The following is a 55000-nucleotide window of genomic DNA, read 5'->3' as shown; positions in this document are numbered from 1 at the left end:
TCTTCTGTCTCAGTTCTTTATTTCTTTTCTTTCCTCCACTAGATGTTTTCCTTCTGTCTCTCTTGATGTTTTCCTTCTAACTAACTTTATTCTCCCCTGACAGTTATATATCCCAGCAAATCTTTCAGGCAATATAAAAATTACAGTGTGGTTACATTCTGTTTTTCAAGTGAATGATTGCAGTGGATACAGGCAGAAAACATGTTTCCCATCTCCCTTATATGATTAAACAGAGTCATCCCAAGGACCCACGTACATTCACATCTAAGTAACTTGTTAAGGGTCACCAGACTGTGAGCAGGCAGGGCATTTTTCTCCGCCAGCTCCTTTACTGGCAGGCTGCATTTTGCAGCTACAAAGAAAGAACCAATCACTTAATTACTTATCCTAAAAGGAAACCTTATAAGGAGCCTTAAAAGAACCACAAATCTAAACTTTTGTATATGGAAAACAACCAATCATCTCTACTTTAAATCCTTAGGGTGCATACCCACTCATCAACAGTTTTCTTTCTTTCTTTCTTTCTTTCTTTCTTTCTTTCTTTCTTTCTTTCTCTCTCTCTCTCTCTCTCTTTCTTTCTTTCTTTCTTTTTTTCTTTTTCTTTTGGTTTTTTTGAGACAGGGTTTCTTTGTGAAGCTTTGCACCTTTCCTGGAACTCGCCTTGGAGACCAGTTGGCCTCGAACTCACAGAGATCCGCCTGGCTCTGCCTCCCAAGTGCTGGGATTAAAGGCATGCGCCACCACCGCCCAGCCAGTTTTTTTTGTATCAGGAAGCTGAGGGCAGAAATGGGTGCAAGGAATGAATCATCATCTTTGATCACCAACCCACCTACTTCAGCCATCAGTAGTCAGGCTGCCACTGTTCTTGTTCCCTGACTTCACCAGGTCCCTCCCTCAACCATGCGCCTTTCTAAAACTTTAGATTGTTTCCTTGGGGTTTTTCACCTCAAAGTCATTAACAAAAGCATCGTAATCTAACCTTAAATCATTTAAAAAGCTTTGTTTCAGCTATGATGCATTCTGCAACCTGCGAACACATCTCCCAACATTAACATTCAAGGAATTAAGCTAGTTGTGCTACTGGGACACAATTGTTTTCCTTAATCATTACCTTAAGCCACAATTTTTATGGCTCCTCAGTAGAAACTCGTGCGTTCTAGCTGTGTGACACTTCCTTGTTTTAGTTTTTATCCTTTGCAGCCTCTGCCTTCTCAGAGGTAAGGACAACATTTTATCCTACCTTTATATGTGTTAATTTTCCTACCAAACTAACCTCTATCCCTTACTTTTTTTTTTTTTTTTTTTTTGAGACAGGATTTCTCTGTAGCTTTGGAGCCTGTCCTGGACTAGCTCTGTAGACCAGGCTGGCCTCGAACTCACAGAGATCCACCTGCCTCTGCCTCCCAAATGCTGGGATTACAGGTGTGGGCCACCACCGCCTGGCCCTCTATCCCTTACTATGTTTATTAAAAACCTTCAATCATCAAAATTCTATTTAAATTGACACTATTATTATTATATAAAATCATTGTTTCAGTTAAACAGTTACAGGAGGAAATCATCTTCATAATAATCCACAGGTGAAAAAATGCCCAGTAGAATGGGGATATTTCCAAGACTACATTAAGGGCTGTGGGGATCTCCCCATGCCCATTCACACCAAACGAGATACCAGAGAAAAATGGCAATGGCAAACATGCAAAGACATAGCAGTAGCAAGAGATGTCCTGGGGCTGAGGATCTTGGTGCCTTGCCTATTGGAGAGTCACCTGTCAGAGCTCTGCTTCCTTGTGGGTTGGTTTCCCAAACCTGAACTGCCACCTGCTGCTCCTCTGACATGGACAGTGGCAGTTAGGTATAGGGGAAGGGACTTGGAGGGGGACACACACGAATCTCTCTGGGAGGGGGAAATAGAACAGATTTAAGGGGACTAGGGGCACGTGTGATGGGAACAGGAGGAGCAGGTGGGGAGATGGAGTTGAGGGAGGAATGTGGAGACAGACAGCTAGAATTGAGGGGAATTGGGATGGTATGGAAACCTAGAGCAGTGTAAACATCCCAGAATATGTGAAGATGATCCTAATGAAGTCTCCAAATAATGAGTGAGACAGAGTCCCAACTGGCCATCTCTTGTCATCAAATGAAGCTTCTAGTACTGGGACTAGGTTATATCCAATTGAGTTGTTGGCCAAATGGGTCCCATGGAAATCCCCAAATAACCCAGGCTGTTGCCAAGACAATAGATTGCTTTCCAAAAACTGACAGCAAGGTCCCATTGCTGAAGACATTACCCACACAACTCATTGAACATACAGAGGTCTAGCTGGTGCCTACCTAGACCCTTCACCCCTATGTTCTGGTATCTTTGGTATGGGAAGGCTACCAAAAGAGAAAAAAACAGCAATCCATCCATAAAACCTTTGTTCTACAATGCTGTCCTGCCTGAAAAAACACGCTAGGACAATGGTTGCACAAAGCTTGTGGGTGTCATCTATGTCTGGTTTGATTTAAGACCCACTCCAAGAGATAGAACCTATACCCAACACTGCTTGGATGACCAAGAACTTGAAACTAGATAGCTCAGGGACCTAGGGTAAAACTAAATATTACTAGTCTTAAAAAAAGGTAGTGATAAAATGACTCCTATTGATATTATGTTATACTTTTAGATCAATGTTCTAATCAGTCATCATCAGAGAAGCTTCCTCCTATAGCAGGTGGGAACAAATACAGAGACCCACAGACAGACATTATGCAAAGGAAGAGAGAGACCATGACATGCACAGCTCTAAAAAGAATGTCTTCATCAAGTCCCTCTCCCCTGAGGTCAGGGAACCCTGTGGAAGAGGAAGCAGAAAGAGTGCAAGATCTGGAGGGGATGACAGATACAAGGGGAACAAGACCCTCTAAATCAACTGAGCAAAGTTCATATGAACTTACAAAATAGAGCAGCAAGCACAGGGCCTACATGGTTCTTCACCAGGTCCTCTGCACATGTATTATAGCTCTCAATTTAGTATTTCTGTGGTACTCCGGAGTGTGTGAATGAATGAGTCTCTGATTTCTGTACCTTCTCCTGGGGCTCTTTTCCTTCTGTTGGCTTGCCTTGTCCAACTTTAATGTGATGGTTTTTATTTTATCTTATTATATCTTATTTTTATGTTTGGTTGTTATCTCTTAGATGCCTGTTGTTTTCTAATTAGAGACAGAGAGGGAGTAGATCCAGAGGAAGGGGAGATGGGGATGATCCAGGAGGGACAGAGGGAGAGGAAACTGTAACCAGGATATATCGTATGAGAAAACAATCTATTTTCAATACAAGGGAAAAGAGAACAACAACAACAAAATCCCCACCATGACTGCCAAAACATATGGAATAAAATGTTCATTTGGGTTTTATGGTTTCAGAGGAAGAAGAGTCTGTTATTGTTGGGAAGTGCATCAGCAAGCAGCAGACATGGTGGTGGATCAGGAAGCTGAGTGCTCACATCCTGAATCACAAACACAAAATGAGAGGAAATGGAGTAGGGTGAGGCTCTAAGCTCTCTAAGCCTGCCCACTTTGACATACTGCATCTAGCAAGGCCACACCTCCTCCTAAAGCTCCCCCACTACACCAATGGAGTCCAAGTATTCAACTGCCCCAAATGATGGGGGGCATTTTGTTTAAGTCACTAGAAATGCTATTTTGCCAACAAAGAGCTTTCAGTTTAGAAGACACATACAGAAGAGTGTTACCTCAAAGAAATGATTAAGATGGGAATACAACCTTACATTGTGTATCCTTGATGCACCATGGAGTGATATACCAGATTAATGACATTTTTTTTCTACAAGTTGATATCTGAGTTGAATATTAACAAAATAATAGGTTTTTGACAGGTAAAACTACATATTCAACATCTCCTCAGATACAGCAGCAGAATAGTTGTAAATTATTGAGTTTCATATATTAACATTTACTGTCTTTCTTTCAGCTAACTAGTCCAGCCAGCTAAGTCACCTAAGGTGAGGACTCATTAAGGCAAAACTGATGGGTATTCAAGCTTACCTTGAGTACCGTCCTCTCATGTTCTGACTCCTTCCCCATCACTTTTGGGTCATTCTGCCCATCCTGAAGCGTAGTGTTCTTAATTTTTTTTTTTTTTTGTGTGTGTGCTCTTAATTTCTCAAGGGTATTTCCAAGAGTTTCCCCTTGGCCTTTCAAGTAAGGTCCCACCCACCTTGACCCAGTGGCATTAAAATATTTATACCTATAACTACTTGGTTTGATGATCTGTACATGGAAGGATATAAAGGAACATTATTTTTCCCCTAATATGTCTATTAAAAACCATTTATTCATTTATTCGCTCTATATTTATCTCTACTTATGGTTAATGTCTTGGCTAACATGATAGCTTTTACTGATTTGTTTACTGTTGATAGACAGTTTCCTTATCTAGAAATTAGAAAGTTCAGTATAGTCTAAAGCCAGAACTTTCATTTTTAGACCCAAATCATAACTTGTCCTGATGATTGGATCTGGTTTAAGATCTACTTTCCCTCTGACTTAATTATTCTTCCCCTGCTTCATTAGGCTGCTCCTGGTTACTTGAGGATGGAGGTGGGAAAAAGGGGCAGAAAGGTGTTTCCTAGGCAGGAATAGTGATGCAACTAGGTGCTGTTGCCTTGTAAGTTTAACAATGTCTGCACGTGGATTTTTTTCTTGAAACACACACACACACACACACACACACACATATATACACACACACACACATATACACACACACATACACACACACACACATACACACACATATACACACACACACATACACACACATATACACACACACACATACACACACACATACACACACACATATACACACACACACACACACACACATATACACGCACACACACGCGCGCACACACGAGATGGGTTTCTCAGACGGGGACAGTGCTTTGCTGGCTGGCTGCTATTGCTACTTTTATTCCCCCTCTCTGGTGACCTTCTCTGCATAGGCTTTTTTGGTGGGGATTGCTTTACTTCTCTAACACTTCTGGGCAGAATCCCTTTCAAGATGGTCAAAATGAATTACCTTTCAGAGTGTGACTAAGCCAAATATGGGTACTTCATATGCTTTGGAAATGTGGCAAATTCTTTCTGGCTTTACTCTTAGAGACAGCCCATCTCCCCCCTCCCTCAACTCCAGATGAGCCATGGACTGTACAGCTGTCCTTCAAACTATGGAGAACAAGGTTAAACCACGTGAGTGGTTGTATCAGTGTTCAAACACCTGAGTGAGAAACTACAGGGGTGGGGGCAGTCTCCTTCACACCACCACGGTGGTCCTTTGAATGTACTGTTCTTTCACTAGGGAATCATACATATAATGTCTTTCACTAAAAGTAATCTCATTCATGGTTTCAGTCTAATGGTGAGTTCCTCTTTCTCACTGTTGATTAGGATAATGAACTAACAAGTGCAATTATATTCATAATTTTTTTTGACACAGGGTTTCTCTGTGTAACAGCTCTGGCTGCCCTGGAATTTGTTTTGGTCTCAAACTCACAGAGATCTGCCTGCCTCTTGCTTCAAACTCACAGACATCTGCCTGCCTCTTGCCTCCTGGGTTCTGGGATTAAAGAAATGCACCACCACTGCCTGGCTTATTCACAGTCCTTTAATGAATCCCAGAATGATGTTTGTCTTAGTTAAGATTAATGTTGCTGCAATGAAATACCATGACCAAAAGCAACTTGGGGGAGGAAAGGGTTTATTTGGCTTACACTTCAACATTGTTGTTTATCACTGAAGGAAGTCAGGACAAGAACTCGAACAGGGCAGGAACCTGGAGGAAGGAGCTGATGCAGAGGCCACATAGAGGTGATGCTTACTGGCTTGCTTATCATGGCTTGCTCAACTTGTTTTTGTTCTTGTTTTTTTTAATAGTACCTAGGACCACCAGCTCAGGGCTGACACCACCCACAATCAGCTGGAGGAGATGGGCCCTCCTCCATCAATCACTAATTATGAAAATGACCTACAGCTGGATCTTACGGAGGCCGTTTGGTAAATGAAGTTCCCTCCTTCCAGACGATTCTGGCTTGTGTCAAGTTGACATCAAACTAATCAGTTCAACTGACCTCTTAACTTGACACACAAACATCACTGTTAAGTCAGAACCTTTCCTTTCTTGTTCATCCCCAAGATCGCAATTAACATCAGCACCACAATATAAAAGTTTACAAACTTTGAAAGTCCCACAGTCTTTACAAATTCAAACACTTTAAAATTCAGTCTCTTTAAAAATCCAAAGTCTCCTTTTTTTTTTTTTTTTTTGTGAGACAGGGTTTCTCTGTGTAGTTTTGGAGCCTGTCCTGGATCTCACTCTGTAGACCAGGCTGGCCTCAAACTCACAGAGATCCGCCTGGCCCTGCCTCCCGAGTGCTGGGATTAAAGGTGTGCGCCACCACTGCCTGGCCAAAGTCTCCTTTAAAATTCAGCTGCTCAACTGTGGGCTTCTGTAAAATAAAAAATAAGTGAATACTTTCTTACTTCAAGAAGGAAGAACCAGGGCACAGTCACAATCGGAACAAAGCAAAACCGAAAGTGTAAATAACTCAATGTCCAATATCTGGGGATCACCCACGATCCTCTGGGCTCCTCCAAAGTGCTTGAGTCACTTCTCTGACTCCACCCTTTGTAGCTCACGTGGCTTTGTCCTTTAGACTCAGGCTGTGTCCACTCCACACCTGATGAGTTGTCTCTCCAGCCTTGACATTTTCATTGTTCTTTTGAGACAGGGTTTCACTCTCTAGCACCAGCTGGCTCTGAACTCACAGAGATCTTCCTATTTCTGCCTCCCAAGCCACTGAGATTAAAGGTATGCAACACTATGCCATGCTCAGATTAAAGAAAAAAGATTCATTTTTATTTTTATTTATGTATATGTGTGTTTGTCTGTGTGAGTATATGTCACATGTGTGAAGGTTCCCTTGGAAGCATTGGGTTCTCCAGCATTGGATATAGAAACCCTATTTATGAGTTTTGCATGATCCTCTTCCCACAGAAGACATGATGGAGGGCATATTTCATGTCCTTGTTACGGAGGCTATAGATAAAAGGATTTAAAGCAGGTGTCACCACAGAGTATATCAGTGTGATAATTTTTTGCATTGCAACTGAGTTGCTGGATGTGGGAATCACATACATCACCATTATGGTTCCATAGAACAGAGACACTACCAGCAGGTGGGATCCACAGGTTGAGAAGGCCTTTTGTCGTCCATCTGAAGAAGGGACCTGAAGAACAGCTTTGAGCACCAGGGTATAGGATCCAAGGATGTACAAACTGGTTAAGACAATGATAAGAGTACTTATAGAATAGAATACATGCTTTATGGTGGGTGTAGGTGTACAGGACAGTGCCATTAGTGGGTCCACATCACACAGAAAATGATCAATGATGTTGGGGCCACAGAAAGATAATTGAGAAATGAAAAAAATGGGAATCAAATGTCCAAGGAAACCAATGATCCAAGAGAGAGAAACCAGAACACTGCAGAACTGCCTAGTCATGATGGAAGGATAGTGCAGTGGGTAGCAGATGGCTAGGTACCGATCATATGCCATGGCACAGAGGAAGAAACATTCTGTTGTGCCCAGGGAGAAGAAGAAGTAGAACTGAGTAAAGCAGCCAGAGAAGGACATAATCTTAGTTTTGGAAAGAAAGTTGACCAGCATGTTGGGGACTGTGCAGGTCACATACCAGATTTCTAGGAAGGAGAAGTTGGCCAGGAACATATACATAGGGGTATGGAGTTTGTGGTTCCACTTTACTGCACAGATGATGGCCATGTTCCCAGTCAAAGTTATCATGTAGACCAGCAGGATCAGTGAGAAAAGTGTGATTTGAATCTTCCAGGGACCAGGAAATCCCAATAAGACAAAATATGTCACCGTGGATGCCTGTGACTTATTCATGATCGCCAGACTGTGGGGAGAAGATAGATAGTAATGATTTACTTTATTCCTGAAACATCTTGAAACTCTTCTTGGGTCTTAAGAGTTTGACTCATTCAGGCAAGTACATTAGAGACTTAAAAACAAGCCTTGAACAAACCCTATCCTATTTTTGAATGTGCTCTTTGGCTCCAAAAATGAATCCTAAGTTTTCTGAGTTTTCTGTAGTAGTAGAGAAAGATCAATTAAATTTAATCTTTGTTAGCTTAGTGATATAACACTTTCTTAGCAAAAGGCCCCAGGTTTGATCCCCAGCACTGGAAAAACAGGTACAAATAAACAAAATAAGAATACTGAAATAAGGGTAAAATTGATTTGATTTATGCTGGCTTTAGTTTCCAGTGAAAGTTGTTCAGAGGCAACCAAAGCACCGTCACCTCCAATGTGAGGACATGTGTGCCATCATTTTCAATGGAGTTTGTATAAATTTGAATGCTTAATAATTTGACATTAATTCAGATTATTTTGGAGCTCTTTCCATTATTTTTTGACGATGTTAAATAGTAACAGGAGAAGAAAGTCAATAATCATAAACAGTTTTTATGCAGTTTACTTTTTACTACTTAAAGATATTTGTATTATGATAGCTAATTTACAATTGTATAAGTAATTCTTTGTTTTTAGCTATAAAAAGCCACTATTATTTACTTCATTTAATTTCACATGGCAATTTATCATGCTTCTTATACGTTAAAAGTGTTATGTTAAAATGGACATAGTATTTGAGAGTGTATGAGAATATTTATGTAATTTTCCCCTATAGCACTTTTTATTAGTTCCAGAATTTTTCTTAAAGTTTATTATTCAGAGCCTACCTCAGTTCACTTAAAATATGTCCACTATAAGAAAAATAGGGTACAAAAATGAAAATAGTTGTTTCTAAATGTAATTTACTCACATTCCAAAATGTACCCATTTTCTCCAGAACATAGATGTTTGCCTTCTTTTTTATAAGTTAATTATACAAACTAAGATGTTTTATTATGACACTGTCATATGCACAGATAATAGACTTCTGTGGTTTTCCCTTCCCCTTCTCAGCTCATCCTCTGAACCCTTCTCTGTTGTCATAGTTTCCAGGAAAAATAATTTTAAGAATCAAGCTGGGGATGCAGGTAGCCAAGTGTTTGTCTAGTGTGTGGGAGGCCCTGGATTTCCTTACCTGTACTGTGCTAACAAAGTCAAACAAAGAAACTGAAAAAAGAAAGAAAGAAAAAGAACCAAAGTGTTCAGAGAGAGAGAAGGGGGGAGGAGGGAGGGAGGGGGAGGGGGGAGGGGGGAGGGGGGAGGGGGGAGAGCACAATGGCAGCCTTAGCATAGAAATAGAGTCTTTTAAAATTGCGTTTTAAAGCTAAGGTTTTATTATGTATAGTCCTGGCTGGCCCAAAACTCTCTGTATAACCTCCCAGGCAATCTTTCGAGCCTTCAGTCTTCCTGTCTTAGCTGTCCCAGGGGTAGATTCAGTCAAGAGCACCATGCCTGGCTGAACAAAATACTATTAACTTTTTGGTTAGTAAGAGCAGAGTTTGCATTAGACATTTTAAATAGAAGTGTATATGGCATTTATAGTGAACATATTAGAATAAGACTATTGCTGAAATGATATTAGATAAGGCGAATGCAATTGTGATTGTGTAGCTGTCGCAGGGGCAACAGATTAGTAAGAGCCCAAGTGAGTGGTCCCAACTGAGCAACATAGCTGCCCTGGTTTTGGACAAGAAGCTATGAAGAGAAAGATGAGGACAAAAAAAAGGTTTTAAGTTTTTAAAACTAAGATAATTATTAAGAATTAAACCAACCTATACTGATGCTTATTTCGGCAAGACATCAAGAAAGAATGGCTCCCCACTACAGAAACACTCTGCACCTTTCCCTGTGGGAAACCTGTCCTCAACAGAATTCCGACTAGTCCCTCTACCTGGAATGATGCAGCAGCAAAATGGCCCTGAACTCAGGGTCATAGATTTTGATCTCAAGTCAAAATGTGTAAGTCTGAGTAAGCATGAATATATATTATATATATCATAAATATCAGCTATAGACTACTTCTGTTGGCATTAAAAACAACAGACCAACATGTACAGATAAGATGTCAGTCCTAGGAAAGGATGGCAGAGCAACTTCACAGATAACTGCCCATGTTAACACAAAAGGCTTTCTCGGCCATGCTTATCAGGAAGTTCTACGTGAATTCTTAGTCTTCACCCACACTGATTTGATCTTACCTCCACAAGCACCTTCTCTTCCATTTCCTCATCTTCATTTTCTTCCTTTGCTTTTCCCCTCAAGGAAATGGTCTTTAATTTCCACCCCCCGCCCCAAGAGCTCAGACTGGCCTCAAACCCAAGAGCCCTTTGCTCCTCTTCCGGTGCTGTGATTAGAAGGATGCCCCACCACACCCAGATCCTTTCTTACTGAGCAACCGATGAGGGAGAACTAAGAAAGGAAAAGTGCGTGGAGCTATTTCCTCACTGTTCTGCACACACATAGTTAAAAGGCTTATCTTCCCTTCTGCCTTGGCCACATGAGGGGAAGACCTGTGGATGACTGTGACTGTTTAGCACATTGGCTTTGGAGTGGGCACATTCCATGATGACCTAAACATTCTGAATAATTTTTTTCTTTTGGTTTTGAGCACATTGAATGGACAGACGCATTAGTGAGCAGGCTCACCTGTCTTGCACAGTGGCATTAATACCTGCCAGGCACGAGGTCATCCTGGAGTCTGTATAAGGCCACAAAGTCTCTCTCCTGTCCTGGATCAAATACGGAGGCTGTGCACAAGCACTCCATACACTGCTGGTTTTGCCTCTTCTGCACTACAAGACTGTAGTGTTCTGTCTCTCACTGTGTGAAGATTATGTTGGTCCCAATTTATGCCCTATGTTGTCCACTGTTGGGATTTCTCAGCTCTCTGTTTAAATGAACCTGCTATTTTTCGTGTTGTCCTTAGGGACCTCTTTGCTTCTTGTCATGGAGTTTCATTAATGTTTTTGACAAATTGATCTACAGGGATTATTGAAGCTAATGTGCCACAAATCCATGGCCTCCTTAAGTTTGTCATGAGATATGCAGCATGTCCAATTAAATCGCCTTTCTTTTAAACATTTCTTTATAATGTTTTATTTTTTAAAAATGGTTTCTTTTAGTTTTTAAGATCGTTTGCTCCTTGCCTTTCCTCCCTTCAAACCTTTCCATATATCCCTCCTTGCTCTTTAAAGTACGTAAATACAATCTAGTCTATGTAGTTTACTTTTATGTATGGTTTTAGGGATGACCATTTGATTTCATGTAAGTCAATGGTGTCCTCTTCCTGGGGGAACACTGCTTCTTCCACTCTCAGCATCCCTTAGTTGTTTGTACTTTTATACGACCAGAAGGTACAAGTCCAGCTTCCAAAGGAAGGAAACAACCAACAGCCCCACCCAGCTCTGACGCCTATGAATCCTAACAATCAGCGTGGCACAACAACCCTAAGGGTGCGGTAGCGGCACACATACCTTTGGGAACCAACAGTTCTCTAATTGTACTTCAGATCTGCTCAACATGAGGACAATCATACTTGGTGTAGGAACCCAGCCAACCACCCAGGGCTAGTGAAGTCATGGATCTTAGGGAAGAACCTGCAACTACCACTTTACTAGACCAGTATCATCCCTAACTACATTCTAAGTATCTGTCCTTATACCCACAGTTAAGAGTAGTCCTTGCTCCTCATCAAGGAGACTTCCCTTTGCAACAGATGGAGACCACTATCAGTTTTCTTTTCTTTTTTCTAAATAAGCTTATTTCAACTTTTATTTTTTTGGTTGTTGAATTTATATATATGTGTATGTGCCAAGGTGTGATGTAGAAGTCAGGTGACACTTGTGGGAGCTGGTCCTCTCCTTTTACCATGCAGATCCATCCCAGGGATCAAACCCAGGTTGTCAGGCTTACCAGCAGGCACCTTTACCCACTGAGGCACTTACTGACTCCTAATGTCATTCTGAAGAGCCTAGTTTACACTGAAAGGCAAGGTTCAGTATGATGGATTAGAAGTATAAATTGTAGCAGTAGTTGGTACCGTGACAGCTAGACAGGGCAGCTCAGTATGCCCTTCCCACCCTACAGCGGCGCCACAATACCCAAGAAGGTCAGCGCTGATGGAGCGGCAAAGGGGGAGCCCAAGCACCGCTCTGCAAGGCTGTCAGTCAAGCACACCCCTGCCAAGGTGGAGGTGAAGCCTAAAAAGGTCGCGGGGGAGGATAGATTATCAGACAAAAACATGCGAACGAAAGAAAGAGAGGAGCAAAGGGCAAATAGGCTGAAGCGGCTGACAGCGAACTACAGATCTGCCTGCAGAAAATGGAGAGACGGAAAACCAGAGTCCAGCTTCTGAAGAGAAAGGAGCCAAGTTCACTAACCATCACCGTGTCTGTCAGCGCTTCCTGCCCCGATTCTTGTACAATCCAGAGGAACATTTTTATTAACAATTTTTAAATGCGAGTTCTTAGTAGCTCTAGAAACATTTTTAAAAAGTGGGGGAATTCCCTCACCCCTTTTAAAGTGTATATGAGTTTTTTAAAAGGTAAAACATTTGCTTTTTTTTTTTTTTTTTAAACCAGAGAATAGCAGAGTACTGAATCAAGGAGACGCTGAGACTGTCTTGGGGGTCACCACAACATTCTGTCGAGGGGCTTAGTTTTATATCCTACAATACAAAGCATACCAAACAGCAACTTGGAGTGTTGGTCCTGTATTTGTGTCTGGAATATTTTCAGTTATATCTGATCTCTTGTTTCTAGTAGAGCCGTTTTCTGAAAAAGCACTCTGTGGTCCTTGTCCTGTCAGAACTGTAATGTCTTTGGTCATGCAGACCATTTTCCTAACACTTGTGAAAGATAGGAATTTTGAGTATGTACTGCATGTGGCATAAAATTGTGACTTGGTGGAATTGAGTATGATGAGTATTTGATTTTTATTTGAGGGATTAAGAAAAACTTGCCAAGTTTGAGACTGGAACATCACTGGAATAAGTTCAAAGAGAATCAATATGTGACTCTTCATTTGGATACAGGAACACAATGCATGACTGACTCTTCAGAGTTTGGGCACGTGTGATAAGAACTGAAATGTCTGAACTCTGTTCCTCAACCAATAAAAATCTTAGTTGTGAAAGAGAAAAAAAATGAAGTACAATTTGCAATTTTAAATAAAAAGCTCAGAATTAAAAGAATATTATCCTCAAATGACCATCCCCCCCCCCCAACACTGCTGCCAGACATGTTTTAATGGAAGTGCTAGGCTTCTCCTTTCTCAGTGATGGGGCCCAACTTTTTGTGCTCTGGATTGTTCCATAACTAAGTTCTACCCTCTGATTTCAGGTAAACCACTTCAGCTGATGACCTTTCTGATTTAGTATAAGTTTTGGGTACAAAACTGAAACTTGTTCTTGGCCTAATTTTCTTTGAATACTTTTACCTGAAACTGTTCATTGTATTTTTCTGGGAGGCACAGGCTTCTCTCTGTCTGACTTGGGAATTAAATGAAAGTATTATAGCTTATTTTATTTCTTGTTACTTCTTATATTGGAATTGTCAAATTGACATTGGAAGGAAGCACTACAAATATAGACCCCAGTTGCAGGGGCTAGAGAGATGGCTCAGCAGTTAAAAGCACTTGATGTTCTTGCAGAGGACCAGGGTTTGATTCCCAGCACCCACATGGCAGCTCATAACCATCTGCAATTCCAGTTTCATGGTATCCAATGCCCTCTTCTCTCCTCCTTGGACATCAGGCCCTCATGTAGTATAACATATACATGCAGGGAAAACACTCATACACATAGAATAAAATAATAAATCATCAGACCACTCCAATTGGAAGCAAATGTGTTGAGATAAAATGAGAAGCCTGATCATGAAGTGCTTCTGTGGTGATCAGCAGGAGAGATGAGGAATGGTGTAGTCTTGTGAGTTGTGACAGAGAGAAAAGTTTTTATTTTATCTCTAAGAGAAGGAGGTATAAAGAATAGAGGTTAAAAAAAATAGAAGGGTTGGGGATTTATCTCAGTGGTAGAGCACTTGCCTAGCAAGCACAAGGCCCTGGGTTCTATCCTCAGCTCAAAAAAAAAAAAAAAAAAAAAAAAAAAAGAATAGAGGTGTGGCTATCTTGTGATCTTGGTGAGAAAGGCCACCTCAAAGCTATGGCATATATATATATATATACACATACACACACATATAAGTATACATAGTACACATACACATATATAGTGCTGCATGTATGTGCACATGTGGTGTTTCTTACTCATCTGAAAAATTTTATTTTATGACTATGAAAGATTGCAGTAAAAAGCTTCAGATAAGCATGCAATTGATGCAGTGAAAGTTCAAATATATACCATAGAGTAAGAATATAACATAAATGCACATACTGTTTGTGTATATGTTAACATCATGTAATTACTCAGGAAAGCCACATATACTTACAAAGCTTTATTATTGAGCATTTGTCATCAACAAGCTGAACTTGAACTGTTAAGGAACTGTAAAAGATGAGTCTCTTCCTCTGTTTCAATGTGGGTCAGCGTACACTTACAAGAAGCAGTTTTTTTTATTGCTTTTATACATAAGTTACAAGTAACCCATTTGGAACGTATTGGTATACCCAGTACAGAAAACAGCATGGAAATTCTTAAAAAACTGGGACTGCTATAAGATCCAGCTACACCACTACTAGATAAATACCCCAAAGAATGAAAGCCAATACACAAAAGAGATACTAGTGGCACTATCTATTACAGCTAAGCTATGGAATCAGCCTAGGAGCCTGTCAATGTCAATGGATGAATAGAAAAAAAAATTATACAAGGTGATTTCTACATGATGAAGAATAAAATCCTATCACTTGCAACAAATGGACAAAATTGGGGAATATCATGTTAAGATAAATGAGTCAAACACAGAAAGCCAAGTTCATCACTTTTGTGGAAACTGAACTAAAGTGCTAGCCTGTATAATAAAAATAATTTTAAACATGTTAATATAAAAAGCAACCCATGAATTCTTCTTCAAAACCGTCTCAGTTTTGGATAGTTGTTAGTCCCAGGACTTTCTTCAGGGCGTTTTTCATGTCTTTGTTTCGGAGACTATAGATGAGGGGATTTAAGAGGGGGGTCAAGGCTGAGTAAATCAGCGTGACAATCTTCTGCATCCCTGCGGGGTTCCCTGATGTTGGGCTCACATACATCACCATAAGAGTCCCATAGAATAAAGACACCACAACTAAGTGGGACCCACATGTAGAGAAAGCTTTCCTTCGTCCTGCACCAGAAGGAACACGAAGCACAGCTCTGAGAACTAGAGTGTAGGATCCCAAGATGGAGAGGAAGGGCCCGAAGATAATCATTGAATTGAAGGTATAACAGAGCAGCTCGGTGGAAGGAGCCGGGACGCAGGACAGTGCAAACAACGGTCCTGGGTCGCACACAAAGTGGTCGATGATGTTCGGTCCACAGAAAGGAAGTTGGGAGATGAGGACAATTGGGACTGGATAGCAGAGGAATCCACTCACCCAGCAGACACAGATCAGGATTACACAGAACTTCCTAGTCATGATGGAGGGGTAGTGCAATGGTCGACAGATAGCCAGGTATCGATCGTAAGCCATAACTGATAAGAAGAAACACTCTGTTGTACCAAGTGAAAAAAAGAAATAGAATTGGAGGAAGCAGGCAGAGAAGGAGATGGTCTTAGTCTCAGAGAGGATATTGACCAGCATATTTGGGATGGTGGAAGAAACATACCATATCTCTAAAAAGGCAAAGTTTCCCAGGAAGATGTACATGGGCGTGTGGAGCCTCCGATCCCATTTCACAGCACAAACAATAGCTCCATTCCCCAGCAAGGTCAGGAGGTAGAGTATCAGAATTGAGGAGAAGAAGAAAGCTGGAATCTCCCCCTGGTTACTGAAACCCAGGAGGATGAACTCAGTCACAAAATGTATTGTATTGTTCTGGGATCCCAACGCTGTTAGAAAAACAGAAACAACCAAGAAGTGAATGATAGCGAGTATTTCCAGGCTTCTCAGACACATCGCCAGAAAATGTACCAAGTACTTTTCATTGCCTCATTGTCTCCTCCTGACGACCCTTTGAGCAGTAGGGGAACTCTTTATTTTTCTTGTTTACAGCGAAGAAAAATGATGTTCAGGGAGACTGAAAGAATGAACTTAAAGGTATCCGCAGAAATATTAATTCTTTGTGTGTGTGTGTGTGTGTGTGTGAGACATATTAATTCGTATACACATCAGCTCATTTGGATTTGGTCATATGTTATGATAGAACCCATTGCTCTTTGTGGGAACTTTGGACACTTATTTTTCGTTTTGGAGCACAAATAGTTATACGTCTGAAGGAAAATAGTGCTCCATTGCCTTCGTAGTCAGTTCTATATATACACATCCACTAGATACAGATAAAAAGGAAACTGTGGGGTAGCCTGGAGCCCTGTTGCATTTCCATCCTTAGGCTGCTGCACCGTACCCAGGCATCTGTGCAATGTTTTGGGAATAACCTGCCTAGTTTCTTCATGATCACATCCTCTCTGGTAGCATCTGGATTTGTTCAACAATCCAGTTCCCCTCGAGAGTGCTGGTTCTCTTTCTTTCTTTCTTTCTTTCTTTCTTTTTCTTTTTTTGAGCTGAGCCTTGTGCTTGCTAGGCAAGTGCTCTACCACTGAGCTAAATCCCCTGCCCGAGTGCTGGTTTTCTTAAAGCACTTCTTTTCCCTTTTATATTGAGCAACCTTTATCTTTTTTAAAATTACTTCTATACATAATCCTGTCACTCCCCAAGTCAATTTTATCTTTGCTGGATCTACATAAAATAAATCAGTTATGTCTTCTATGACAATCATGTTAAAGTCTAAACTTAATTACAGACAGGCATTTAGATTTCTTCTGCAGGTCATGATTTTTCCTGGCCTTCCTCTCTATCTCCCATCACCTAAGTTGTGATATTAGTATGGCTTGATTTTTAAGGTACCTTGACGTTTGGGTAAGTCAGATTCTCTAATATATAATATAACTTCCTTCGTTTTTTTGCATGAAATAAGCTCTCAACTGTGTAATTTATTCCTTCACAATATTCCTTTACTTATTATTATTATTATTTTTTTAAGTTAAAGTACAGTTGATTGAAATAATGAACAGAAGGATTATCTTAGGATGTGCTGAGACTGGAAAGTTCTTTCTGCTCTTGGCTGAATCAGTAGTTTCTATCAGACTAAACAGCTGAATATTTTGCTGACAGTCTTCTGGAAGATATTGGTCTAGGCTTGCTGGGGAAACCACCATCACTTTTTTATTTACTTATTTTCTCCTTTCCCTCTTTTATTGAAAGTAGATTATTTTCTCATACCACAGACCATGATTACAGTTTCACCTCCCTCTGCTCCCAATTCCTCCCCACTCCCCTCCTATACAGATCAACTCCCTTTCTGTCTCTCATTAGGAAGGGACAGGCTTCCAAGAGATAACAAACCAACAAATAAAACAAGTGAGATAAAACAAAACCCATCACATCGAAGTAAGACAATGCAAACATACAGACGTAATAGAGTCCAAGAAAAGGCACAAGTCCCAGAGACCCACACACTCGGAGTCCCATGAAAACGTTAAACTGAAAGCTGTAATACAGTATCTGGTACAGGTCCATGCACCCAGTATCTTAAATTGACCAGTATCGTCTTCAAAGTAAAATAATTGACTATATATGAATCACTATAGGATACTCACAGAATTCCATCCTTATGCTCATTTATGCACTTTGCAGAAAGCAAGAGGTCAGCTTCTTAATGCTGGTCAAACCTGGAGCAAACTCGGAACAATATTGAAATATTTTATTGCCAGGGTAAATTTGGACATAGTAATGACAACATGTTTTAGAATGAAAAAAAAAAAAACTTTTGTTTTCAAGATTATTTTTAGAGATAGGGTCTCCAGTAGATTACCTTGACCTCAAACTTGATTCTGCATACAAGGATGACTTTGAGTCCCTGATCCTCCTGCCTTTACTTCCTGAATAGTTTACAAAGATTATAGGGATGTGTCATCATGCTCAGCTTTCTGTGGTGATGGGAAATCAAACCCAGGGCTTTGTGAACTTTTAGGCTAACCACCCTGCTAACAAAGCTACATTTTCATCCCTAACTTACATGGTTTTTATGAAAATGTACATTTATTCAAGTGATTTAGTTCAATGTAATCTAATTATGATGGGCATATGTTAAAGTTTCTAAGGGAATTACAATTTCAGATATATTTTCATAATCATTTTTTTCCTTTTAAGATTTATTATTATTTTTTATGTACCCTAGGCTTTTGTCTGCATGTCTGTGTGAGGATGCCAGATCCCCTGGAACTGGAGTTACAGACAGTTGTAAACTGCCATGTGGGTGTTGGGAATTGAACACTGGGTCCTTTGGAAGAGCAACCAATGCTCTTAACCACCCAGCTACCTCTCCAGCCCCCTCACAATTATTCTTTTTCTTTTCTTAAAAAAAGATTTATTTATTTATTTTGTATACAGCATGTATGACTACAGGTCAGAAGAGGGCACCAGATCTCATTACAGATGGTTGTGAGCCACCATGTAGTTTCTGGGAATTGAACTCAGGACCTCTGGAAGAGCAGTCGGTGCTCCTAACCACTGAGCCATCTCTCCAGCCTTCACAATTATTCTTATACTTATCAGCTCACATACTGCATCACTCTTGTCTGGAAATACAATTTCTAGGTTTGCAACAGAAATAAAAATTTGCATATTGAGTGGAAATTGTAGTACTCCATCCACTTACTTATTTAGTCAGCCATTTAACAATGTCCAGCCTGTCAGTATGTTAAGTCCTGGGTATAAGCGCTGACACGAAAAACAAAGTTTCTCTGCTTTATCAAATCTAGGGAGAGTACCATTACATCTGTATACTCCTGTGCACACAGTTCCTTCAGCTGTTTAACTCTACAGCTCTCTGTGTGCTTGGGCCAGAAATGACATTTTTTTTTTCCCAGTGAGGAATAGGTTAAATAAATCTGTGTAGCACAAGCCACATGATAAATTTAATTTGGTATAAAATAGATACGTTGGACTTACAGTAGACAGCAGTATGAGACAATTAACCTACCTGTTCACAGCCCAGGAAATTCTTGGCACCAAAAAAAAGAAATCGAATTCCAAGTCACAGTGTGTGGCCTTGAAATAGACTTCTTGTGTCTTAACTCTTACCTTTGTAATGGTTTGACTTTATGATGCACCAGACTTTGTTGACATTGCTTGTGCTGAAGGGGAATTATAATTATCTATGGAATCAGAGGATGATAAACTTCACAGAAATTTGAAGTATCACTCCTTTTTTTTTCTGTTGATACGACCTCAAAAACAAACAAACAAACAAACAAACAAACAAACAAAAACCCCACAGTGATTAGCAGTTTCCACTCACCTCTTTGATCTTTGTGATCATCTTTAAGGTGTAAGTGGGCAGCTAAAGTGAGACAAGGAGATAAGAAACCCTGTCCTGTGATGCTCAGAAGGGAGCCAGACTCTCCTCTATTACCCTGACCACTTGTGAACACTTAAGCAGCTTGTCCAGGGAAGTGATTTAAGGTCATGTTTTAAGGTCAGTCTGTGATGGACTGACTCTAAAGGACAGGAGAGCCTGTGGATTACTTCTTTCTCAGCTCACGTTCAGTTGTTTGTCACTAGCTAACAGCCCTGACAGAACAACAGCCCCCCTTAGTTGCTCCTCCCAGAAACACAATCTGTTAACCAAGGCGTCACTGTTTCACAAAACAGGCCAAGTCCGAGGCTATGTTTCCACAGGGATTTAATGAACTCTTTCCCAGGATCAATACCTCTAAACACCATTTTTTCCCCGTAAACTTTATGGCAGGGACACTGCTGTAATGCCCAGGGAAACACCAGAGTGCATAGCTTGCCCTACACACGCTCTAAGTCTATGTTGGGAGAAATGAAGAACCCAGCATGTTTTCCTCCTCAAAGGTAAGCGGAGTTACAGGATCTCACTCCGAGGAGCTCTCAGCAGTAAAGCTGCTGCAGCCACAGTGCTGTGCATGCAGGCTTCTGTACATACCTGCTGGTGCTTCTGGCTCCACAAGGAACATCTTAGAGAAGCTGCTGCCCTAGAATCTCTTCACACAGTCTAAAATCGGAGTTATGGAGGGAAATTATTATTTGTGGCTTCAGAGGCTTACATCCTTTGGTACTCTGAACCAAATGAAACACATCTTTCAAGCCAGGGATGCGTAAGAGTTGGCAAATCTCTTCTGAATAAGGTCCACAGCTCTCTGGTGCGCTTGCTGGGAGGTGCCTAATTCCTTCCCTGCACCTCTGTCTCTGTGCATGCATTTATTCTACCTATATCACTTTATAGTTTCCCCAGTGGTACCCCGAGGAAATGATGTACCTGAGCACAGTGGGGAGGCTCACGAGAGAGGAGAAGAAATCCCACATGTGTATCTAAGTGTGTAAACACATGCTCATGTGTCTTTGTGATTACTTAATTTAGATTCTTCAGAATAGACTTGCTTAATTCTTTTTTTTTTAAATCATTGATTGAAAAACATTTATTATGTATCTACTAGCTATCAGATATCAGGTAAACACCGAATACATATTGGTGATGAGAACAAACAAGGTATAAATTTCATGGAGATGACATGCTGTTTTGGTCTTCAAATGTAAATGTACTGAGGCCTGCTGAACTTAGACAAGTATGAGTTGAAGCTTTATTTTAAAAGTCCAAAGTCACTGATAAATGTGTTAAAGTAAATAATACAATTGGAAAGCTAATCCAGGTGATCTTGTATTGGCCACACATCTCAGAAGGGAAAAATGTCTTCACCAAAAATAAGTCCTTCACTAAAAATAAGCTTTGCCAAGGGAAATGGGAGAATGAGTTTACATTGGCCTGAGCTGGAGTTTGTGGCCCAAACATTCATATACATAAAAATAAAATACATAAACCAAAAAAGAAGACAGAACTTATCTCCTCAATTCCTTTAAAAGCATTTATATTTGAATACTATAAATTGGCCACTTTAAAATGTCTTTTTTGATTTTAAAATTAATATATTCTTCTTCCATACATGCATATAATACACTCTGTAACTCTTATCCCCTCACCCTCTTCCCCCCTCCAATCCTCATCCTTCCAACAAGTCCCGCTTTTGTGTTCACATCTTTCTTTCTTTTTTTTCAGAGCTGAGGACCGAACCCAGGGCCTGGTGCTTGCTAGGTAATCGCTCTACCACTGAGCTAAATACCCAACCCCGTGTTCATATCTTTCTGTTTTTGTATTTACTCTCTGACCCACTGAGTTTAACTAGGGCTACCCACATGGGCACAGGTATAAAGATGTCCACAGGAGCATGGGCAACACATGGTTGTTACCCATGTTACCATGTTCGTGGTGGTTACACTGTTGGAGGCAATGACCTCCCCTTCAGAAGAGCTCAATTGCCAATAGCCCCTTTGGGAGAGTCCATGTTTATAAGTATATTCAAAGAAATCAGAGAGGACACAAATAAACTCCTAAATGTGTTTCAAGAGAATACAAACAGCTGAATTAAATAATAAGGATATCAATACAGGATATAAAATGGATCATCTGAATTTCAATGGTTAGAACATCAAGGCTGAAGAAACCAAGAGCTTGCATTCTTGTCTTGACCATGTGGAACCCCCCCAGAGGGAGAGGGATCTAAGAACTTCACTTCTTAACTCAACACAGCAGAGCCAACAATTCACTCCAAAGTATTCTTGTTATCTCTTATTTTCTATTACTAAGTGCTGCATATATATTTCAGGATAAGTATTCCTTTTGCTTGCATATCGCTCAGTTAGGCTTTAGGACTGTTGGTTGTGTTTCTTCATCCAATTTACTGTCAGGCATTTTAACTAGTTTATTTAACCACATCTCACATGTTCCTCCTCTTTCTGTCCTTTCTTCTTTGTCTCACTCCTTTTCTTTCCCTATTTTTACTTCCTTTTTTGATTGAGAGCAGAGGCTTCCCTAATACAATCTATCCTAACCACAGTTTTCCCTCTCTCCACTCCTCCCAGCTGCCCCCACCTCTCTCTACTCTAGATCCACTCCTCCTCTTGTTTCCTCTTCAGAAAAGAGTGGGCCTCCAAGAGAAGACAGACAAACAGGACAAAACAAGGTTCAATAAGGCAAGGCAAGACACCTCATATCAAGGCTGGACAAGGAACCCAATAGGAGGAAAAGAGTCCTAAGAGCAGGTGAAAGATGCCACTGTTAGGAAACCCACAAGAACACCAAGCTAATAACGTAACATACACAGAGGACCTGGTATAGACCCATGCATACCCCATGCTTGCCTCTTTACTCTCTGTGAGCCCATGTGAGTCCTACTTAGTTGATTTGGTGTGCCATGTTCTCCTGGTGTCCTCTATCACCTCTGACTCTTACAGTCTACCCTTCCCCCTTCCATGGGGTTCTTAATCTCCTAGGAGAGGGACCTGATGGTAACCTCCAATTTAGACTCTCTCTACATAGTGTTTGGCTGTGGGTCCCTGCATCTGCTCCCATCTGCTGTCAGAGGAAGCCTTTCTGATGATGACTGGACAATACACCAATCTATGAGTATAGCAGAACATCATTAGGCATCATTTTACCTGTCTATCTATCTATCTATCTATCTATCTATCTATCTATCTATCTATCTACCTATCTCTGACAGTTGTGTTTGGTTCTACCCCAGGTCTTTGGAGTATCCAGTTCCTGGCCATCTAGGCAGTATAGGGCATGTGGTCCCTCTTGTGGTGTGGACCTCAAGTTAAACCAAACATTGGTTGGCCACTCCCACAAGTTCTGTGTTACCATTTCCCCAGCACATCTTACAGGAAGAACAGATTGTAGGTCAAGGGTTTTGTGACTGGGTTGGTGTCCAGGTTTCTCATACTGTAGACTGAAGGTACCTTCCTGTACCAAAGGGACTAGAATGTAGGGGTGAAGGCTCCACACAGGCAGGCACCAGCTTGACCTGTGTTCAATGAGCTGTGTGGATGTTGTCCTAAGCAATGGGACCTCACTATCAGTTTTCAAAGCGTGATCTCTGTTATAGCCTCAGCCTGGGTTGTTTTGAGATCTTCATGGGACCCCCTCAGCCAACAACCTGACTGAATACAACCCAGTCCCACCACTGGCAGCCTTACCTAGCTACAAAAGCTGGCAAGTTTAGACTCTGTATCCTACATTACTAGAAGTCCTCTAGGGTCACTGTCTTAGGGTTTTATTGCTGTGAAGAGATACCATGATCACAGCAACTCTTATAAAGGAAAACATTTAATTTGAGCTAGTTTCAGAGGCTTAGTCTATTATCATCACTGTGGGACATAGTGTGTACAGACAGACATGGTGCCAGAGAAGGAACTATAAGTTCTACATCTTGATCCACAGGCAGCAGAATGAGTCTGTGGAAAAGATGAGTGGATAATGAAAATATGGTACATATACATTGTGGAATACTATTCAGCTATAAAGAAAAATGAAATCATGAACTTTAGAGGTAAATGGAACAAGAAAAGAGCATATTCAGTGAGGTAATCCAGACCTAGAAAGACAAATGTTGCATGTTTTCTCTCACCAGGGACTCCTAGCTCTAAATCTTTAGATATAAGTAAATATTCTCAAGTAACTGCAGAAAACAGGAAGTAAAATGGGACCATTGCTAGGGTAGGGGGTACAGGGAGCAATAGAGAGAGTACCAGGTACAAGTGATTTGAAAAGGGAAATGGGAAGAGAGAGGCATCTTTAGCAATGGGAGGGAGATAAACATGGAAGGAGGGAGGAGGGTAAAATAATAGTAAGGATGTCTGAAAACAGACATAAGGAATCACACCATTTATTATCTACTATAGCCCACTTTAAAATTGGGTCATATGTTTTCTTGACTCTTTGTATTTTGAATTCTTTACACAATCTAGATACTAATCATCTGTCGGATGTGCAGTTGGAGAAGATTCTCTTCCACTGTGTGAGCTTCCTCTGAATTCCATTAATTGTTTCCTCAGCTGTGTGGACATTTTTCCATCTTGTGCAATCCCACTTGTCATTCGTTGGCCTTAATTCTTGGGCAAATTCCCATTCAAACGTCCTTTCCTACACCTGTATCACATGGAGTGTCGCCTATGTTCTCTTTTAGCAGTTGTTTCAGGTTTCAAATGTAAATCTTCAGTCCACTTTAGATAATCTTCATGGAAGGTGTTAGATATGAATCTAGTTTCATCCTTTTGTATGTGAGCATCATGTTTTCCCAGAACCATTTGTTGAAGAGGCTGTCTCTTATTTAATGCATTTTTTTGCCTCTTTGGCAAATATCAAATGGCTGTTTTTAATGTGTAGTCATGCTTGTTTGTCCTATTTAGTTTCATTGGCCTATGTGTCCATTTTTTTTTTTGTGTGTGTGGGGGGGAACAGTACCATTCTGTTTTCATTACTATAGCTATTACTATACTATGTCTTGAAATCTAGACTGGTAATCCCTCTGGTGTAGTTCTTTTAGCCAAGCATTACTTTGGCTATTCAAGGTCTTTTTCTGGTTCCATACAAATTTTTTTAAAATATTTATTTATTTACTATGTATACAATATTCTGCCTGCATGTATGCCTACACACCAGAAGAGGGCGCCAGATCTCATTACAGATGGTCGTGAGCCACCATGTGGTTGCTGGGAATTGAACTCAGGACCTCTGGAACAACAGCCAGTGCTCTTAACCTCTGAGCCACCTCTCCAGCCCCTCCATACAAATTTTAGGATGGTTTTTGTCTACTTCTTTGGAGAACATTGTGGATATTTTGATTGGGATTTCATTGAGTTGGTAAATTGCTTTATGTTTGTAAAGTGGTCCTCCTCACGGTAGTAATTCTACCAATCCATAAACATGGAGGGCTTTCATTTTTCTAATGTCTTCCTCAATATCACTCTTTCCAGAGATTTATTGTTTTCATTACAGAGGTCTTTTGTCTCCTTGGTTAGGTTTATTCACAGAATTCTTTTCTTTGATCCCATTGTAAATCCATGAGAGTGTTTATGATAGCCTTCTCAGTGTTTGTTGTAGAAATGTAGAAAGACCACTGATTTATATAAATGATTTACGCTCCAACACCTTGACTGAATTGGTCCTTGTTCCTAGAAGTGTTATTATGTAATTTTGGGATGTCTTATGTATAGCACATCATCTGCAAATAGAGATAATTTCACCTTTTTCTTTCATATCCCTTTAATTTTTTTTTATGTTGCCTTATTGTGCTAGCTAGTGTGTCCACCACTATACTGAAAAGGAGTGAAGACAGTGGACAGCCCTGTCTTCTTCCTGATTTCAATGGGTTTGTTTTGAGTTATTCTCCATTTGGGACAATATTGGCTGTTGTTTTATTATATGCAGCCTTTATTATGTTGAAGTATTATTCCTCCAGTCCTGCTTTCTCTAGGACCTTTATCAAAAAAGCATGTTGGATTTGTTAAAGACTTTCTGTGTCCACTGAGACCATGTGTTTTTTTTTTCTGTCTTTAATTCCATTTATATGATTATTGTGTTTATTCACTTACATATGTCGAACCATCCCCACATTTCCATGATAAAGACAACTTGATCTGGATTGTTTATTAGTGTTTTATTGAGGATTGTTGCACTTATGTCATCAGGGATATTGGTTTGCAGGGTTTGTTTGCTTTGTTTTGTTTTTTGTTGTGTCTTTACTTGGGTTGTATCACTTGCTCTTTTCCCCTGGCAGCTTTTTAATATGCTTTCTTTATTCTGCACATTGAGTGCTTTGATTATTATGTGGTGAGGGGGAGTTGCTATTCTAGTCCGATCTGTTTGGTGTTCTGTATGCCTCTTGTACCTTTATAGGCTTCTCCTCCTTTAGGTCAGGAAAATTTTCTTCTATTTTAGTTGTTGTTGAAAATATCGTCTGGGCCTTTGATTTGTGATTCTTTTCCTTCCTTTGTTTCTATTACTCTTAGGTTTGGTCTTTTCATAGTGTCCCAGATTTCCTTGCTGTTTTCTGTGAGGACTTTTTTTAGATTTAACCTTTTTAAACAATTTCTTCTATCATATCTTCAATGCCTGAGAGTCTCTTTTCACCTCTTGTATTCATTGGTGAAGCTTTCCTGTGTAGCTTCTATACAAGTTCCTAAATTTTCATTTCCAGAATTCCCTAAGTTTGGGTTTCCTGTATCAATTCTTTTTCCGTTTTCAGGTCTTGAACAGTTTTGTTCATTTCCTTCAATTGTTTGTCTTTTCTTGGGTTTTATTAAGGGATTAACTTACTTCTTCATACTGTGTTTTTCTGGATTTCTTTAAGGGTTTTATTCATTTCCTTTTCAAGGACCTCTATTGTCTTTGTATATGTGGTTTTAAAGCTTTTCCTGTGCTTCAGCTGTGTTTGAATATTCAAGGCCTGTTGTGGTAGAATAGATGGTCTCTAGTGGAGACACACTGCCCTGGATGTTATTATGTTTTTACACTGGCATCTAGGCATTTGGGATCACAGTGATCATATACGTCTAGGTGCTGATTTCTAGATTTGTCTTTGTTGGGTGGGTGTTTTATTCCTTGATTTCTGCTTTCTCTCTGGATTTTTGGGGAGTGTGATGGCTGTATGTTGCCTGGTAGCAAGTTTTCTTTGGACGTGATTGTTATGGCCACTGGGGGTTCCAGGTATAATGTGTTCCTGGGTATTTGGAATTGACTCTTAGGAATGGGGATAGGCTAGGGGTATGAAGTTATTCACAGTACAGAGGAGAGCAGAGTGTTCCATCAGGATCTTATTTTATCACCACTTAGACACAGTGAAGAGAGGTCATCTCAGAAGGACTGCTGTAGTGCTGGGCATGAGACTGAAGGATTGGACCTAGAGGAAGAGAAGGAGTGAGGGAAGATCTATAGACAGTCTACCTGTTTCCCTGGCAGGAGTAGCCAGTGTGTTGGTAGGGAGTGCCTGCTGGAGTTGGGGGCTGGGATAGAGCAACAAGCAGCTGGGAAGGAGGCTAGGAGGGGAAGGTCTGTGGGATGCACAGGAGACTGTGCAGAAGGGGAAGGAAGTCTGCAGCAGGTGTTCTGTTGCAGAGAGGAGGGTGAGACTGGGTGATTGGGATTGGAGGAGCAGAAGGAGAGGGGAGACCTGTTGTCAGACTTCCTGCTTCCCTGGCAGTGGTCATGTTTTCATTTTCATTTAGCTCTAAAACGATTCTAATTTTCTTCTTGCTCCATTTTTCAGTCAGTAGTGTTTTTCAGTCTCCGTGAGATTGTAAGGTTTCTGTTGTTCCCTTGGTTCTTGGTATCCAGCTTTAGTCCACGGTGGTCAGAGAGGGTGCAGGCTCTCATTTCAATTTTTCTTGTACCTGTTGAGCCTTGCTTTGTGTCCAAGTATGTGCTCAATTTTGGAGAAAGTTTTATGAGCTAATGAGAAGATGGTATATTCTTCTGGTGAAATAGTCTATAAATATCTGTTAGATCCCTTTAGTTTATGATATCATTTAGGTCCAGAATTTCTATGTTTAGTTTTTATCTGGATGACTTGTCTCTTGGGGAGTGTAGGGCATTGAAGTCACCGTTATCACTGTGTAAGGGTCAATATGCCATTAACCATAGTAGTGTTTCTTTTATGAATTCAGGCGCCCTTATGTTTGGTACATAAATGTTTAGGACTGAAATAACCACTGGTGGAGTTATTCTTTTGATGAATATATGCTATTAAATTGGATACACTTGATTCTGTAGGTTATATCTTCCTGGGATATAATTTTTTATCCTCTTATCCTTAGGTGATGTGTCCTTGATGGTAAAGTGTCTTTTTTGTTTTTGTTTTTTTGCAGCTGATTGATGAATCTCATTTTCTAACCCAATTCTTTAGTCTTTTTTCTTTTTGGGGATGGGAATTGAGACCATGAATAGTGAGAGTTAACAATGAACAGCGTTTATTGTTTCCTATTATCTTGTTATTGCGTTTTTTCCTCTCTCTTGAATTACTGCTCTTGGATTATTTATTTTTTTTTGAGTCTTCTTGGGTATAGTTAACAGGTTTAAGTTTCTCTTCTGTGGAGCTGGATTGATAGTGCTTACATTTGGTTTTATTGAGGAAAGTTTTTCTTTCTCTGTCTATTGTGATGGATAGTTTTGCTGGGTGTACTTGTCTGGGCTTCCATCAGTTGCTTCTTACAGTTAGTAGAATATCTTTCTAGGCCCTTTGGCTTTCAGAGTTTCCACTGAGAAGTCAGGTATTATTTCAATGAGCCTGCCTTTATATGTTACTTGGTCTTTTCCCTTGTAGCTTTTAATATCCTTTCTTTGTTTTATACATTCAGTTGTGGTGATTTTTGTTTCTGACTCTGTCTGTTTGATGTTCTGTGTGCTTCCTGTACCTTAATAGGTACCTCCTTCTTAGGTTGGGGGAATGAATTTGTTGAAAATGTTTTCTGTGTCTTTGTCCTTGGCTTGTTCCCTTTCCTTGTCCTATTATTTGGAAATTTGGTCTTTTCATAGTGTGCCAGATTTAATGTATGTTTTGTGCCTGGGATTTTTTTTTTTTTTTTTGATTTAGCAGTTTTGTTGACTGAGATATCCATTACTTCAACTTTGTCTTCAGTGCCTGAAATTCTCTCTTGTATCACGTTAGTGAGACTTACCTCTGAGGTGTTTGTTTGACTTCGTAAATCTTTTATTTCCAATTTTACTTGCTTGCATTTTTTTAGTGATTTGATTTCTCTGCTAAATTCTATTTTCATGTCATGAAGTGTTTCCATTATTATATTTCATTATTTGTGTTTTCATAGACTTCACTGAGGAATTCATTCACATCCTTTTAAAAGTCCTTGAGCAATTCATAATTGCTAATTTTGAAGTCCTTTATGCTTCAGCTATATTACATTTCTCAAGGCTTACTCTAGTAGCGTTACTGAGCTCTGGTGGAAACATATTGTTTCAATTGTTAATGTTTTTAAGTTGTTTCATTTCTAGGTGATATCTAGTCTTGTCTTTGTTGGGAGGTTTCTTTGGTACCTTGGTTTCTGTTGCCCTTTCTGGACCTTAAGAAAGTGTGGTGGCTGTGAGTTACCTGGTAGGGAATATTTCTGCAGGTTGGTGGGGAGCAAAGAATTAAGATGGGTAGGAGAACAGGCTGAGAGGGGCTGTGGGAAAGAGCTAAGGGGATGCTGGCTACACCAAGAGGAGGAGTCTATAGGGGGTTGAAAGTGTGGTGGGAGGAAGGGCCACTGCAAATAGATTATAGTAAGACAAGAATAATCTGGAGAGAGAGGGATGAAAAGGCAAGGGGCATCTTTGGTCTGTACTAAGAGTTGGAGTCTCCAGGGAATGGAATTGAGGTGGGTGGGTGGGTGGTACCTGCAAGCAGGTTGTTACAGAGATGAGGATGAGACAGGTGAGATCAGAATGGAAGACAGGTAAGATAGTATGTATCACCTGAGTCTCAGCTTGGTGTAGCCACCCGAGGGTCCCATGAAGAGAGTGTTTCTATATATTGGTGGTTAACACAAAGAGTTGGGAGTGGGTTAGAAGGGAAGGTTGAGAGGGTCCTCATGAAGGAGGAAAGCTGAGTATGTGCCAAGAATCAGTGGTATTCCTAGGGAATGGAGATATAGTGGGAGGAGGCGTACCTGCATGCAGGCTGCTACAGGGCTGGGGGCTAGACAGGCTACGTTGTAATGCAGGACAGGAAGAAGAGTATAAAACCCTTTCTTCTCTTTTTACTTGAAGTGCCAAACTTCAGTCTCTGCTTTGCCCTTTGGCTCAAGTATTTTCTTACAGAATTGTCCAATGTGATGTTAGGATTACAGAACAGTTCAGCACAACTGCTACCATCTGTTTTTAATCAGTGTATATTAACAGTAAAAGTAAGAGGTTTCATACATGTACTTAAGGCTACTTGATCACAATCTTCTCCCTCTAGCATCACTCACTCTTGGTTTTCCTTCTTCCTTTCATTGCTCCCTTTGCATTCTCTAACAACTTCTTTCATCCTTTCATTGAAAAAAAAAAACAAGGTTCTGCATAGGAAAAAATGGGGTACAGATCTAAACAGAATTCTCAATGGTGGAAATAAGAAAGAGAATGTTCAACATTCTCATTCATTAGGAAAAAACAAATCAAACTACTTTGAGACTTCAATTTACACCATTCAGATTAACCAAGATCAATAAAACAAGCAACAGCTCAGGTTGGCAAGGTTGTGGAGTAAGGGGAACACTCATCCATTTCTGGTGGGAGTGCAAATTTGTACAGCCACTATGGAAAGTGGTGTTGGTGGTTCCTCAGGAAGTTGGGAATAGACCTACCTCAAGATCCAGTTATACTACTCTTGGGCACATACCCAAAGAACTCTATATCCTAATATAGAGACACTTGCTTCACCATGTTTTTGCTGCTCTATTCATGATAGTTAGAAATTAGAAACAGCCTGGCTGTCCATCAACAGATGAATGGATAAAGAAAATGTGGCACATTTACACAACAGAGCATTGCTCAGCTATTAAAAAACAAAATGGTGAAATTCTCAGGTAAATGAATATAGCTAGAAAAAAATCGTCTTGAGTTAGGTAACCCATACCCAGAAAGACAAATATTGTACATATTTGCTTATATGTAGATGCTAGCTGTTAAGTCTTTGATAATCAAGCTGCAACCTGTATAACCACATAGGACAGGAATACAATAAGAGAATAGGGGAGAGAAATGTATTTCCCTAGTAAGAGGAAATAGAATAGCTGGTTATGGATGGACGATGTGGCAGGAACAGGAGGAACAAATGGGGAGGGGAAGAAGTGAAGAGGGTGAGGGATGGAATATGGGGAGGAGCAGCTAATACTAAGGGCCATTTGAGTCATCACATGGAAAACCAATATAGGAGAGGCTTCCTAAAATATATACATGTATGAAGTCCATTAAAATGAAATTGCCAAATAATTGGGAAGACAGAGTCCCAAGTGGATAATCTCTCATGACCAAACTTAGCTTCCAGTTTCAGGAACAGGTTACATATAATTGAATTGTTGGTCAAAGGGGCCCCATGAGTATCTCCAAACAACCCTTGTTGTTATCAAGACTCTTGGTTGTTTCTCACAAACTAATGGTAAGGCCCCTTTGCGGAAGACAACACCTTTACAACTCATTGAACATTGAGAAGTCAAGCAGGTGTCTACCTAGAGCTTTTACCCATTTAGACTAGTGTGTACAGTACTGGAAGGTATTCTGAACACTGACAAAGGAGATAGGCAAACACCAACTCAGTTACTAAGTCATCAATTATAATGATGACCTACTACAAGATGCTCTATTGCAATAGTGGCACAAATCTTGTGGGTGTAACCAACCAGTATCTGGTTGGATTTAAGGTCCAGTCAATCAGATGGAATACATTTCTGACAAACTCAAATGGCAAGAACCTGAGACCAGATAGGCTAAGGACTAGGGGAAAACCAAATACTACTGTTTTGGTAAGGGAATGTAGCCAGGAGATGACTCCTAATGCTGTTCTGCTATATTTATAGATCAGGTTTTGCTCAGCAATTGTCAAAGAAGCTTCCTCCTACAGTAGAGGGAACAAATACAGAGACCCACAAGTGGACAATGTGCAGTAGATAAAAGACCTTGGAACACTCAACCCTAAACCAGATGTCTTCATCAACTCTCTCAAGGCTAAGGGACCTCTGTGGAAGAAAAGGCAGGAAGAACATAAGAATCAGAGGGGATGGAGGACACCAAGGAAACAAGGCCCTCTAAACATAGTAGGACTGACACACATATGAACTCACAGGGACTGGCAGTACATATAGGGCTGTCATAAGTTTGTGCCAGATCAGGTCCCAGCACTGCCAGGGGAAGTGGACACAAGCCCACATCCCTAACCTAGAATCTATCTCCAATTGATAGATCTGGAATGTACTATGTAGACCAGGTGGACTTTGAAGTCACAGAATTCTGAGTTTAAAGGTGTGTTCTATTGTGCCTGGCTAATTAAAATTTGTGTTTTACATCTATCTATCATCTATCTATCTATCTATCTATCTATCTATCTATCTATCTATGTGTCCAAATGTCTGTGTGGAGGTCAGAGGAAAACCTTTGGGGGTTGGTTCTCCTTTTATGCAAGTCTGGAGGGCATTGGTTCTCTCTCTCTCTCTTTGTTTTTTTTCGAGACAGGGTTTCTCTGTGTAGCTTTGAGCCTTTCCTGGAACTCGCTTTGGAGACCAGGCTGGCCTCGAATTCACAAAGATCCGCCTGCCTCTGCCTCCCGAGTGCTGGGATTAAAGGCGTATGCCACCACTGCCTGGCGGTTCTCTTTTTATGTAGGTTAGATATTCAGGCCTGCAGCAAGTGTCTTCATTTGCTGAGCCATCTAATCAACTCATGATGCAGTTTTGATTTATTTTTTTGACTTGATTTAGTGGCTGAAGATACTTAATGTTATTTTTCTTGAATTTATTGGCTGTTTGTATCTCTTCATTTAATTCTGACATTTCTGTTGACTTTTAGATTAGATGATATGTCTATTAGAAAAAGCAGATTATCAGACTCACCACCTAGTATTATTAAGTTGTAGTTAATCTATGTCTTTAATTATAGTAATACACTTTTTATGACATTGCTGTGAATGTTTGCTGTGTATATGTTTAGAATTGTAATTTATTATTTGTTAGTTGCTCCCTTCTTTAGAATGAAGCATCTTTCTTTATCTCCTTGAATTCATTTTAGTTTAATATCTATTTTGCCAAGAGTTAGGATAACAATACCTTCTTGCTTCCTGGGTCTATTTGTTTGCAGTACTTTTCTGTACTTTGAGTTTAAGGTTATTTCTATCCTTAAAGGTATGAAGAGCTTCATTTAGACGACAGAGACAGATATTTCTATTCAGCTAGCTTGTGTCTTTTAAGTGGGGAGTTGAGATTATTAATATTTAAAGTTGCTTTTGGAAGCTGTGCACTTAAGGCCAGCATTGAACAATAATCCCAAGGGTGCAGCAGTAGCACACATATCTCAGGAGTAATTAACATTTCTTCAGTTGGATTTAAGTCTACTTCAAGAAGAGGGAAATAGTACCTGGCACTGAAAACCTTACCAACTACCAGGAATTTTAAATCACCCAAAATAACACTTAAATAGGAATAAAATAATTTGCCTTTATCTATGTGCTGGAGGAAAATTTATATTGATCTCCTCCTATATCTATTGTCTTAACTTTTAAAATATGATTAACATTAAATTAATATAACTGAACCATGATAATCAGCAGGACAGATGTTCAAGAACCAAGAAATAAAAGCAGTGTAGCCATTCTCCTAGATGCTTCAGATTTTGATTAATTACTTAAACCAGTTAAAAACTGAAAATAAATTAAATATAAATTTAATTGCCCAAGATCTTTTTTGACAACCATTTTTTAACCTCCCCGAGAATTGCTTTCAGGGCTGTCTTCATATGTTTGTTCCTAAGACTGTATATCACAGGATTAAGAAGTGGGGTCAAGACAGAATAAAACAGAGTCACAAGCTTCTGCATTCCTGCTTCATGCTCAGATGTTGGGCTCCCATACATGACAAGTACTGAGCCATAGAATAATGCAACCACAGCCAAATGAGACCCACAGGTCGAGAAAGCTTTTCTTTTCCCAGAGGCTGAAGGGACCTTCAATACAGCTATTAGGACCAGAGCATATGACCCCATGATAAAGAGAAAAGGAATAATGAGAGGCAGAGGACTTAAGATGGACAAGATCAGCTCTATTAGAGGAACTTTTTTGCAAGTCAGTGCTAACAGAGGGCCTGGGTCACATAGGAAATGGTCTATAATCCTGGATCCACAGAAGGACATCTGGGAGATGATGATAATGGGAATGGGGAACCAGAGGAAACCAAGCACCCAGCAACTGATCACAAGGATGTTACAGAGATGCCCAGTCATAAGAGCAGGATAGTGTAGAGGCCTGCAGATGGCCAGGTAGCGGTCAAAGGCCATGAGTGCCAGGAAAAAGCATTCTGTAGACCCCAAGGAGAAGAAGAAATAGAACTGCAGGAAGCACCCAGAGAAGGAGATGACCTTGGTGTCAGAGAGAAAGTTGGCTAACATGTTGGGAACTGTGGAGGTGACATACCAGATCTCCAGGAAGGAGAAGTTGGCTAGCAGGAGGTACATGGGTGTGTGCAGTCTCTGATCCCAGCGCACTGCACAGATGATGGAAGCATTGCCCATGAGTGTGAGGAGGTAGACAATGAGGAAGAGCACAAAGAGGAGGATCTGCCCTTCCCTGGGGCAGGGGAATCCCAGGAGGATGAAGCCAGTGATGGTGCTGGAGTTGCTGGTGTTGCTGAGGGTTTTCATCTGTCTGTGAGCTGTAAAAGCACCAGAAATTACCAAATGGATAAAGCCAGCTGAAGATTCAGATTTATATTTAAATCATCATGAGAAATCACATATTTGTATTAGCTATTCTAGGTATATATTGACCTAAAGTGATTATTCACTCCCATTCTTTGCTTCCCTACACTTTCTGCTGTTGGCAAGAGAAAACTATTGGTCAGAATTGATAAGTATTCCTTCTCCTCTTCATCATCATCTTCCTATTTCTCTCTATTCTAGTAAGTTAAATTCTAATCTAATTTTCAAACATGTTTACATTTTTGTTCAAGATCTTATAATGTGCATAATCAAATATATGTAGATATATTCACACAAAATAAGATATCCTCCCAATTTTTTTGAGAAGTGAAATCCTTGTATCTCCTGGTGTAGAATATCTTGCTATTTGTAATTATTATTCATGTTGCATCCATATTGGCTTTTAAAAAATTGAAATCAGATTAACTATGGGAATGCTCTCATGTAGAGGTGTCAGTTAGCTTCCCAATATACTTGGAATAAATTTTGATTTGATTCCCTTAACATCTCTGACTATCTTTTCCTCCCTCTGTCCCTCTCTCCATCTTTCTCCTTTTTTTTTGTACATGGGGCAATCATAAACACTCCATAGACAAATATAAACAAGGATTATTGGATATAACACTGGCCAGCAGAGAGTAACACTGTACATTATCTGATGAGCTTTCCTCATCCCAATGAAGAGTGTGCATTTTGGGACCACATACACCCTGGTCACATTTCAGTAGAAAGAGATCCCACCTTCCTACTTCTGTAATGTTTTCTAGTAGAGGTTGGCAAATATTTTGTTAGATAGTTTATGCTTGTGGGTCACATAATTTCTGTCAAAGCCACCCAGCTCTGGTGAAGTAAGGCCAAAATAGGCTATAGCAAGCTTTAGAAGAATGCATGTGCCATACTCCAGTAAAACATTAAGTCTAGTGGGAACTGAATTTCAGACAGTTTTCATGTGTTACAAAGCCATACTCTTCCATCCATTATAAAACTTAATAATATTAAAAAAACAATGCTCATCTTGGTGCCCAGAGTCAAAGCAGGAGGAGGCCAGATGTGGTTCATGGGATCTTTCTCTTAACAGTTACAGGAAAAAGGGAGAGAACTAACAAATTGGCTTACAATAAAGGATGCTTCTCTTGTTAGAAAAGGAGGGGCTTCCAGCCGAAACTATTCTGTTTTGCTGTGTGACCACAGCCATTCTGGGCCAACCTTGAGCCATTAGGATTAGCTTGTCTTTATGTTTACACACATACATGAGCACACATGCTTATATACTGATGTACTACATATCTTTTCTATATGATCCTTGAGTTAGATAACACTGGATTCCTTCAGTTTTGAAAACAAGAACAGCCTGTGTGGGTCAGCAACATTTTATGCCTGGGCAAAGCTAATTGGCACATGCTGGGAGGTATTCCTACCGGGAGTGTGTTGTTACTCACCTTTTACTACTTAGCTTCTGTGTTCAGAGAGCAGCAGTGTGGTTTTCCCAACACAGGCTATTTTCAACCTGTGCAAATGACAAGCAGATTATTCAGAGTTGACTGCAGAAGGGACTGTGATATGGATAGCTACAATGGCTTCAGTGCTCATGTGTACAGGATGAATAGTTGGTTAATTAACATTGAAAGCAAAACACTTCAGCACATTCACCCCAATTCTATCTTAGGAAAGTTGAGACAGAGCACTTCAGTTAGTCAGATCCTGGGCCATGACATGTTGGGGGACAGAAACTTCCATTTTCTGATAATGTCTTTTTGTTTCAAGGTGAATCCAAGAAGTCAATCCTGTGAAACCATCATTGCATTTTTCTCCCCAGCATATCCATTTCATTTGATAGGAGAGGAAATTGCCATACCTGCTCCATTTGCAAAACAACTTTCCCATGGAGATTTGAGAGGTGGTGGGTAGTTAAGGCATTGGAGGAAAGCAATTGATTTGGAGTAAGAAGCCTATCATTTGAATTATAATCCATTTTTACTAACAGCAGATGCTCTATCTATTCAAATACAAACACTACGTTTTAGTGTCTTGATCTGCAAAAATAATACTCTTACAGAAGGGTTGAGGGCTCTGAATAAGCTGATATATAGAGAAGCACTCTGTCTGGGGCCTGACACAGCAACAGATTATTGTCTGTGAAATAGGTAGCTGAAACAAAACAAAAGAAAGCCTTGTTGAGATGGTCAATTTTCTAACTCCTTCTCTAAGCATTAACATCATCTCCCATCATTGACTAGAAGGAATCCAAAGCCAGAGTTTTGTGGATAGTGTCTAGTTTTCCTAGAGAGAAAAGATGTTCTCCTCTATACTAGCAGTCAGGAGTGAGAGAGTCGAATGAAGAGATCTGAATGTTTACTGGAACATACAGGGTTTATAAATAGAGCCTCTGAGGAATGAGCTCTGTTCCTTCAAATTCATCACATCCAGATGAAGAGTTGCAGGAGGCTGTTTTGTGCTGCTCTTGCATCCACTGGGGACTGAATTCTCGGGAGACACTTTGTGACACCTGCCCTTATTTACAGTAGAGTAAAATATTAACACTTTATTCCGATATTGCTGTGGGATGACGTAAGATATAATTAATATTTAATCCAGCTCAGAATACCTACTAAGTACCCAAGTGGAAGTTTATTGGAGGCCTCACATGTTGGTCCTGTGATTGTTGTCTCTAAAGAGTGGTGCAAGTGATTGGCATTGAGGTCAGAGCTAGAGAGAAGAGCTGTAGGTGAGATGAGACATCATTCATATGGATCTGCGTAGTAACAGCAGGAACAGTCTTCTCCCAGGAGAACCAATTATTTTTTGTTTTTTAAAGATGCTTCCCCTTTTTGTTTAGGATTGAGTTCTGTGAGTTTCAAGGCATTAATCTTGGGAGCATCTATCCTTGATTTGAGACACACATCAGTTTCTCTCTGGTCTTCCATCAGAGTTGCTCTCTAGGTTTCCTTCCCCTTGATAGAGGTACACACAGGTCTTCAAGCACAGGTTACTGATTATTCCTTTTTTTCCAACAGTAGAAGGAATCTTATTTCAAAGACATGAGTTCATTTAATATCTTTGTTGATTTGTCCTCTTTCAACATTGTGAGAATCAAAATTGGCATTAAGGATCCTAATCTATGATTATCATGATTGTTGTGGTCACTTAATAGTCCCTTCATTTGTGGCAGATGTCCTTATGTCAAAATTACATCACACTGCTTAGAGAAGCAATGGTAGACCAGTGTATGTTTATTGGATGAATGATCTTATTCCTCCTCCCCCAGAAAAGCAAAAAGAGAAGTGAGCACTTTGGAGTAAGGCACCTAGGAGGTCCATTCACTCATGGAGATGTGAAATGCCCTCTTTTCTTCCCTTTTTAAATTATAAAATTATAGTTCTCTTATTGAAAATACATTATCTTCATAATATATTTTGATTATGATTCCCCTCCCCTCAACTCCTCCATATTCTTCCTACCTTCCAACTCATCAAGCTCCATGCCTTCTTTCTCACTCTTTAGTAAAAAGGCAAACAAAAACAAAACAAGCTAACAAAAAACCAAGAACCACACAAATGATTAGACAAACAAAAACAAAGGAAAAGCACAAGAAATGCACACACACACCCCATAGAAACCATACTAGTAAACCAAAGACTAGTAAAACAAACAAACAAAAAAATGCCCAACACAGCAATAGGGACAAAACCAATCTACACATGTGCCACTAAGTTCAGTTTGTGTTGGCCATCTACGTCTGGGCTTAGGACATACCCTTAATTTGCTTAATATACCCAGTGAGATTTTTGTCCATATAAAGCTGAAAATTATCCTTGCAAGGTCTTTGAGAAATTGTGTTGGAATTTTGATAGGGATCCTATTGACTCTATAGATAATTTTTGGTAGAATGGGTGTTTTTACAATGTTAATCCTCCTGATCTTTGAGCATTGGAGATATTTCCATTTTCTTATATGTTCTTCAATTTACAAGTCTTTCATTTGCTTGAATAGAGTTACTCTCAGATATTTTATATTATTTGAGGCTATTGTGAAATGTGTTATTTCCCTGATTTCTTTCTCAGTCCAATTGGTATTTGTATATAAGAGGACTATTGATTTTTGTGGGTTAATTTTGTGTCTAGCTACTTTGCTGAAAATATTTTTCAGCTGTAGGAGTTTCCAGGTGGAATATTTAGGGTGACTTATGTATACCATCATATCATCTTCAAATAAAGATACTTTGACTTCTTTCTTTCTTATTTGTATCCCCTTGATCTTCTCAGTTGTTTTATTGATCTAGCTAAGACTTCAGGTACTATCTATACTGATCAGGTATGGGGAGAGTGGACAGCCTTTTCTTGTTCTGATTTTAGGGAAATTGGTTTAATTCTCTATTTAATTTGATGTTGGCTATGGGGTTGTTGTACATTGTGTTTATTATATTTAAGTATGTCCCTTGTGTCCCTAATCTCTCCAGGACTTTTATCATGAAGGGATGTTGGATTCTGTCAAAGCCCTTTCTGCATTTAATGAGATGATCATGTATTTTTTCTTTCAATTTGTTTATATGGTGGTTTGTATTTAGTGATTTTTCACATATTGATCTATCCCTGCATCTCTGGGATGAAGCTAACTTCATTATGGTGTGTGATCTTTTTGATGTGTCCTTTACTTTGTTTTGCAAGTATTTTATTGAGTATGTTTTCCATCTATGTTCTTAAGGGTAACTGTTCTGTTCTTTCTTTGGTTTGGATAGCTATGAGCTCATAAAAAGAATCAGACCATGTTCTTGCTGTTTATATTTTGTGAAATAATTTGAGGAGTATCAAAAAGAAACAGTTGCATTCGAGAGAAGTAGATGACAAATGATCAAACTGAGGGCTGAAATCAATAAAATAGAAACAAAGAGAATAATGTAAAGAATCAATGAAACAGTAGCTTCTGTGAGAAAATTAACAAGATCAGCAAACCCCTATTCAAGTAACTAAAGGATGGAAAGAAAATATCCAAATTAAAAATATCAGAAATGGAAAGGAGCACCTAAGAACAGACACTGAGGAAATCAAGAGAATCATAAGGATATACTTTAAAAACATTTATTCCGACTCCCATCTGGACCAGAGGTGAATGCCTGGGTTATAGTCAGAGAGGCAACTGCGCCTGGGTCCCACCACTGGACACAGGCCACCCCGGGAGGACCTGACCAACTTGGCCCCAGTTTCCTGCCAATTGGCGGGCCCTGCAGGAAGGCTCCCCTTTTCTAAGACTGCAGGCAGACACTGCAGTCTCCACACCCTGCTCCCACACCCATCTGCTGGAGACCCCAGCCACTTCCTGAGAATCAGAGACCAGCCCCAAGCTTCCATTCTGCCCTGGAACTCCCATCTGGACCAGAGACCAGAGGAACTCCCATCTGGACAAGAGGAGCTCCCATCTGGACAAAATAAGGAGACCCCAGGAACTTCCCCAGACTCAGAGTCCAGCCCCCCAGCTCCTATCTGGCCAGCACTCTCATCTGGACCAGCGCTCCCATCTGGCCCAGAACTTCCATCTGGACCAGAGAGAGGCTCCCTAAATCTGTCAACTTTCTCTGGACCAAGTACACTGATAAGACAAAGAACGAACCCAGAGGAGATGGGCAGACATCAAGGCAGAAGTACATACAACAAAATAAAGAGCAATACAGCATCACCAGAACCTAGCCCTTCTCCAACAGCTAGACCTGAACATCACAGAATGGAAGAAGAAGAAGAAGAAGAAGAAGAAGAAGAAGAAGAAGAAGAAGAAAACAACCTTATAAGTAACATCATAAAGAGGCTAGAGCCTTATATAGAAGAAATAAAAAATAAAGTAGAGGAACAGACAAACAAAAAATGGAAAGAATGCTATAAAAAACTAGAGGAAAGGACAATTAAAGCAGAAGAAAACAATAAATCCTTGAAAGAAAATCATGAAAAAGCAAGGGAGACAATCCAAGACCTGAAGAGGGAAATAGAAAAAAATGAAGAAGACACTAGCAGAAGGAATGTTGGAAATAGAAAATCTGAGTAAACAAACAGGAACTTCAGAGGCAAGTATAACCAACAGAATGCAAGAGATGGAAGAGAGGATCTCTGGTGTTGAAGATACGGTAGAAGAAATAGATTCATCAGTCAAAGAAAACACTAAAACCAACAAAGTCATGACCCAAAATGTCCAAGAAATTTGGGACACCATGAAAAGACCAAACCTACGAATAATAGGGATAGAGGAAGGAGAAGAATACCAACTCAAAGGCACAGAAAATATATTTAACAAGATCATAGAAGAAAACTTTCCCAACTTAAAGAAGGAAATGCCTATGAAGATACAAGAAGCCTATAGAACACCAAACAGACTAGACCCCCCAAAAAAGTCCCCTCACCACATAATAATTAAACAACTAAATGTACAGAATAAAGAAAGAATATTAAGGTCAGCAAAGGGAAAAGGCCAAGTAACTTATAAAGGCAAACCCATCAGAATAACACCAGATTTCTCAATGGAGACCTTGAAAGCCAGAAGGACCTGGACAGATATAATGTAGACACTAAGAGACCATGGATGCCAGCCTAGACTAATATACCCAGCAAAACTTTCAATCATCATAGATGGAGTGAACAAGAACTTCCAAGACATAACCAGATTTAAACAATACTTATCCACAAACCCAGCCCTACAGAAAGCACTAGAAGGAAAATTCCAACCTAAGCAAGGCAGACACACCCATGAAAACACAGGCAATAGATAACACCACAGCAGTAAACCCCAAAGAAGAGAAGTACACACACACTACCACCAAAAAATAAAAATAACAACAGGAATGAACAACCACTGGTCATTAATATCCCTTAATATCAATGGACTTAATTTACCTATAAAAAGACACAGACTAACAGAATGGATACAAAAAACAGGACCAATCTTTCTGCTGCATACAAGAAACACACCTCAAATTCAAAGACAGACACCTCCTAAGAATAAAAGGCTGGGAAAAGACGTTTCAATCAAATGGTCTTAAGAAACAAGCTGGTTTAGCCATCCTAATATCCAGCAAAATAGACTTCAAACTAAAATCAATCAAAAGAGATGATGAAGGACATTACATATTCATTGCAGGAAAGATCCACCAAGATGAAGTCTCAATTCTGAACATTTATGCCCCAAACACAAGGGCACCCACATATGTAAAAGAAACATTACTAAAGCTTAAATCACATATAAAACCCCACACATTAATAGTGGGAGACTTCAACACCCCACTTTCACCTCTGGACAGATTGGGCAAATTGAAACTTAACAGAGACATAATGGACTTAACTGATGTTATGGCTCAAATGGACTTAATCGGTATCTACAGAACATTCCACCCAAACAAAAAAGAATATACCTTCTTCTCAGCACCCCATGGAACCTTCTCTAAAGTCGTCCACATACTTGACCACAAAGCAAATCTCAACAGATACAAAACAATTGGAATAACCTCCTGTGTTCTATCAGACTACCATGGTTTAAAGTTAGATTTCAACAATAGAAAAAACTACAGAAATCCTACAATCTCATGGAAACTGAATAATGCTCAACTGAATCACCAATGTGTTAAGGAAGAAATAAAGAAAGAAATTAAGGACTTCCTAGAGATCAATGAAAATGAATACACCACATACCCAAACTTATGGGATACTATGAAAGCAGTGCTAAGAGGGAAATTCATAGCACTGAATGCCCACATAAAAAAGCTGGAGAAATCTCATGCTAGTGATTTGACAGCACACGTGAAAGCCCTTGAAGAGGAAGAAGCAAAGTCTCCCAGGAGGAAGAGACGCCAGGAAATTATCAAATTGAAAGCTGAAATCAATAAAATAGAAATAAAGAGAACAATACAAAGGATTAATGAAACAAAGAGTTGGTTCTTTGAGAAGATCAACAAGATAGACAATCCCTTATTCAAACTAACCAAAAGACAGAGAGAGAGCATCCAAATTAACAAAATCAGAAATGAAAAGGGGGACATAACAACAGACACAACAGACAATGAGGAAATCCAGAGAATCATCAGGTCATACTTCAAAAGCCTCTACTCCACAAAACTGGAAAATCTAAAAGGAAATGGATAATTTTCTGGATAGGTACCACATACCTAAGTTAACTCAAGACCAGATAAACCATTTAAATAGTCCAATAACCCCTAAGGAAATAGAATCAGTCATTAAAAGTCTCCCAACCAAAAAAAGCCCTGGACATTATGGTTTCACTGCAGAATTTTACCAGATCTTCAAAGAAGACTTAATACCAATACTCTTTAAATTGTTCCACACAATAGAAGCAGAAGGTATATTACCAAACTCCTTCTATGAGGCTACAATTACCCTGATTCCTAAACCAAACAAAGATGCAACAAAGAAAGAGAACTACAGACTGATCTCCCTCATGAACATTGATGCAAAAATACTCAATAAATTTCTGGCAAACAGACTCCAAGAACACATCAAAACAATTATCCACCACGATCAAGTAGGCTTCATCGCAGGGATGCAAGGGTGGTTCAACATACGAAAGTCCGTCAATGTAATACACCATATAAACAAACTAAAAGAAAAAAACCACATGATCATCTTACCAGATGCAGAAAAGGCATTTAACAAAATCCAACACCCCTTCATGATAAATGTTTTGGAGCGATCAGGAATACAGGGAACATACCTAAACATAATAAAGGCAATCTACAGCAAGCCAACTTTCAACATCAAATTAAATGGAGAGAAACTCAAAGCAATACCACTAAAATCAGGAACAAGGCAAGGCTGTCCCCTCTCCCCCTACTTATTCAATATAGTACTTGAAGTTGTAGCCAGAGCTATAAGACAACATAAAGAGATTAAGGGGATACAAATTGGAAAGGAAGAAGTCAAGCTCTCCCTATTGCAGATGACATGTTAGTATACCTGAGTGACCCCAAAAATTCAACCAAGGAACTGATACAGCTAATAAAAACCTTCAGCAACATTGCAGGATACAAGATCAATTCAAAAAAAATCAGTAGCCCTTCCTATATATAGTAGACAAACAGGCTGAGAAGGAAATCAGAGATACATCATCCTTTACAATAGCCAAAAATGATATAAAATACCTTGGGGTTATGCTAACTAAGCATGTGAAGGACCTATATGACAAGAACTTTAAGTCCCTGAAAAAAGAAAATGAAGAAGATGTCAGAAAATGGAAAGATCTCCCATGCTCATGGATAGGCAGGTTTAACATAGTAAAAATGGCGATCTTACCAAAAGCTATCTAAAGATTCAACGCAATTCCCATCAAATTACCAATACAATTCTTCACAGATCTGGAAAGAATAATACTCAACTTCATATGGAAAAACAAAAAAACCCAGGATAGCCCAAAGAATCCTGTACAATAAAACAACCTCTGTTGGCATCACAATCCCCGACCTCAAGCTCTACTATAGAGCTACTGTAATAAAAACAGCTTGGTACTGGCATAAAAACCGACATGTGGACCAATGGAATCGAATTGAAGACCCTGATATTAATCCGCACACCTATGAACATATAATTTTTGACAAAGAAGCCAAAAATGTACAATGGAAAAAAGAAAGCATCTTCAACAAATGGTGCTGGCATAACTGGATGTCAATGTGTAGAAGGCTGCAAATAGATCCATATCTGTCACCGTGCACAAAACTTAAATCCAAGTGGATCAAAGACCTCAACATAAATCCAGTTACTCTGAACCTGATAGAAGAGAAAGTAGGAAGTACTCTCGAACGCATTGGCACTGGAGATCACTTTCAAAAATTTAACACCAGTAGCACAGACACTGAGAGAAACAATCAATCAATGGGACCTGTTGAAACTGAGAAGCTTTTGTAGAGCAAAGGACATGGTCAACAAGACAAAGCGATAGCCTACAGAATGGGAAAAGGTCTTCACAAACCCCACATCTGACAGAGGGCTGATATCCAGAATATATAAAGAACTCAAGAAATTAGACAGCAAAATGCCCAACAGTCCAGTTAAGAAATGGGCTATAGAGAATTCTCCACAGAGGAAGTTCAAATGGCTGAAAGACATTTAAGGAAATGCTCAACATCCCTAATTATCTGGGAAATGCAAATCAAAACGACTCTGAGATACCACCTTACACCTGTCAGAATGGCTAAGATCAAAAACACAGAAGACAGCTTATGCTGGAGAGGATGTGCAGCAAGGGGAACTCTCCTCCACTGCTGGTGGGAATGCAAGCTTATACAGCCACTTTGGAAATCAATATGGCGCTTCCTTAGAAAATTGGGAATCCATCTCCTCCAAGACCCAGCTATAGCACTCTTGGGCATATACCCAAGGAATACTCAGTCATACCACAAGGACATTTGCTTATCTATGTTCATATCAGCTTTGTTTGTAATAGCCAGAACCTGGAAACAACCTAGATGCCCTTCAACTGAAGAATGGATAAAGAAAATATGATACATATACACAATGGAGTACTACTCAGCAGAGAAAAACAATGATATCATGAGGTTTGCAGGCAAATGGATGGATCTAGAAAAAATCATCCTGAGTGAGGTAACCCAGACTCAGAAGGACAAACACGGTATGTACTCACTCATAGGAGGATACTAGATGTAAAACAAAGATGACTAGACTGGTACACAACTCCAGGGAGGCTACCTAGAAAATGGGACCCTAGGAAAGACCCAAGGATCACCCAATGACAGAGAAATGGATGAGATCTACATGAACAACCTGGACAACAGTGGGAGTAATGAAGGGCAAGATTTGAGGGTAAGAAAGCTTAGGGGAGCAGGAGATCCCAGCTGGATCAAGAACAGAAAGGGAGAATGAGGAATAACAGACCATGATAAATGAAGACCACATGAGAACAGGAATAGGCAGAGTGCTCGAGAGTTCCCCCCAAATCCACAATGATACATCCTCTATAGACTGCTGGCAATGGTTGAGAGAAAGCCTGATCTGACCTAGTCTGGTGATCAGATGGCTAAACACCCTAACTGTTGTGCTGGAACTCTCGTCCAATAACTGATGGAAGTGTATGCAGAGTTCCTCAGCCAGGCCCCAGGTGGAGCTCCAGGTGTCCAACTGTCGAGAAAGAGGAGGGTCTGCAAGAGTGTGAATTGTTGAATCCAAGATTGCAAAAAGCACAGGGACAAATAGCCAAACAAATGGAAGCACATGAATTATGAACCAAAGGCTGTGGAGCCCCCAGCTGGATCAGCCCCTCTGGATAAGTGAGACAATTGAATAGCTTGATCTGCTTGGGAGGCACCCAGTCTGTGGGACCAGGATCTGTCCTTAGTGCATGAGCTGACTGTTTGAAACCTTGGGCTTACACAGGGACACTTTGCTCAGTCTGGAAGGAGGTGACAGGACCTGCCTGTACTGAATCCACCAGGTTTAAATGAATCTCCAAGGGTGCCTTGATCCTGGAGGACATGGGAATGGAGGGGAGGGGCTGCGGAGAAGACAGGGGTGGGTTCGGGACGGGGGAGGACAGGGGAACCCATGGCTGTTGTATAAAATTTAAAACACATAATAATAAAGAAAAAAATAAAAAAATAAAAACAGTTTAATATCTGTTTACCAAAAAAAACCAAAAAAACAAACAACCAAAAACCAAAAAACCAAAACCAAAACCAGAACCTTTTCTCCATCAAATTGGAAAATCTAAAAGAAATGGATAAATTTCTCAATACATAACTCTTCCCTTTTTCTTAAAGTGCCACCCTTTAGCCTCAGCTTTGCCCTTTGGCTTAAGTGATTTCTTTCTTTCTTCCTTTCTTTTAAAAAAAAATTATTTATTTATTATGTATACAATGTTCTGCCTGCATGTATCCCTGCAGGCCAGAAGAGGGCACCAGATCTCATTACAGATGATTGTGAGCCACCCTGTGGTTGCTGGGAATTGAACTCAGGACCTCTGGAAGAGCAGCCAGTGCTCTTAATCACTGAGTCATCTCTTGAACCCCTTTAGAATCTGTCTTTATGGAAGCTGTCACATGCATTTTGCTGAGAGTTTTGGTGTAGTCACAACCAATTTTTATTTAGCTTACTTTGTTCCTCAAAGAGATTTAATTATGCTTTATTGTGCATATGAGCTTGAATTGTCATAAGAAAAGTTTTCACCAAACTATGCTGTGCTTAGATAAACCCACAATAAACCACTTGGGGTCAGACTCTAGAAGTCTGAACCAACACTGGCTAATTAGTTGTGTTGAACCGATTTGACTTCTTGCCTTCTGCATATCATCTCTCTTCGGCTTGTAAAGGTTGCAGATTCCCCACAGTAGAGAATTTCTTTTTTTGATTTTGCTTATTTGGTGTTCTGTGTTGTATCTCTATGGGTATGTCTTTCCTTAATTTGGGAAAGTTTTCTTCTATGATGCTGTTGAATATCTGTTCTATACTACTGGCCTGAGATTCTTCTTCATTTTTGCCTGTCATTTGAAGACTTGGTCTTTTCATAGTGTCCACAGTTCTTACATGTTCCTTTTATGTGGTCTTAAAAAAATTTTCATAACAGAGTTGGAGAGATTGCTCAGTGGTTAAGAGCATTTTCTGCTCTTGCAGAGAACCCATGCTTGGTTCCCAACAAGCACATGGCAGCTCACAGGGGACCCAATGCCCTCTCCTGGCCCCTATGGGCACCAGAAATGCACACAGTGCAATACACACATGTAGTCAGAACATTCATATACATAAAATAGAAATAAATAACGCATACTTCTTCATATTCCGTGATTGTGCACTAGAGCAGTGATTGTGCACTAGAGCAGTGATTGTGCACTAGAACAGTGATTGTTCACTAGAGCAGTGTCATTCCTCTGCTTTGACTTCAATCCCAGCATTTTATCTTCCACGGGATCTACTCGATCTTGACTCTGGCTAGCCTGTCGTCTCAGGGTTCCAACTGAATCGCTGGGGTTTCCAATTATGTGTTCCTTTCAGCTCAAGCTCTTTTCAATATCTTTATTTCTTTACCGACTTCAGTTTTCAGTTCCCGAGTTACTCTCGTCATTTCATTCAGCCATAGGTTAGTGTTTTCTCAGATGTTTATTTGCTTTAAGTTCATTGATCAGTGTTGAAACACCGATTTTTTAAATTAAATTTATTCATTCATTTTACAACCTGACCACTGTTTCCCCTTCTTCCTCTCCTCCCCCCACCCCCAACTACACATGCACTCCTCCTCTGCTTCTGTTTAGAAAGGCGCAGGCCTCCCATGGGTGTCAACAAAGCATGGCATAGCAAGTTGAGTTAGGACTTAGCTCCTCCCTTTGTGTTAAGGGTGGGTAAGGCAACCTAGTATGAAGAATAGGTTCCCAAAAGTCTGCCAAAGCATCAGGGACAGGCCCCATTCCCACTGCTAGCATTCCCACAAGTAGACCAAGCTACACAACTGTTAACAATATCGAGGGCCTGGGTTGGTCTCATGTAGGCTCCCTAGCTGTTGGTCCAGAGTTTGTGAGCTCCTATGAGTCCAGGTTAGTTGTTTCTGTGGGTTCCCTTGTGGTGACTTTGACCCCACTGGCTCATACAATCCTTCCTTCATCTCGTTGACAGGATTCCTGGAGCTTAGCCCAGTGCTTGGCTGTTGGTCTTTGCATCTGCCTCCATCAGTTACTGGATAATTAGGGTGGTCATTAATCTGATTACAGGAGATGGCCAGTTCAGGCTATGTATCCACTATTGCTAAGAGTCATAGTTGGGGTCAACCTTAAAGATTTGTAGGAGTTTTCCTTGCACCAGGTTTCTACCTGACACCAAAATGCCCTCCAGCAAGACATCTCTTTTATTACTCTTCTCTATTCTGCTCCCAACCTGATCCCTCATGTTCCACTCCTGAGTTTACCCAGGAGATCTCTTCTATTTTCCCTTCCCAGGGAAATCAATTTGTCACCCCTAGGACCCTCGTTGTTACCTAGTCTCTCTGGGGCTGTGGATTGTATCATAGTTATCCTTTACTTTATCACTAATATCCACTTGTGAGTGAGTACATACCATGTTGGTCTTTCTGTGTCTTGGTTGCCTCACTCAGGATTATTTTTTCTAGTTCCATCCATTTGCCTTTCAATTTCCTGATGTCATTGTTTTTAACAGTTGAAACTGAATTTTTTTTGATGAGGTTTATGTTTGTTTTTTAAGTTCTGTGTTATAGAGTTTGTCTAGACGATGAGAAATTGGAGAATTTCTATAGGCCTGTGGAGTTTGGATTAATGACATTTTGTCTTGGCTTTTCATATTGTTTCTGTTTTTGCATTGAGACCTGGGAATATAGACTTCTGTCATTACTTGTGTGCCTTCTGTGAGGTTGTGTGCTGCCTCTGTTGAGTGGAAGTTCCTTCCTTCCTTCCTTCCTTCCTTCCTTCCTTCCTTCCTTCCTTCCTTCCTTCCTTCCTTTTCTTTCTTTCTTTCTTTCTTTCTTTCTTTCTTTCTTTCTTTCTTTCTTTCTTTCTTTCTTTCTTTCTTTCTTTCTTTCTTTTGGTTTTGTCCAACTAGATTGATTTCAGATCAAGTATGAGGAATTGGTAGTTCAATACTTCTGATTTTCAGTGTTGATTTTTGGTTTGGTGGAATGTGGGTGATTCCAATTCAGTGGGAAGCCAGAAAACATGTAAATGGGACAAATATCTGCTTGGGCTTATTTGCAAGCTGCACTATCCAAATTATGCCTGGGAGTGTGAGGATGGTGTGGCTAGGTCAGGCTCTTTGTCCCTTACCAGGCAAGGCCTAGGGCTAGGGCTGGGGCTAGGGATGGCATACAGACTGTGTGACTTTGGCTAGGCCTGAGAGTTTGAGATAGTGTGGGTGGGCAATATTTCAAGGAATCTTCAGGTTGCACTGGTGCAAAAATTGTGTATTCCAGCCTACCATGGAGGATGGATATGGTAAACATGGTCTCAGATCTTGGATCACAAAATGGGACCATTGTATAGGATAAGTGCCCTAGAGCTTGGATATGCTGTGGGTGGGCTATTGTCTGGAAGACTCAGCAGATTGCACAGGTGTGCAACTGGGGCCAAGTCTAGAGGTTGGGAGCAACATAGGAAGGCTAGGCTCTGTGGGATTTACCAGACTGAACTGGTGCACAGGGCATATGACTCAAGATAGGTCTGGAGGTTGGATATGATATGGGCACATTAGCATCAGGCAGAGTTTCCAGGGTGGGCTAGTGCAAGGATATGCAACTGGGGCCAAGATTGGTGGTTAAGAATAGCACAACTCACGAGACTAGAGTGGAACACAGATTGTGGGAGCCGGATTAGGTCTAGGAAGTGGGGAGGGTCCCAGTTGGCTAAGATCAGGCTAACTCACAAGTCTGGGGGCCCTACACTGGAAGTTGTGAACAGCTCCGCCTCATGGGATTCTCCTTGATTTCTTTCTTGGTGTATTTTCAGCTGATATATAGAAAGTATATCAAGGTTTTCAAGTTAATTTCATATCCTCCTCTGTTGCTGAATGCGTTTATCAATCAGAGGAGATTTTCTGATGGCCTCTTTAGTGTTTCATATGACTATAACCATATTAGCCGGAAAGGAATACTTTACCTTCCTCCTTTCTTACTTGTACCCCCTTTTTATTTGTGTGAAATTACTCTTTCATTTATCTTATCCCTCTAGCTAAGAATTTAAGCACTATATTGAATAGAAATTGAGAGACTGGACACCCTTGTCTTGTTCCTCACTTTAGTGGAAATGCTTAGGGTTTTCCTCCATGTCTTGTGATGCTGGCTGTTGACTTGCTGTATGCTGCTTTTGTTATGTTGAGATATGTCCTGTATATCCCAAGTTTTTCTAGGACTTTCATCAGGAAAGGGTTGAATTTTTTCTCTTTTATTGAAATTGTTCTTTTTCTCACATAATATTTCCTGATATGTTTTTCCCTCTTTCTACTCCTCCCAGTCCCCCCCCCCCCCCCCACCTCCACTTCCACCTGCATCAACCCCTTTTTTTGTCTCTCATTAGAAAACAAACAACCAGCCGGGCGGTGGCGGCACATGCCTTTAATCCCAGCACTCAAGAGGCAGAACCAGGTGGATCTCTGTGAGTTCAAGGCCAGCCTGGGCTACCAAGTGAGTCCCAGAAAAGGCGCAAAACTACACAGAGAAACCCTGTCTCAAAAAACCAAATAAAAAAAAAAATAAAACAAACAACCAAACAAACAGAAGGAAAAGAGCCCAAGAAAAGGCATATAAAGCAGATACAGAGGCAGAGATGGACCCATTTGCATACTCAGGAATCCCATAAAAACAGTATATTGGGGAGTTGGAGATTTAGCTCAGTGGTAGAGTGCTTGCCTAGCAAGCACAAGGCCCTGGGTTCGATCCTCAGCTCCACAAAAAAAAAAAAACACCAAAAAACAAAAAACAAAAACAAAAAAAAAAACAACCAAAAAATAGTATATTGGAAGCCATAATATATACCCAAAGGATCTACCTGTAGGGTAAAAGATAAGAAAAACATATAAATAAAGCAAAATAAAAAAGATAAAATTTTATATATTTGTCTATACTTATATTTATATTTATATCTATATCTCTATATATCCATTCCTGGCATGACGTTATGAGACAAAGATGCCATTGAATTCATTTTCTGTTGGTCATCTAGTGCTGGGAATGCAGCCTACCCTTAAAACTAGTTTGGTTTTCTCAGTGAGACTTCCTCGGAGAAAACTAAACTTTCATTTGCAAGTGGTTATTAATTGCAGATAGCTTCTGGTTTAGGAAGGGGTATGTATCCACTTCTCCCTTCAGCTCTAGAACCCCATCTTGTGTAGACCCATTCATGCCCTGTGCATGCTGTCATACTCTCTGTGAGTTCATCTGTGCATATGTCCTATTGTGGTTAGAAGGCCTTCTTTTCTTGGTGTTCTCCGTCTTCTTTAGCTCTTAAACCCTTTTAACTTCCTCTTCCACAGGGTTTTCTGAACTCTAAGGAAAGGGATTTGATGGAGACAAACCATTTAGGGCTGAGTGTTTCAAGGTCTCTCACTCTGCTTATTGTCTGGTTGTGAGTCTCTGTATTTGTTCCCACCTACTGCAGGAGGAAGCTTCTCTGATGATGGCTGAGTAAAACACTGAATTATGAGTATAGCAGAATGTTATTAGGAGTCATTTTATTGCTATGTTATGTTACTAGAACAGTAGCATTTGGTTTTTGCCTAGATCCCCAAGCTATCTAGTCCCAGATTTTTGATCACCAAAGCAGTGTTGGGTATGGGTTCTATCTCATAGAGTGAGCCTTAGGTCAAATCAGATATTGGTTAGTTACTTCCACAAGGTTTGTGCCACCATTGTACTAGCATATCTTTCAGGCAGGACATCATTGTAGATCAAAGGGTTTGTGGCTGGCTTGGTGTTTATGTTTCTCCTTGGCAGCATGCAAAGTAGCTTACAATGCCAAAAGTGTTAGCATGTAAGTATGAAGATTCTATGTAGGCGTCAGCTTGAGCACTCCATGTTCAATGCAATGTATAGGTGTTGTCTTCAACAATAGGGCCTGGCTGTCAGTTTGTAGAAGGCAACCCATAGCCTTGACTAGAGCCTGGGTCATTCGGGGTTTTCCACGGGACCCTGTTGGTCAACAACTCAATTAAATGTAACTCAATCCTGGTCCTGGAAGCTTCATTTGGTGACAAGAGATATCCAGTTGGGATTCTGTCTTCCCCATTATTTGGTGATTTTATTTAGATTCCCTTCATTTATGTATATAGATGACAAAGCTTCTACTGTAGTAGTTTTTCATACTACCCCTCAAGTGGATCTTTAACTGTCTCTACCTGTACTCCCTCCCTCATCCTTTATCCTTCCCCTTTCCCCAACTGATTCTCTGGTTCCAGTCCACCCCATCTGTCTGTAACTATCTATTCTATGTCTCTTTCCTAGGGAGATCTATCTGCCCCACCTCCATGTCCCTCACTCTATACCTAAATCTCTGTGATTCTACAGATTGTAGCTCCCATCCATGGCTTTCTGAATTGCAGACATACAACCAATGTTCCTTAAGCTTCTACTGGTCAGGAATCTGGTCAAGATGCTTCCATAGCCCTTCAGATTGGTATAAATTATGTCTATGTCATAGCTAAAGACACTGACTGTATTGTTTTCTTTTGGCTAGTAAAGAAAACCCTTAGCTTCGAGGGTTTTTTCTACTAAACACAACTGTGTACTATTTGTCTCAATATTAATAATTATCCTTTTTAAACATCATTTTTACAAATAGATACCCAGTATTACAGACATGGTGTTCCCTTGTGGTATCTGTACAAATGAACATGAGGACAACATTATTCTATGACATGACTCTGGACTGGCTGGAGAGACAATAGACTTTGGCACTAAGACTTTGAAACAAATTAAAATATCCAGGCAATGTCTTTCCTTTACACTGTGTGACAGCCTGACTCACTCATTCAGACTTTACTTCTTTTCTGTGGTTGACTAATTAACAAAGAAACAAATCCCCCAAAGAGACATTTAATGTTCCAAATACCATGGGTTCTTAAATATGATGTCATATCTGTGCTCACAGCATCTACAGTTGGTGGACAGGAATCTGCTAGACTTGCAAAAAGAGTGGAGGAGCATTTGTGTGTATTACTCTCTGTGAGTCTGTGTATGTCTGTCTGTCTGTCTATGTGTGTGTGTGTCTGTTTGTGTCTGTCTGTCTGTGAGCATCTGTTTGTGTTTATCTGTCTGTCTGTGTGTGTGTGTGTGTGTGTGTGTGTGTGTGTGTGCGAATCTCTCTCTCTCTCTCTCTCTCTCTCTGTGTGTGTGTGTGTGTGTGTGTGTGTGAGAGAGAGTGTGTGTGTGTGTGTGTGTGTGTGTGTGTGTGTGTGTGTTGCTAAGGATGCAGACCAGTGCCTTGCATAAGCTAGGCAAGTACCCTCCACCAAGCTAATCTTCCCCAACCCTAGCCATTTTTTTAAATTAGTTCAACATGTATTTGATTACTCCTGCTCAGATCTGTGGTGAGTAAACATCTTCTTCATAGACAAGCTAAGCAATACAAGGTGAGTACAATGCAGGTTGGCTGAATGTAATACTCTGAGTAAAATCAGTGTTAACTAATACAGAATCACTTTCACACCCCATTTCTAAGAAATCTCTGTGGGAACTAAAAGTCTTGTTCTGAAATGGAATGTTTTTACTCAAAGTTCTAACATTTTTGAGCTTTTGGTCTTTAAATATTGTGATGTTATTTAGAAAAATGAAATACAGAAAGACAAACATAGGAGTAAGGATGCTACTGAAGAAACTTGAGTGAAAGGGTGAGAATGAGTTCAGGAGATGACAGTGGGAAAAGAAGAGAAGTCCATGAGTGTGTTTTCACAAGAGAAAGAGCAGGGCATTGACAGATTTGCTATGAGAGTCAATATGGAGAAAGATGTGCAACATTAAAAGAAGCATGGAAACAGGGTTCTTGACCATTAAACTATTAAAAGAAATACTGAAAATATTTTTAAATAGTTATCAAGGCAATTGGTAAAACTACAACTTTAAGAGTAAGTTGGGGAAATATGCTGCAAGTACCTTGACTAAATATCCAATCATTTGACTTTCAAAGTATTGAATGACTTGTTTCTGAATTGATGAAAAATTTTGTTTTAACCTTATGAAATTAAAAATCAGGAAGTTCTCAGCATATGTTATAGCAAGTTTCCTCTCAAGTCCGTAGAGTATGCTGCTTAAATTGAATAGCTTTAAAAAATAGCTACAATTTTAATATTTTTCATCCTGGATAAAAATGGTATAATACAAAATATATTAGAAGTTTTATGCCTATTTTAAATTTACCTTCAAAAGTGATACATTTTGACAGCTGAAACATTATCTCAGTCCCTAGCTATGTGTCCTTAAAATCTGAATGGAAAAGACATTTAGCAAATGTAACATTATGACACAAGGAACAGAATCTGTTTTCCCCACAACAAAAGCATTAAAAAGATTAAAGACATAAATTAGGATACAAACTAATAAAATAATGGGAAATTTTATTAGCCACAGGAGTCCCACTGTCACTGAAGTCAGATAAAATCTAGAAGTGGATAAAGATCAGAGAAAGAAGCCTTCATGCAAATTTTATAAGATCCGAAGTATTGATAAGTTTACTAATCCCATTTTCAAAATTTACATTGACTTCTTGATACTCTGCCTTTCATCTGAAAAGGCTTACTGTTTTGAAAATTTCATATAGATTATTGTCAGACTCCTTGTCAATATTATGTCAACATTCAAAGAAAACTTAAGATTGGATGATATTATATGACAGACAATCAAAAAGAAAGAGGTATTTTCATATTCCTTACGCATGTTCTATTCACAAAGGATTATAACAACCAAGTTCAATATCTACATTATTACTAGGCAAAGAGAGTTGGAGTCATTTATTTGATAAAAACATAAAGCCATTTTGTGGAACTATAACCATCCATAGTCATTCTGCCTTGAGGTACTCCCAAGCCTGAT

The 55000-nt window shown here is 39.9% G+C and overlaps 3 protein-coding genes and 1 pseudogene across 3 annotated transcripts; 1 reads left to right on the top strand and 3 right to left on the bottom strand.

The window, feature by feature from the left end:
• Positions 1–7032: 7032 nt before the first annotated feature.
• On the bottom strand, positions 7033–7977 carry LOC118591484 (olfactory receptor 11H7-like). The gene has a single exon (XM_036199829.1). It carries the CDS (start codon positions 7975–7977, stop codon positions 7033–7035), a length of 945 nt encoding a protein of 314 aa, XP_036055722.1.
• Positions 7978–12109: 4132 nt separating this feature from the next.
• On the top strand, positions 12110–12488 carry LOC118590706 (annotated as a pseudogene).
• A 2529-nt stretch (positions 12489–15017) lies between these two features.
• LOC118591485 (olfactory receptor 11H6) lies at positions 15018–16153 on the bottom strand. The gene has a single exon (XM_036199830.1). It carries the CDS (start codon positions 16093–16095, stop codon positions 15082–15084), a length of 1014 nt encoding a protein of 337 aa, XP_036055723.1. The 5' UTR covers positions 16096–16153; the 3' UTR covers positions 15018–15081.
• Positions 16154–33466: 17313 nt separating this feature from the next.
• Positions 33467–34438, bottom strand: LOC118591479 (olfactory receptor 11G2). The gene has a single exon (XM_036199812.1). The coding sequence runs from the start codon at positions 34436–34438 to the stop codon at positions 33467–33469; it is 972 nt and encodes a 323-aa protein (XP_036055705.1).
• Between the last annotated feature and the right edge of the window lie 20562 nt (positions 34439–55000).

This window comes from Onychomys torridus, chromosome 9, assembly GCF_903995425.1.
Source record: "Onychomys torridus chromosome 9, mOncTor1.1, whole genome shotgun sequence".
NCBI classification, from domain to species: Eukaryota; Metazoa; Chordata; class Mammalia; order Rodentia; family Cricetidae; genus Onychomys; species Onychomys torridus.
The sequence above is the reverse complement of the archived record's forward strand: the minus strand, read 5'-3'. Positions and strand labels throughout refer to the sequence as shown.

Excerpts from the sequence above, each read along its gene's own strand:
- LOC118591484 (XM_036199829.1), bottom strand. The coding sequence starts at position 7,977 with ATGAATAAGTCACAGGCATCCACGGTGACATATTTTGTCTTATTGGGA.
- LOC118591485 (XM_036199830.1), bottom strand. The coding sequence starts at position 16,095 with ATGTGTCTGAGAAGCCTGGAAATACTCGCTATCATTCACTTCTTGGTT.
- LOC118591479 (XM_036199812.1), bottom strand. The coding sequence starts at position 34,438 with ATGAAAACCCTCAGCAACACCAGCAACTCCAGCACCATCACTGGCTTC.